General features: G+C 35.5%; 6 protein-coding genes across 6 annotated transcripts; 4 read left to right on the forward strand and 2 right to left on the reverse strand.

Moving 5' to 3' along the window:
• Window positions 1-13622: 13622 nt before the first annotated feature.
• LOC140782687 (uncharacterized) lies at window positions 13623-19096 on the forward strand. Its single transcript, XM_073129391.1, has 9 exons — window positions 13623-13904; window positions 14440-14501; window positions 14645-14801; window positions 14906-14982; window positions 15484-15948; window positions 16042-16491; window positions 16754-16966; window positions 17622-17777; window positions 18294-19096. The coding sequence occupies exons 1-9, from the start codon at window positions 13877-13879 to the stop codon at window positions 18435-18437; spliced, it is 1752 nt and encodes a 583-aa protein (XP_072985492.1). The 5' UTR covers window positions 13623-13876; the 3' UTR covers window positions 18438-19096.
• Window positions 19097-21518: 2422 nt separating this feature from the next.
• Window positions 21519-27607, reverse strand: LOC140782923 (serine/threonine-protein kinase RHS3-like). The gene is made up of 3 exons (XM_073129805.1): window positions 27105-27607; window positions 25246-26093; window positions 21519-22845 (listed from the first exon to the last, which is right to left on the reverse strand). Exons 2-3 carry the CDS (start codon window positions 26091-26093, stop codon window positions 21996-21998), a joined length of 1698 nt encoding a protein of 565 aa, XP_072985906.1. The 5' UTR covers window positions 27105-27607; the 3' UTR covers window positions 21519-21995.
• Window positions 27608-35018: 7411 nt separating this feature from the next.
• On the forward strand, window positions 35019-35858 carry LOC140781422 (mitogen-activated protein kinase kinase kinase 20-like). Its single transcript, XM_073127377.1, has one exon. The coding sequence runs from the start codon at window positions 35019-35021 to the stop codon at window positions 35856-35858; it is 840 nt and encodes a 279-aa protein (XP_072983478.1).
• A 1315-nt stretch (window positions 35859-37173) lies between these two features.
• LOC140781423 (mitogen-activated protein kinase kinase kinase 20-like) lies at window positions 37174-38139 on the reverse strand. Its single transcript, XM_073127378.1, has one exon. It carries the CDS (start codon window positions 38137-38139, stop codon window positions 37174-37176), a length of 966 nt encoding a protein of 321 aa, XP_072983479.1.
• Window positions 38140-46402: 8263 nt separating this feature from the next.
• Window positions 46403-47338, forward strand: LOC140781424 (mitogen-activated protein kinase kinase kinase 20-like). Its single transcript, XM_073127379.1, has one exon. It carries the CDS (start codon window positions 46403-46405, stop codon window positions 47336-47338), a length of 936 nt encoding a protein of 311 aa, XP_072983480.1.
• Window positions 47339-51547: 4209 nt separating this feature from the next.
• On the forward strand, window positions 51548-60373 carry LOC140782634 (GDSL esterase/lipase At4g10955-like). The gene is made up of 4 exons (XM_073129311.1): window positions 51548-51644; window positions 51796-51957; window positions 54534-54634; window positions 59277-60373. The coding sequence occupies exons 3-4, from the start codon at window positions 54540-54542 to the stop codon at window positions 60241-60243; spliced, it is 1062 nt and encodes a 353-aa protein (XP_072985412.1). The 5' UTR covers window positions 51548-51644; window positions 51796-51957; window positions 54534-54539; the 3' UTR covers window positions 60244-60373.
• The last annotated feature ends 9174 nt before the right edge of the window (window positions 60374-69547 follow it).

Raw genomic sequence — 69547 nt, forward strand, 5'->3', positions numbered from 1 at the left:
GCTATGTTTGTCAAAAAGTTTAATAAATTCTTTCGGAAGCCAAACAAGTTGAATGCTAAAAAATTTGAAAAAAAACAAAACTTTTGTGAAAAAGAAGAATACTGTGAGTTCGAATATAGGTGCTAGCAACAACAATGTCAAACAAAAGAATAAGAATTCTGAGAATAAAGTTCAATGTTTTGAATGTTTTGGTTTTGGACACATCGCACAAGAATGCCCTAATCGTTTTAAGAGAAAGGGTAAAGCTATGAAAGTTACTTGGGATGATTCAGATGAATCTAATGATGATTCTGAAAAAGACGAAGAAAACTTTGTAGCCTTTGCCTCTTCTCTGCTTAATACTAACTCTATTGTTGATTCTGATAGTACATATGATTTTGATATGCTACTAGCTGAGGAAGATGAATCTGAAATTCAAAAGGCATATAATGACTTGTACCTGGAGTCATTTAAACTCAAGAAAAGCAATCTTAGACTACTTTAATGACTCAAGGTAATTGAACCAGAAAGAATTCAATTTGAGGAGAAGTACAAATTGGAGCTTGAACGTGTCAAAAACCTTTCTGAACAACTTGACAATGTGAAAAATAAAATGAAGGCTGATGAAATTGAACTAGAGCGATTGCATAAAGAAGTTACATTTCTAAAAGGGAAGAACAAACTGGACGAGATACTAAAAGCTCAGATCTCTGGAAAAGACAGGTATGGTGTTGGATACACTGGTAATTCAAATAATAATAAAACTGTTTTTGTTTCTGCAGGTATACAAAAGGAAGAATACCTGAAGCCATCAACCGCATTTACAAAGAAATCCTGGATGAATGCTTCTAAACTGAAGTTGAATCTACAAACTAGTGAAACTTCGACGGTACCAAAGGTAAACTCTAACCACACTCCTCGACAAAAGGTGAGTAGAAAAAGGTTTGCTCCGACATGCTATCATTGCGGCATTCTAGGGCATATTCGACCTCATTGCAAATTTTTGCAAAAACCTAGAAATGCTTTCATTTATGGGATGAAAACAAAAGCCATATGGGTCAAGAAAAGTGATTTAAGATGTTATGTTGTGCATACAGCCTTGAAAGCTTTAAATTATGATTTGTGGTATTTAGATAGTGGCTGTTCAAGACATATGTCGGGTGACAAGTTGTTATTTTCTAATCTTGAAAAACATGAAGGGGAAGTTGTGACATTCGGAGATGGTAATTCATCAAAGGTAATAGGTAAAGGAAAGGTAAGTATTCCAGGGATTCCTAGTCTCAAAAATGTTCTGTATGTTAAGGGCTTGAAAGCAAATCTACTAAGCATCAGTCAATTTTGTGATGAAGATTATGAGGTAAAATTCTCCAAAAATGATTGTACTATTCTAGATCATGATGGTAATGTTGTAAGTTATGGATCTAGAACATCTGATAATTGCTATATTGTTGGAACTTCACATAAACTGAAATGTAACAGTGCCTCTTTCGACATTGCAGATCTCTGGCATCAACGTCTTGGACATGTGAATCACAAGGAATTATTTACTCTGTCCAAACATGAAGTGGTAAGAGGAATACCTAAGATGAAAGAAATGTCAAAAAGAGTGTGCGGTTCGTGTCAAATTGGAAAACAAATTGGAATCTCACACAAGAAGGTAAATTCAGCTACCACCAACCGTGTGCTTCAATTAGTTCACATGGACTTGATGGGTCCAACAAAAACTGAAAGTCTTGGAGGTAAACGCTATATATTCTTAATGGTCGATGATTACTCTAGATATACATGGGTTGCCTTTCTATGTGAGAAGTCTGAAACCTTTGAAGTTTTTAAATCACTATGCTTAAAATTGCAGAATGAAAAATCTACAACCCTAGTTAGGATTCGTTCTGATCATGGTAGAGAATTTGAAAATGAAAATTTTTCTGTATTTTGTAATTTTCTTGGTATTCAACATGAGTTTTCAGCTCCTATAACTCCACAACAGAACGGGATTGTTGAAAGAAAAAACCGAGTTGTGTAGGAAATGGCTAGGGTTATGCTTCACGCTAAAAAGGTTACTCAAAGGTTTTGGGCAGAGGCGATCAATACAGCGGTACACGTGATAAATCGTGTTTATCTCAAACTAGGTACAAAAATGACTGCTTATGAAATCTGGAAAGGTAAGAAACCTAGTGTTAAATATTTTTGAGGTTTTGGTAGTAAATGTTATATCTTGCGTGATCGAGAATATTTGACTAAATTTGACACTAGAAGTAGCGAAGGCATCTTCTTGGGGTATTCGAATAATAGTAGAGCCTACAGAGTATTTAATCTTGACAATTCTACTGTTATGGAATCTGCTAATGTTATGATAGATGAATCCACGACTGACTTAACTGAAGCTACTCCTGTTTCTGTTTCTGCAGATACAAATTACGAAGAAATAGGAAAGGAGCTTGATCTGGAAATTGAGAATCAGAACGAGGACAAAGTTGAAATGAACAAAAATGACTGCAACATACCGGAACCATCTGCTAGAGTGAAATCAAATCATCCACTGTCACAAGTGATCGGAGACGTGAATGAACCAATTAAGACAAGACGACAAATCCAAAGTGAGATATCATTTACTTGTTATACATCTTCTTTTGAACCTAAAAATGTGAAGGAAGCATTGTTAGACGATTGTTGGGTTAATGCTATGCATGAGGAATTAGAGCAATTTTCTAGGAATGATGTTTGGTATTTAGTCCCTAGACCTAAGAATGTGAATGTCATTGGAACAAAATGGATTTACAAGAATAAAAGTGATGAACATGGCAATATAGTTCGGAATAAAGCCAGACTAGTAGCACAGGGATACACTCAGGTTGAGGGTATAGATTTTGATGAGACTTTTGCTCCTGTTGCTAGATTAGAGTCTATTCGTATACTGCTTGCCATTGCTTGTCATTTAAAATTTAAATTGTTTCAAATGGATGTTAAAAGTGTTTTCTTGAATGATATCCTGAATGAAGAAGTTTATATGGAACAACCTAAGGGTTTCGAAGATCAAAAATTTCCTTCTCATGTTTTTAAATTAAAAAAGGCCATCTACGGGCTAAAACAAGCTCCATGAGCTTGGTATGAGAAGTTGACCACTTTTTTAGTGGATGCGGGGTTCACTCGAGGGGGAGTGGACAAGACATTGTTCATTAGACGGTCGAACAGAAGTTTAGTTGTGGCACAAATATATGTGGATGACATTGTCTTCGGGGCAACGAGTCAATCGTTAGCTAAGGAGTTTGCTGATCTCATGCATAGTCATTTTGAGATGAGCATGATGGGTGAGTTGAAGTTCTTTTTTGGACTTTAAATTACTCAATTGGAAAGAGGGATATTTATCGCTCAAACCAAATATGCTAAGGATCTAGTAACTAAATTTTGTTTAGAAAATGCAAAACATGCTAGAACTCCTATGAGTACAACTACCAAACTAGGTAAGGATATTTCAAGACAAAGTATTGATCAGACACTATATAGGAGCATGATTGATAGTCTTTTGTACTTAACTGCTAGTAGACCTGACATTGCATTTAGTGTCGGTGTGTGTGCTAGGTTTCAGTCTGAACCTAAGGAGTCACATTTGTTTGCTGTGAAACGTATCATAAAATATGTCAGTGGCACAGTTGATTTAGGTATCTGGTTTACGTATGACTCGGGTGCTATCATATTGGGATACACGGATTCTGATTGGGCAGGTTCATGTGATGATAGAAAAAGTACTTCAGGTGGATGTTTTTATGTTGGAAACAATCTGGTTGCTTGGCACAGTAAGAAACAAAACTCGATATATTTATCTACTGCAGAGGCCGAGTACATTGCAGCAGGGAGTTGTTGTTCTCAGTTACTATGGATGAAATAGATGGTCGAGGATTATGGTATTGAACAAGATACTATGGTGCTTTATTGTGACAACATGAGTGCTATTAATATATCGAAAAATTCTGTTCAACACTCGCGTACAAAACATATTGATATCCGACATCATTTTATACGCGAGTTAGTTGAAGACAAAACATTAGCACTAGAACATGTTGAGACGGAGAAACAGTTGGGTGATTTGTTTACAAAACCTTTGGATTTACAGAGATTTGAGTATCTTTGTACTTCTTTAGGGATTTGTGCTTTGGACTGATTTTATTGGGATTTGAGTTCTTTTTAGTTTGCGAGTTTCTTATCGTTTCGTTCTTTTTGGTTTTCTTTTACTCTGAAATTTTCTTTGGTTTTAGTTTCAGATTCGTCGAGAGTTTTTATCATAAAAAAAAATTGATGCACTCCTAGATTCAATAATATACTGTTGACATAAAAATATAATTTTTCTTTTGATTATGAGTTATTATAGTCAATTTTGTCATCTTGTAGTATATTGTTTCAATTTTAATTTTGTCACTCCCTCGATTTCAATAATTATAAATGTTTAATGCACTCATAACGTATGTGTATTCTTGTGTGAGCATGATATCATGAATATTTTTTTAAATAGCTCTCTATTAACTTTGATTTGCACAGTTTGACCTCATGCTTAGTTATCAAATATATTTTTATAAAAGATCAATGAAAAGGGCTACAATGAGTTAGTGTGAAAGCCGTCTTGTTTCGAGTCCAGTTTGACTCAGTACATTATTTGCAAATTAAAAAAAAATGATATATGCGAATTTCTTCTTGCACATCATTTGATTTGTACTACAAGAAAAGGGCTACCTACTCATGTGTGAAAGCCGTCATTGCACATATATGTTTCAGTAAAAAAAAAATACAGGAAAAATTCATGTTGTGTTATGGAGAATAAGTCGAAAAGTGCAACATTTCCATACTAAGTCGATTTGACTACTGTGTTGCATCATTGTTTATATAGTTTTGAACTTGTTTTTAGCTTATAAAAAAAAAGGGCGTTCGAATGAGGATTCTTGAGTTCGAACGCGGTGCGTTCGAACGCGCAGACTGGTGCGTTCGAACACACTCGTGGGTTCTTTAAATACTGCGTCCGAACCCAAGGGTTTCATCTTCCATTTTCCAAACCCTAAAAACCCTTCATTTTTCCCTTCTCAAATCTTCAAGATCTTGGTGTTTTTCATCGAATATTTCACTTCAAATCCTTTTTGGGGGTAGATCTCCTCCGGATCTAGCGTCTTTCCACAAAATTTTTGAGTTTCTCCCCACATTTGCAAGGTATGATCATCCATTATTTTCCTTTTTTTTTATTCCATAAACATGCTTGATCTTGAGTGCTTTTGTGCGTTCTCAACTTTTGATCACGTTAATGTTAAACTCTTGATGGTTCTTATGAGATTGAACGTGATATCTTAGCGTTTTTCAAGTGAAAGATGTTTTTCCTTTTGGGGCTTCATGGTTTCTACCAGTTTTTTTTGAATTCTTGCTACTTTTTGGTTCCTTTGGGCATGTATTGAATATTGCAACGTGTTTTCTTTTCAAGAATGCCTAAAAAAGCGTCAGTGACCAAGAAACCAAGGCCGCCTTCATCGCCATCCTCGGCTCCCAAGTTTTCTTCAACAGCGGCTGCGGGTCGCTACAAACATAATTTTGGCACCCGTCCTGTTATCTGTGAAAGACCCGTGGTTATATCTAATTTTTCTGAATTGGGGATTGAACAAATCTTTACTGAACGAGGATGGTTATCAGTGTGTCGGATGAGCGGGACTGCTTATGTGGAAATTATTCGGGAATTCTTTAGTAATGCCACGATTTTCGATCACTGTATACGTTCTACTGTTCGTGCTGTATCTATCTACCTGGATTCTGATGTTATTCGCGCTAAACTTCGTCTTCCTGATGGTGAGTACCAGTATCCAACGTCTGCTCCACTTCCTGATGTCAATGAATATGCCGGTACTGTCCTAATCAAAGGGGAACGTTGGAAAGGTAACATGATGCCACATACAAAGCTGACATCTGTGGCTCGCATGCTTCACCTCTTTTGTCTGTACAATCTTACACCCAAGACTCGACATTCCAGCATTAGTCTCAATCATGCGTTCCTTCTTCATGCCATGTTATCGGGTGTCTCTATTGACTTAGCTGCCGTGATCTATGATTCGATTCTCTCAGCTGCACAGAAAGAAGCACCTCATGAGGGATTACCATTTGGCATTTTTCTTACAAATCATGCACTCAAAGTGGGGTGCGAGTCGATGCTTCGGAACCTTCTCTTACTTCGCAGAAACCATTAGATCGGATAACTCTTAAGCGGAGTCAAGCTCATGACCAGTCGTCTCCTCTCAAACCATCCTCTTCCGCCGCTGGTCGGTCATCGCACCTCGACAGTTCTGATGATAGCTCTGCCGATGACTCATCTCCCACTAAGGGGGAGTTACCTCAGAACTCGGACCGTTTCGATCAGCTTTGTACTCAAGTGCAGGATCTCCATTCGGCAGTAAATGAATTACGAGCCGAGCAAGCTCGTCGGGGACCAGACTTGACTCTGTGTTGACGATTCTTCATCGTCAGTTTCCTCCGAGTTCCTAGTCTTTGGCATTTGTACCAAAAAGGGGGAGAGTGTCTTAGATAGTGTCTTAGTGTTTAGGTGTCTAGGTGTGTAGGGGGAGTATAGGCATAGGGGGAGTTTAGTGGAGTTTTCTTAATGTTGAAACCTTGCTCGTCTTAGTGTCGTTAGCATTTGAACTTAACTTGAAGTAATTGTGATAACGTGTGTTTAATCTTTGTCTGTTTAAATTTTTGCTCTTGTGATAACTTGTGTTTTGATTTTTCTTATTTCAAGTTATTTTCACTTGATCTTGGATTGGTATATGTTTCTTTGCAGGGATTGATATGCAAAATACTCTAGACTTGTTGGTTGCTCAGTTTGAAGTCTTTGTAATATCTTGTAACCTAGGTGTTTTGTCACAAATTGCCAAAGGGGGAGATTGTTAAGTTTTTAATTGTTGGCAATTGTGTACAAAATATTCTAAGTGTATTTTTTACATGTATATGAGCTTTACTAAAGTCTAGAATATCTCTAGTGTGAAGAATTGCAAGATCATTGGAGAAAAGCCGTCGCGTTCACACTGCGTTCACAAACGTGTTCGAACGCGAAAACTGCGTTCACACAGATAGAGAGCCGCGTTCACAAACGCGTTCGAACGCGGGCACTGCGTTCACACAGACCGAGAGCCGCGTTCACAAACGCGTTCGAACGCGGGTACTGCGTTCACACAGACCGAGAGCAGCGTTCACAAACACGTTCGAACGCAACCTAAAGAATTCAAGCTGTTGCATTCGAACGCACTTGGACTCATTCGAACGCACCTGAGATCAAGTCAGGTCGTTCGAACGCACACGGGCCGTGTTCGAACGCACCTATGAAGTTTGCAATTTATTGGATTTTCGCGAGTACGAATATAACTTGGATTTGGCTCTATCTTGGAGATGATATATAAGGATAGTGTTGCCCTAACTTGATGGGGTTGAAGAAGATTATTCAAGGTGACTTTTTGGAGGCTACATCAGTTCTTCAACTTTCAAGGCTCTTCTCATCTACAACTCTTAATCCTTCGTCTTAAGGGCTATCGAGACGAAAGATCAATCTCGAGGGTTACTGAGATTGGACTTCAATCACGAGAAGCAGTGAATCGTTGGTTCTAGCGAGCAAGACTGAGAGGAACAAAGTCGTTTGGATCGACGGGTTGTTTTGTGAGTCAGTCTTGTAACTGCTACTATTCTAGTGATTGGTTTTGATCCGAGTTTGGATCAGTGGTTTTTTCCCGTTTGGGTTTTTCCACGTTAAAATCTTGGCGTACATCTCTGATTTCGTTTTTAATATTTCGTCCAATGTTTACTTAAGCAAACGAAAAATATCATTGCCTAGTGTTTAGATACATACGTGTGTCTAGGGGTTATTTCAAATTTTAAGATATATTTATAGTACTTTGAAAGTTTGACTAAAATTTATAAAAGATAATAAATTTAATCTACAACTTATTGGATATGTGGATTCGAACTATGTAAATAATTTAGACAAGCGAAGATGTACTACTATTACAAAGGCATATTACAGTTGATGGGAACTATACAAATGGTATGGTAGTGACGGGGGCTATTTTATTGATTATTTGATAAATGACTTGGGTATTTACTAAGAGTAGGTGGAGGTATGCTGTAGTAGTCAAAGTGCAATGTGTTTAGCAAAGAATCAAGTTCATCATACTAAAATAAAACACATCAATGTTTGATTTCATTTGGTGAGGGAGATCTTGGAGGAATGAGACAAATCTCTTTGCAAGATTAGAATTGTAGATATGTTGACAAAAGTGATGACAAGATTTGAGTTCTAATGGTATTTGGACTTGATCAATGTCACACATATTTGATTGTTTAGATTTAGCATCTTAGAACACAAATTTGCTGATGGTGAAATTTAAAAGGTTTTAATTACTTTGCAATGTGGAGAGGAATTTGTCTGGAGTTTTAGAATTTCTTGTCAAGATGAAATTGTTGAAGTTTGACTCAAATTAGAAGATGCATTAAATGGATCTAATCTCGTTCAAACACTTTGCTATAGATCAGCGTTCTAGAATATTTGAACGGATCGAGTAGCATTTGAATGCCTAAGCTTGAGAAAACCCTAAGTATTTAAAGTTTTTAGGGTGTGCGGACGAGATTGGAGTGTGAAAGACCCTTTTATATCTGGCTCTCAACTATTATATTGAAGTTTTTTTTTACCACCTGTGAATGTAGACACATTATTCTTTATAAATTATTTACGGCGGGAGTTCTTGTTCTTCTTGTCCTTATTATGTATTGGATCTTATTGAGGGTGTTTTGGAAATCACTTCGATTGCTTTCCAGACTATTTGGAGTTTGCATAGCACCTTTGTCAATATATAGCCTTATTTAATAGTCTATCTAAGACTTGGATTTGAATTTAGTAAGAGTCAGACAATATTGTAACGGTGACTAATTTTATATTCCACATTTTAATATATAATAAAGAAGAGTAAGGTGATTCATTCCCTTCCTCCTCTTTCTCTAAATTCCGATTTCTCTCTTTTCTTATTTGAAATAAATATAATTATGTTAAACCTAAAAAAATTCCAATTCTTTGAGGATGTTATTAGAGATGTAAATAAGCTGTGAGCATCAGCGGATCACTTTAGTTTAAGTTCGACTTGAAATTAATTTCGAACCTAATTTGATATTTAAGCTCAGCTCACTTCAAATTGAGTCGAGCTCGAGTTGAGCCAGCCCAAGTCCGAGCTTGAGATGCGAAGGCGCCGACTCGCTGAATGTGGAGGAGGAGCGACTTACCGAAGTAGCAGAAGGAGACAGACGTCGGAGGTCGGAGGAGTAGTAGCAGGCCGATAAAGGACGAGGAGCCATTTCTCTGTATCTAAGTCTCATGGAGCAGCTAGCTTTTACTCTGATGTGAAATCACCATAAATACCTGCACGATTTTTCATGCATGCACACATTTCTTTGGCTGACGAGGTCATGGATATCATGTCACAAATGTCCTCTGCAACCCACTAGGAAATAATAATCCATAGCTAGTCTACAGAAGTCTACTACTGTCACTCAATCCATAACTTAGCCTACTACTGCCACTATTCATGATTATAATTTCCATAATTAGTTCTATGAGATTGAGATCTACTGTTTGATTTACTTAAATATTTATAGGATTTACTGTATAGAAACTATATGCGGTTTACATGTGATCACTGAATCTAATGGTTTAAATGAGCCGATCAAGCTGAGTCCGACAGAGCCGGCCTTGACTTAGGCTTGGCTTGAATTTCAAATCGAGACTCAAAATAAGCTTAGACTGGCTCAACTTAAATCCAGGCGAAATGAGCCCGAGCTACTAGTTTATTTTAACACCTCTAGTCGTCTCCACTATATGGGCCTTAGTGGGCTATATTTTCTTTATTGTTCTTTCTTAGTCCTATTTGGAGAAGACATTTGCCATTAGATTCATAAATTAAACTTTACTTAACCAAACTCTTAAATTAAGTTAACTATAAATACATTATCAAAACCCAAATTCTCAAATAATAAATATTAAACTTGCAAGAGTTATATAATAGAATTACAAAAGAGCACAAACGTAACACTAAAAAAAAAGCTGCACGTGCGGCACTGTTCACTTCCTTATCCCTTTCGAAGATAGAAGGAGCGCCTTCTCTTTGACAATTTCATCGGGAAAAGGTGTCATACACCCTTTAAACTCTTTCCTATAAAATCAAGGCTTATTACTCTCTAGGAGAGTCATCATTTCCTACTTCCCTTTCTCAATCTTTGTATTTCTACATCCTTACCTTGTTGGAGCTACCATCGTGATAATGGACTGATGAGTGAGAGAACAACACCAAAAGCATCGCCGGTGAGTGCTCTCTCATCCCATGTAATTAATTTAAGTTTTATAGGGTGAAAAATAAATACCTAATTATTTGGGCATTTGCAATTTCAGTGAAGCTCGCTGGCCGACAGCTTTGGGTTGCCGCCGTTCCTGCTCTAGGAGCTTCATGTTGTTGACCTCATGCTGTGGGTACCTTTCTTTTGAGCCATCATGGCTCAGATTGCTGTCGGTCGTGGAATAGAACTATCAGATGCCGTCAGCAACTTTCTCCTTCTTAGGTGATCAGTAGGATTTGTCGGCGGTGCAACCGTCGGTGACATCTCCATCTCTTTCTAGATTGTTAAAATAAGAGTTTATTAATGGATGAAGGTGAAGATTTGCTCATATCTAGATTGTTGACCGTAGATGATGGGTTTACTCAAGTGTTTATCTTCTCATGTTTCATATCAAAATTTTATTATTTTGTCTTCATACTTCATGTATTATTATTATTTTCATGATGTATTATGCTTCATGCCATACATTAATTCATAAAATATTATTTTTAATGCAAGTAGTTAATATATTGGTCATGAGTAACTTGCTTGGCATGAGTTATAAGTAGGTGGGACTTAAGAACAGACCCAAGCTAAATATTTAAATCTATCTTAAATTTTAGAGAATATACCTATACCTAATTAGCATATGATCTATTTAGGCGGCTCTGACGTGATTAGAGAATAGTCACAGCTAGACCAAAAATCTCTAAGATGACTCTAATATCTCTTTATTGTTAATAAAAAAGATAGACTATGTTTATTACATAGTAATACCTCTTGGTTCAGCTAGGAGGAAAAGACTCATGTGCATCTCTATGTGACTTTTAGTTGATTTGGATATTTGCGGATAGTCCCAAGTTGAGGCAGTTGATACTATTGAGATTGAAAAGGATTGCATAATGAAATAGAGCATCAAGTTAAACTTGGTAATTATATATTTGTGGCTTATATTTATTATTCATATTATAAGCTTACTAGCTCTTGTTTTTAACTATTGAGCTTTTGTTAATATCTCATATTAGAGAAAAAAATAATTTTCTTACATTTGAGTGAGTTCACTCACTGAGCTAAACTCTTTATATTTCAGATGCTGGACAACGTGGCGAATGAATGGAGGCTCCCAGACTCTACCTCCACTTAGAATTTTTACATTTGCACCTTTAGTTATAGTAGTAGTTATTATTTTCAAATAAAAAAGGTAAATGTTGCTTTCGTGATATTTAGAGGACATTGATTTTACTATTTAGGTATTTATGTTTTTAAAAGGTTTCCATAGACAGCAAGCAAGTGGGTAGGTTTTCTTATTCTTTTCGCTTTCAACTGATGGCTCTGAATGGAGCAAACAAATTAGCTTGATGAAGTAAAGAGAGACTCTGAAATATTTATAATGAACTATTAGGCCTACTTATTATAGACTTACATTAGGTTGAATAAGGCTTAAATTGGGCTGCTCAATGGAATCATAAAATAAAAAAGTACTCTTAAGCCCAATAATAGATCACCTAATAATATGATTAACTATTATTCTCAACATCAATTTTATTCAAGGTAATAATCCCCCTTTAGTTGGATTCATATTTGATAGAAATCTCGCAAATATTCAAAACAACATTAATTTTATTTTTTTGAAAAATCTAATACTTTAAGGCCCCATTTATATTAAGTATAAGGGTTTCTTCAAACTAGTTAGAGTTCCACTAACATAATTTCAACATTAAACACTAATTTTTCACAAAATATGGTAACCTAATACCTACTTCTCTCCAAACTTGGCTTAGAGTATCAATTTAAATCAGTTTAACAGCAAAGTTAATTAATCATTTCACCCTTGATAAGATTTTACTTTAATCAAGTGTCATTTTAATCATTCTCTTCTCTCTTTCCGCACAAGCATTTTAACAATAAATCTCTTTCCTTTATTACGATATTTTACAAATTTATATTTAAATCAATTAATAGAACCAAAATTTCTAATACTATTGATTTTTTAAACAAAAAACATCAGGTTAAACAATCTTGAAAACTGAAATTAAAAGATAATACTTTAAATACAATCTGATCCAATATAGTCATTATTTCTAAACAATAACAATCCTACACTCTTATTGATATAAACCAATTCATGATTATAAAGACAATCATGTTTATCTAGAGAGATCAAGATGTGGTAGTGCATCAAGAAAGTAGCATCACAAAATATGATCATCAATTATCTTATTTTCACAATATGCTTCAATAATAAATTTGAGAAGAAATCTATTAGCTTCAATAATAAGTTAGTATAATTTCAAATATATGTAAAGATTTTATAATGATATCAATAGAAGCAGCATACACTATTAGTAGACTAGCCATATTAATGATAGCCATTGTATCTTAAGATATTGTATAGAATAAAATAATATCAATAATGTTAGAGAAAGTTTTATTTAGCCCCTCACTTTTGCATTATTTTCATTTAAACCACTCTTCCAATTTCACCCTTCTACATCTGCCCATGTCTTTTTACTATTCTATCCTTGGTTTCCATTCACAAAGACTAACCAAAATTAAAGTTAAACTAACCCATGATATTCAAATTAAAATATGTAATTATAGTTATGGAATGAAGAGGGGGGGGGACATACTTTATCATCTTACATTAGATCTAATAAAATAATACACTCGACAAACTAATCACATCATAAAATAAGAAAGTTCTCATAGGTCAATAATTGATCACCTAATAACATGACTTAAGTGTCCATTATTTTTCTTTCTAATAATATTTTCCATCAAGTCACCAAATGACCATCTTCATAAGTCTTCTAAAATCATTGGCATATTTTATCATATTAACGGTATCCATTTGTAATTTTGTATTTTGGATACACTTATTCTGGAATCTCAAAAAAAAAAAAAAAAATAAATAAATAAATAAAAAGAAAACTGCACTATGGATGGCATGCAATTGATGGCACCGCATGGGCATCCTGTTCTGGTTTCATGTATCCCCATAGTGCAGTTAGGTCCCCACAAGATGCCATAATTCCCTTCTCGTCATGTCATGTGGATGGCACCTCCATCATAATACATCACGCATGTCTGATTCCGAATTTTGCACGAACTTCCTGCATCCGGGTTACTTGTCGAGCGGCGAGTGGCCGACCTAGATACTCGCGGCCTCGTTCGCGAGCGGAGAGCGGCTCGCTGTAAGATTCGCTCGCTTCAGATGACGTGGTGCTCTCCCGTCCGTTAATTTTGACTTTCGGCTGTCACTTTCAAGCTCCACAGCAAAAGGTGGTGGTGTGTTTTGTGTAATTCCCTTCCCACCTCCATTTTCCCTCGTCTCTCTCTTCTTCTTTCCTCCTCTCTTCTCCTGAGTCCTCGAGCGATTCGTAGGTCATAGCGCGCTCTCCGATACGTTCCGTAACGGTTTTCGTTTTTCAATTTCGGTGTTGTAATATCATTATCGTTGCTCCGTATCGGGATCGTGACGGTGTCGGCTTAGGGTTTAAGAAGAGGAACTTGGTGGTGAAACATTATGGCTACGGAGATCCAGAAGGAGAAGGGTATATCTTCCCCCTAAAATTTCGATTTTTCTGGAATTATTGTATTTTTTTTAGTTTCGTCAGATTTTATTATTATTTTTATCGCTAACTGATTGGATTAGCGATCCGAAATTTCCCCCATTATTGATTGTTATTTATGGGTACATCTGTTTGATTTCGATTCAGCAAGCAGCTGGATTTTTTTTTTTTTTTTGTGTTGTTGTTGATTCTGAATTGATCCTTATGTGATGTATAGCTCTTACTGGTAGAAGGAGAAGTAGAAAGTTCCTTTTTTGTCCTTTGATTTTGATTGGTTCTGGGCCGTTTATGAATTGATCCTTATGTGATGTCCTTATTTGGTACAAGGAGAATATAAAGTTCCTCTTTTGTCCTTTGATTTTGATTGTTTCTTTTGGTTGGGATTTGTTCTCTTAGAAATTTTTGGTGTGATTATTGCACGAAGCGTGATTCAGCTATCATTTTATGACCTGTGATGGTATTGCATCTAATGCGTGTTACAAATTTATGAGTAATTTACATTTCCTTGTTGATCCAGATGCAAAAGATGCCACAAGTTCAAAATTGGATTCAGGTTCTAAGGCGGGCAGTGGCGATTTGGTATGCTATAGTATTTTGTCTATTCCTGAATGGCCGTTTATTTTACTGCAATTATTACATATTCCTTGCTTTCCATGGAATCGATTTTGCAGTTCGTAGTCAAAGTTTAATCTCCGTGTCCATCTTATTATCTTTCTCTTTAGTCTGGGACAAAAGACGGGAGCACATCTGATGCAGTATCGTGCATCTCGACTGATGCAGCTAGCAGTATCAAAGAAAGCGAGGTTGACCAAGAGGCTCCGCCGCTGGAGAATAGTGGCTATTATCCGGTGAATGGATTATATGGTTACTATTACCCAGGTGCCTGGAATAAAAGAAAACAATTGGAAGTTGGAATACTCTACATTTCAATAACATAATGGTGTACGTCTCCCTCATCCCTTCTGATAGTGTTCTGCTTATAGGTTTTGATGGCTCATATGGGGAATGGGATGGCCGGACTTTTCTGGGAGGAACTGAAGGCTCGGAAGTTCACCGTTCTGTAAGTATCTTTTTGTCGAAATTAATAGTTTATAAGTTATAACTTTTATATGGTTGCAGAATAGGAGAAGCCATCAAGTTGAGGACCCCACTTAATTTCCACATTCTTGTTATCCATTATGTCCGACTTTTATTAGTTCTATCTCATTCCTGATGCTATAGCTCTCTTAGTTTATTTTGTGGACTGACATGATATCTAATTTTTTATTTTCCTAACATTTATTTCAAAACAACTGTATCTTCCTCGCAAGATTATTTGAATAGGTGAGCAATGTACCATTAACTGAGCTATGCCAACAAACCAATGGCTTGCTGTGGGAAAGGTGGTTGAGTAGATAGGGAAAATTGTGAACACTGAGAAGGCACTTTATTTATGTGTATTTTGGTTCCTCTATCCTATTGAATTGGCAATTGATGATCTATTTATATATGCTTATTATCATCGTTGTACTAAGCAGGAAGGTAGTCATTCTACTTAGTGATGTGCTTCTCATTATTGCAGGCCAACCAGGGGGATAATGGCTCTCATATGTACTATCTTCCTGGTATTCAACTTGGTTACACCAATTACAGTCCATTTTTTCATGGAGCTATGACTGGTCTTGATGGACAGTACATGGGTCAACAACTCCTCTTCCACAGTCCAATGTTCCTTCCACCCTTAGTGTCTTCAGGCTTTGTTCCTCATCCAGTTACTTATGCACAAGAAGTGGTTCCTGCATACCCTCTTGATTCATCTGCTTTCTTTGTTGATGGACTTCATGGAAGTGGATATGGTGGAGATAGAACAGTTACATTCTCCAGAAATAATACATCTTCCCACGGTCATACACGATCTTCAAAAATTCCGTTTCCATCAAAGTCTACAAAGTCTACTTCTCATGAAAAGAAAGAAGCTTTGCCAGAAAAATTGGATGCATTACCAGATCATGCTGTTTATAACCAATATCTCAAGCCTATGAACAAGGTACTGCAATGTCTTCTAAGTAATAGTTTCTCTTTCACAATCTTTTTTAAGGTGTATGGAGATGCAACTCTCTTGACATTACATGGTTTTCAGGTGACTTCCATCTCCAAAGCATTCCTTCCAATAAATAAGATTTCTCCCTGTTCTGACCAAGGAAAAAGTTCCCTCCTGTTTCCAGACAGACCTAGTAATGTCAGGGAAGGTAGCAAGAATTGTGTTGGGACTCAAAATCGCGGTCCAAGGACAGCCTTTTTGAAGTCTGAGATTGTTTCAGTTCTTCCGCAGGATCCTGCAAAGAATGAAAACAGTACCACAGATATTAACAAGGATGCATACAACTTGCCTGATTTTCCACTCAAATATGATCATGCTTTGTTCTTTGTAATCAAGTCATACAGTGAAGATGATATCCACAAGAGTATAAAATATAATGTTTGGTCGAGCACTCCAAATGGAAACAAGAGACTTGACAATGCTTTTCAGGTTGCACAAGAGAAGTCTACAGAGAAAGGAAGCAAGTGTCATGTCTTTCTCTTCTTTTCTGTAAGTCGGCATCTTCTCACTCTTATGGGTTTATGCTTTTCCTTGGATAAAATATGAGCAGAATCATTGGTTGAACCATTTATTCTCCCTTTTCATATTTATATTGACTCATTCTCATGTGTGGAACATGAGGTAGGCTTGTCATAAGATCTTCGTTAATATATTTACTATAGGTTGTAAAAAAGATTTGAGATTCTTGCTTACTCAGCCTAGACATATGCTATGTTCGTACATTCTTATCATCTCTTTCTTCTTTTATTAGGTAAATGCAAGTGGCCAATTCTGTGGTCTAGCTGAGATGATAGGTCGAGTAGATTTCAACAAGAACATGGATTTTTGGCAACAAGACAAGTGGAATGGTTACTTCCCTGTTAAGTGGCACATAATCAAAGACATACCCAATCCGCAGTTTCGTCATATAATATTGGAGAACAATGACAACAAGCCTGTAACAAATAGCAGGGACACACAGGAGGTATGTTTCATAAGGATGGTACTGATTTCAGATCGTATTGCAGATGATATTGTCAATATTTATTGTAGTGTTACGAAATTAAAGTATAGAAGGGGAATAGTCGGATTCTAGGGAACTGGAAATACTTGGATTTTTCTTTAAGTTGTTTGATAGTATTTTCAACAGTATGTAGAGTGTTGGTTCACATTTTCTGTTGCATTGGCATTACAAATGTCCTTCCTGAAACTGAAACTGGAAAAGAGAATTTGAAATATCCATTTGCAGTTGCATCTTTTGTAGGCATCTATGTAAGACCTTAAGGCAAGGATAACAGTTATTTGAAAGTCTTGCAAAACATAATTTATTCTCCTTTTTTTGGTTTTCAATTTTATAATTAGCTGTTCATCTAACTGAGCTGCTGGATCTATCATATAATCTTGATCATCCATTTCGACGGTTCATTAACTGGTTCAGGTTTGATTAAGTAAAATTCTAATATTATGTGGAGTACTTTATTTTCTTCCTCTAGGCCTTGGATTAACCTATATGACCATACTCTTTTGGAAACTTTCTTGGGATTCCAATATCATTTTCTTCTGATTGAAGATTAAGCATTCTAATTTCAACATGGAATTCTCTGTTTTGTTTGCTAATCATGAATCTAAATACTATTCAGGTTAAATTTCCCCAAGGTACAGAGATGTTGGGTATTTTTAAGAGCTACTGTCCAAAAACCTCTATATTGGACGATTTTGGTTTTTATGATAATCGACAGAAAGCATTGCAAGACAAGAAGAGCAAGTTTTCTGTTTCAAATTTGGAGCGTTCAAATGTAAGTTTATACTGGTGTTAATGCAGTCAGCTGGTAGGATATTTATGCAGGCATGTTTACCTTCTCTGTGGCTAGTACTGTGGATTAAGGACTTTCTATAAACATACCAACGTTATTTATCTATTGCTGAGATACTTTTGCAATTTCTGTATATGATAATAAAAGACTTTGATAGTTCCCTATACTTCATGCTTTCCATGTCTGCCGAGTTATACTGATATGCAGAGGTCATGTTGGTTTAGTATTTTGACTATGAGAATTTTCATGTTTTCCAAGTGATAAACTTATTGATCCAACTTCACTAAGACAGATAATTTACTTTTGTGCTGATGCCAACTTTACATTCTTGATGTGTCAGTACTATGTTTCATTTTGCTGCCTCAATTGCAGAAGATAGAAGCAGATCATTTTGCTATATATAAAGACATTTGTTTCATCCTTACATTCTTCATATTGTAAGATTTTTTTGCCTGAAATGGAATATCCTAATTTTTTTGTCTTGGTATGTTTGACCAGCTAAAATCTACTGAAGTAACTGAGGTTGCAATGTCTGGTGGTTTGGATGACCACACTGTTTCTGGTCTACAGTCAACTGACTTGGGAGTCATTAAGGCCATGAAAGATCTCTCCACTGATGATGTGGCCGAGAAATCACTATGATTATCTGCTCGGGTACGGAAGCTTCCATCAGTTAGCACAAGTGCACAACCTTGAAAGCATCAGAAACGTTACTTCTTGTTGAAGATGTATAAGAAAGCAAAAACTGGAGGAAGCTTCATCATAGCATCACCCATGAGCAGTGTTTGCATGAGGAATGGATAGTGATTTCCGGGGTATTACATGTAATGCTGCCTGATATGGTTCTTTTTTCTTTCTTTCTTTTTCCTTTTTTTTTTCTTTGAGAGAGAGAGAGAGAGAGCCCGGAGAAAGCTTGATGTGGTAGGATCTGCAGAATTGGTCATGCAATTTCTCTCTTATTTCTCTTGATTCCCCCCTATCTTTTTTTTTCCCTCCAAAGGGGGGTCTTTTGTTCCAATATTTTGGTGGCACCTCTTTTGTCAGTGGTCTCCTGGTGGGTAGGGATGTCGTAAAAGTGATGCCCTTTTGTATTGTCTGGTGGTTGAAGTAGGTTAGGTAGTCTTTTGTGGGTTGCAGCCAAGGGCTTTCCAATTAAGAGCTCTAGGGCTTGTGTATTGAGTGTTATAAAAGGATAAAATGGGATCAGATGAGAAGCTCAAGAAAGGTGTAATCAAAATGTACTCTTTCTGCTTCATTGTATACTGGGTATGATTTAGTAAAGCAGGAATTTCAGCATAAAATTATGCAGATGATGCAAAGTATCCTAAGATATCTATCTACAGAATTTGCTGCTACTGGTGGTTTTCTTTGTTGTAAATAAAATCTTCATTATTTTCTTCAGGACTGTTTGTGGGGTCTGAGCACAGGCTTGTTGCATGTTAATCTGGATTTGTTTATGGTGATAGATTCCTTTTTGACATAAACCAAATTTGACTGGGTGCATTGAACACTGATATATGCTGAACTAATGGAGTAATATGTAAGCAAAGAGCAAAGATTCCAGGCAAAGGTGGCAAGCAAGCTGTAGTATGACCCATGAGAATGATTTCTAGGGGCAACTGTATAAGAGAGATATGTCTGATAGTAACTCTGTGCCCTAGCTTTTACAATGATATAAAACTAGCTATTTGCACCAAAATGTCAGATTTTAATAATAGTAAAATTAAATTTTTTGAAGGAAGCCATGATTGTTTAATTAATTCCTTTTCCTCGCTAAAATGTTCATCTGTCATGCAAAATAGCATGATCATTTAAAAAATAATAATAATCATTATTTGGATTATTCATCAGAGCTGTAAAATTTTGTGACAACTCCCAACGTGGTCATACGTAACGCCTAATAATAACCCGTTTACTTGGATAATTTATTGGAAAAGGTTAGAGAGAGAGAGAGAGACAAAGAAATAGATGATTAAAATTTCTTTCAGACACAATCTTGACCTCTAATTCTAATGAAATGATGCCATTCAACACCCAACTTGCCAATTAAAAATAGAGTGATACTATATCTTAAGAAGCAACTTGTCACTTCGTATAATTTGCCGAACTGATATCTGCATTACATTTTTCATTTCTTACATCCAGAAAATACAATATTTACATCTTTCGCTCAACAACAACAATAACAAAGAAGAAGAAGAAAGGAAAATAAAATAAAATAAAAGATCAACATTCACTATGAATCATAGTTTTTTTGGGTGTGAGGTGTGCAAATGTGCAACGACTCTTGCAAATTATTGCCCCTCTTGGCTGAGGTCAAGTTGAGCACGCCATTGCAACATTAATTTGAAGCAGATTCCCCTGACGTGGTTCTTATTCAACACACTTATTCTTTTCTACAAGTAAAGATTGCATCTGTGACTTCCAGTTTTAACAATTTAGGTGTCAAAATGAGTTGCAAAATGGTATATAATGTGATGGACTGAACACTTGTCAAAATGTTGTGAATGAAAGGGTTTTGTTGTCTTTTCAAGCTCCTTTTCCATTAATGAGAAGTTTTAATTATAATTTTCAGATGTCAGGAAAAGGGCGATGTGTCAAAGAGACATAATTGAAGGATTCTCCCCAAGGACTACTTCATATTATCATGTTATATCCTAAATTTCATATTAACTAGGATAGAAGTTTGGCCAAGATTGATGAACTTTCATACTAGCTAATAAAACTATACTCTTTTTTATCATACAATTCTTGGTATTTATGGAGAAAAGAAAAGAGACAAGAAGAATATTATTATTCTACCAAAGAAATCTCTATCATTTATTGACAAGCATACAACTTGAGAGCATTGATGGAGCTTACTTCCTCTCTTTTTGAATTTTCTTCTCATAAATAATACATCGCCAAAAGATTTTGGAATCATAGGATTCTAAACAATATTGATACCTCTTGACAGTAATTACCACCATTTTTGTTTTTCTAATTATTACTCTAGTGAACAAACAACCTTTTTAACTAATTAGGCACTATCTGCCATAATTTTTTTTTTTCTCTTTCTTTAACAGATAAGTTTTATGCTAAATAAAAAGGCTAACCATCCCCAATATATATATTAAGCAATTACGTCAATTCTTCCAAAAAGCATACCATAATGGGCTGAAACAATACGCATATAACAACTCTGATATAATAATCTATCAAATATCAATCATAATATCCATAATGATAATACCCAACCACGAGCTCAAGAATTTATAATCATAGAATCCATTCATAACTTGAGGAAAAGATGATAATATCTAAAACAGATCAACCGAAAAATCCAAAATTATATTGCTAATACACTTCTTGGACATGATGGTTATAAAAGTGAACCCTCATCAAGCTGGTAAGTCACCTACTATCAGGAAAAGATAAAACTTTCATTGCACCAGTTAGGCATAAGAGGATTCTCCAGAATCATCTACAGCAATTGCAATTAGCAAGCAATATAAAAAGAAAGCCCTGTTCATTTTTTATCTCCTAGGAGTTTGTTTAGCCTGCAAATGGCATACTTCTGAATAAATATTTCTCTTTGAGAGACCTGTAGAGTAATTCGAAAAATTAAGGTCATCAAGGGCCTTTTGTTTCTAAGAGAAGGATAAGTTGATGACTTCTTCTGTATTTGTTGATGTTCAGTAATGATAACTATATCACGACTGTAGTGCACAGTGAGAATAGAGGTGAAAGAGGAAAACTGAAACATGATATATAATTGATGGTATGGGCGTAGAGTCGAGACATAGCAAAAAAGTCATCATTTAAGTGGTCGTCACATTTGAATAATGTCAAAAAAAAAGAAGAAGAAATTGTTGTCTCGAGAAAATAAGAAGTCACTATTTACAAGAAAACAATATGCTGGTTTTCATAGGAGAGAGGAAACTCCAACATTCTGTGACTTAAGAGCAACAAGACAATGATCCTGCCTTTCTCAAGAAAAAGTAGGATGATTCTGCAAGTGACCAAGGCCAAAATCAGGTAAGCTACTCATTTTGTTGAATGTGGACAAGACAAGCCTCTTGATAAATCTATCACTTCAAATGCAACATTTGTTTCTCTGTTGCTCAGGAGAAGATTCCTTGTTCAGCTCTCTTTTTCGTGAAATAGTTGTCCAAATATCTCAGAGAACATATAAAGCAGCAAAAGTGATAGTAACTGTTCCTAAAAATACTCAAAGTCGAGGTAAGAAGAATCATTGGCATTGCTTTGGCCTCCAGTTCCTCCAGCATCACCACCTTCAGTTGCCTTCTTCTCCTTGCTAGCAAACTGTCCAAAATCCACAGGATCAGGGACATGTGGTGGGTTGGCACTCCTCACTAATGCCCAATTTACGCCCTCAAAGAAAGGATGTTGCTTAATTTCAGTGGCGCCCCTTCGATATGCAATTCTCTTTTGAGGATCCTTTACAAGTAGGCCACGAATGAGGTCTCGGGCAGCATTGCTGACAGATGGAATATCAGGGAACCTCAATGGTTGCCCTACCACATTGAAAAGGGTGGCGCGATTACCTGATCCCTTGAAAGGCGTTGTCCCATGCAGCAGCTCATACAAGAAGATGCCAAATGTCCACCAGTCCACTGCGCTTCCATGTCCCTCCCCCCGTATGATTTCTGGAGCAAGATATTCATGAGTTCCCACAAATGACATTGATCGAGCATTTGTTGGTTCTGCCATGAATTCCAAGGATGACGCATTGCCGAGCCCAAAATCTGATTTTGACTTGCGATTTCTCTTGGGAAGTATACGAGGAAAGAATGTTGATGGTTGCATGCAACCCTGGATATTACTCTCATTGTCAAGTATCCCTTTACTACTTCCATTGCTGCCAGCATGAACTGATGAGGATTTGACAAGAGTTGGGCTTACAGAACATCGTAATGACAAATCAAAATCAGACAGCATAATATGGCCCTCCTCCCTAACCAGTACATTTTCTGGTTTCAAGTCCCTATACACGACGCCAAGCATGTGCAAGTACTCAAGAGCAAGCAACACCTCAGAGGCATAAAATCTACACAAACAAAATGTAACATGAACAAGGATCCCAAAAGTTAAGTTAACACACAAGAAATTCAACATGCCAAAGAGTTGTGTTGGGACTTGGGGTATCAAGTCTGAACTTCCGTAGCCAATCAAAATCATCCAAATATAGATGGACAAAATCGAGTTATATGTACAGAACATTATGGGAGATTTATCTGGAAGACACATATGACATATATGACAAATTGGGTAACTGAAACAATTTTCCAGAAGATCATTCGCGCACTTTATATATTCTATTATTCTAGACCATAAAAGGAAATGGGTCTGGAAGACAATACTCTATTCCAATATATTTGTCCAATCTGTTATGATAAGCCCACGTCCTCCCATAAATCGTATACACCAAAAGAAAAGAGTAGAAATTCAAAAAAAAACAAAACAAAAGAACCGATTCTAGACAACTGAAAAAACTAGTTGATAATTCTGTCCTCAAGGAATGCTTCTAGGGGTGAAATGGTTCTGGAAGACAATATCTTGATGAAGGAGCTTTAGGAAGGGATTTAGGCATATAATATACATTACATGGTAAATTGCTAATCTAGTTTATTACTTGGGATTTTTACTAACTTCTGCTAACTCATGCGCCACTGAATATCTTGATTAATTTTGGACGTAGGTAATTGTGCTCACTTATGCATGACTATCTACAAATAATTTCAAGAAATAATATCATGCAATTTGTTAGTGTTGTTACTAGTTACTAGAACTATAAGTAATCACTGAACATAATTATAGTGTTAGTGTGTGTATGGACAAATTAAATTCTTTAGCCTTAGTGTGATGTGTATAAAATGTTATTCAGATTTGAATTTGTAAATTATGATTAAGAAATATTAAGCAAAGTTCTTTCATATAATATACAGTACACCGTAAATGGCTAATCTATTTTAGAGCTTGGAACTCATTAACTTTTGCAGCAGCTGAATATCTTGATTAATTCTGGACATAGCTAATTGTGCTAATTTAAAGAACTATAATAATCATACTCACTGCACGTAACTATGGAGTTAGCATATGTTTGGACAGATTAACTTCTTTAAGACTTCAACCATTGTGTGACATATATAACATGCTATTCATATTTAAAATCATAAACCATAAATAAGAAATAATTATACATGAATTTGAAATACTACAACTTTAATATAATATAATTAAGACCCCAATCAAAGAATCAGAGACCAGCTGACATTAGCAAAACACTCATGCTAGATATAACCATAAAGGAAGTTAGGAACAACCAAATTAAATCTTCACAGGCCAAGATTGGTGTAGAAGATGAGAAGCCCTCAAGGCCTCTTGCAAGCTCACCACTGGTGATACAAGCCAGACTTGATGGCTACAGAGCATCATTTAATATGCACGCACCACACATATAGAGAAGATCCTAATCTGCGAATATAATGTATAAGCACAATCGTTTGGCCTGACCTTTATTTTTATTTATCTAGTAAGGTTATAGTTCAGATGGAAGCCAAACACCCAAAATTGAATCAAAGATTCATCTACATTGTAATCTCATAGGGATGGTGCCTGTTAGCAAACCTAGGAGTAAACAGATGTGCAAATGTCCATCTGACAAATTGATGCATAATGTGGACTGGAGTTGGAGTGGTTATCAGTACCACGTAGTAAGACAATATGATTATCTCATTGTTCATGGAGGCATAATTTGTTATGTAAGTGGCTATGTTTAACTCAAATGTATTGCAGTTAACCTGATTCTATAAAGCATCTGCAAGTGCTTGATATCTATGCTTGCTCCTCCAAAGACACTAATTTGTTTTACTATCTTACATATGAAACTTTTGTTCTTGACACCTTTTTGTTTGTACATTCCTCATCAACCACTAAATATCTACACTTCGATACTTTTTGTGGCACTTATTCTGTTTATTTCACATGATATTGCAATGCCCTTTCAAGAAAGAGAAATTAAGAGGCTTAACATGTAAGCCCTCTCTTACTAAAAGAAAATTTTGATTTTTTTATAGGACATATAACAAATAAAATTCAAACTTCTCGCTTTGAAATTACCAATATTGTGAATATTATTGTTTATCATTCAAATAAAGAGATTTGATTGGCAATAAAGACAGAAATATTTTGCTACCAAATCTTGCAAAATTCGACATTGTTCCAATAATATATGCATTTAACATAATCTAGATATTGCAACAAAATTTAAAAAACAAACATGCAGAAATAATGACTAAATCAAACAAGAAAATAAGAAAATTAATTAAATCTAAGGCACAAAATGCAAAATACTAATATTGAATTGAGGGATATATTATATACAAATAAAGTGAAGATATTTGCATTTTATTTGGACAGCATCTAGTACATTCTAAAAGGAACTCACCTAGCAGCTTGCTCATTAAAGTACTTATTAGGCTGCTTCTGTCTAAGAGAATGGAGGTTTCCACCACTGCAATATTCCATGACCAAGCAGTAAAATTTCTCTGTCTCAAAGTGAGAATATAAGGTTGGCAAGAAGGGATGATCAAGAAGGCCGAGAATCTCCCGTTCTGTCTGAGCCCTGATTAGCTTATTTCTACTGACAATGGAAGCCTTGTCCATCACTTTCACAGCAAAAAATGCACCAGTACCTCTGAGTTCGACAAGATACACACTACCGATATCACCATAGCCCAGTCGTTTAAGGAGCCTAAAATTTGTTAGGGTAAGGGGTGAATCTCTTGAAGTAGCAAGTTGAATGGCCTCCCAACGACAATCTCCTCCGGTATGCCGCTTGATGGGCATGGAAGTGTCACTGTCTATGCTGTCGCTCCTGGCACTGTCATAACCGCATTGAGTATCGCTAAGTTTTGCATCGCTAGTCTTTGTGCTTATGGTTGTTGTACTTTCTCCCAGAAAGTTTGCAGAAGATGGTGAAGTCGAAGTTATTTCTGAGATTGTTGGTAATTTTGGACTTGGGCATGGGCTTGAGTAGTGGCTTGTGTTTGGGGATGAATTCTTAGTTGAATACATACCATTTTTGTCAATCGGATCCATTTTTTTCTTGTGGCAAGATGGCTTCTCTGATGTAGATTCTGTATTTGCACAAGGTTTGGAGATTGGACATGGACTGATAAACATGCCAGAGGCAGGACCAACTTCATAGCTTCTTGCAGGTTCCATACTGCTAATGGTAGCCATATCCATTTTATTACCATTGAATGGTGGTATATCTGATGACATGGAATTCATCTGAAACATCATATGATAGTTGATCAGAATGTATCAAAAAAATTAGATTGGCGCACAGCATATCAAACTCAAGAGAATGTGAAACAAGTTTAAAAGAAAAGATTTAAATTAATGAAGTGAAATAACTCTTATGACAATACTCATCCAGCTAATTGTGAACAACTGAGTTAAACAAAGTTCCATGAATATCTTATATTTCACCCACAGAATGATGTTTAATGAACAATTAAACTATCTTCAAAACCCAATACCAGCTGATAAAGGCATAAGAATCCTTCTAAACTCATAATGTGTGCAACAAGATTTAAAGTAAAGGTATGAATTATTATAAACCTCATACTTCTCTTTTGGTAAAATTCACTATGATTCAGCTGGAAAAATATTATACTCATTATCCACAGACTGCTCTCTGCCAGAAAAGGCCAATAATAATTGTCACAAAAGAGGGAGTTGAAAACAATTCCTTATCAACTTGCGCGGAATTTTCACTGTTAACCATGATGTTCCCAACAATGCAGACGCCCACACTTTCCCAATAAAAGGAGAAATTAAATTAATCTCCCATTTAAAAGAGTAAAGTATACTAGAATTATAACGTACCTCTGTTAAGAAGCTAACATGAAATCAGAAGCAGAAAAGGCGAGTGCCAACCCAAATAAGAGAAATTATATCTATAACTAATATCCATATAATCTCTTTGTTAATAAGCTAAAAGCGCATAAATATGTAGCATAGTATCCATAGAGCAGTTTCAAAAAAAATATAAAAACAAATAGAAAGAAATTGTAGAACTTGGCATAACAATTGATCACATCATATAAAAAGGGAGTAAATCAATTACCTGCAGCCAGAAAGATAAAAACACATCTATATCATACTGCAGAAACATAAAGTAATTGAATGCTAGTAAAGAGCCATCAAACATCAAAAACACCAATCTGTGAGCTTAACAGTGAGTCTAGTTCCATCACCACAATTGACAAAAAAGACAAAACTTTCATCACGACCTACCGATAAAACAAGAAATCCCTCCTAAAATGTCTTCAAAAGCTGAGATTTCCTCCAGTCCTAAATAGATTTGGCTAAATTTTCGATGCTAGAAATCTGTGCCCAAGAAGACCAAATCGGAAAATCCCATCTGGGTCTGGACAGCCAAATCCCCCTCCCGCGGACCCAACAATGGTTTTTAGGAACTCGGTGGAAATTATGGGGCTGGGAGAGGAAAGCGTGGAGACGAGAGGAGAGAAAAGGAGAGGGGCGTGTTGAGACGAGATAAACCGCAAATAAACCAACGGGTGGAACCCTTGAGCTCATTGCTAAATTTAAGAAAAGGACGCAGAAATAGAGAAATAGTATTCAAGCGGAGGGGGAGAAGGGAGGAAGAAAGAGAAGACGTGGGAGGGGGAACGGAGACGATGGAAAAGGTCGCGAGGAGAAGAAGGGGGCAAAGCGAACGGACGGTTGGAAGGTTTAGGAGGCGTGGCGGGAGCGAATTATAGCTCGGCCGTAGACCAAGGATTGGGGCTCCACTAATCAGGGATAACAATGTAAATAAATAAATACCTATAAAAAAAATTAGTAGAGATATTGGCATATCACACCCTACCTTATCATGAATTTATAATTCACACCCTGTCTCTTTATTATTTATATTTTAGAGCCCTTATTCGTCAAAAGCATCTCCTGATGGCAATGTTGGGTTAAGCAGATTCAGCTTCACCCTAGACACAACCCGATTAACAAACGGGTTATATTTAGTAGACATAAATACGATCTAATTATTTTAAGTCTGTTTTAAATTAAGCTGGAATAAAATATAGCTGGTCTACACTTTATAAAATCAAATTAAATATATAACTAAATTAAACCTAATCAAACCGAAAAACTAAATTCAAAATTGATCAATTTCTTGGCTGTGATCAAGCTTGGCTCATTCAATTGATCAGTTTACTTCGTACTTTGAACTAAAATTATTTGATCTCTCTTAACTTTGTTTTTAATCCAATGTTAACGGTGTTCATGTCTTTTTAATTTAAACATAATTACCAGATTGGCTTGAATAAAAATTATACCATCCCAAACTTATTTAATTAATAGAAGCATAATTTGTCTCTATTAACATTATTCGTATTTACAGTTTAATTAAAAATATAGGAAGAAATATTAACAATAAAAAAAAATTCAGGAGTAAAGTGTTTCTAGTTTAATATAGTAGAGGTAAAATAATTACACCACAAACATTATGTTAAAACATATTTAAAATTTTAATACATTTATATCCATTTAATGCAACTTAGAGATTCATAAATACTCATGGCAAAATAAGAAATATATGGGAGGACTATTGGTATTTGAGAGGAAAGCATGAACATGAGAGATATTCATACCATATTAGCGATCACATATTACAACCTAATATATAGAAAAGGTTAATGGGAAGACTTTATCTCATGTCCACCTTGTGATAACATTTTGGCAATTTTTTTTTAAAATATATCTTTATTATAAAACTTCTTCATCGAACTCATTTATTACGTAAGATTAACCATCGGAATATCCTTATAGAATTTAACAATATAATATGCTTACCTCTCTCCCTTCTTACTCCCAACTCCATTTTACACATGTCTAAATGAGTTAAGCTTGAAGGAGCTTGACCCTGCTCGGGTTCAATTGTAGATTATTCTTAGGTCACCTTAGCTCGAGCTTGAATTGAGCTAGAAAAATACTATATAGCTTAGATCATCTCCCGCTCAAATAGGCTCAAGCTCGATTCGACGGCTCAATGAGCTTAATAGGATAAAGCTTGATATGCATAATAAAATATCACGAAAGCCAAGCAATTGAAAAGTATAAATCTAAAAAGGAAATTATCACATTAAGTGATACAGATACTAATTAACAAAATATACTAAAAGTCACCGAAACAATTACTTGTTGTCAAAACCAGCAAATTAAAATCAACTACATATGTTCAAGCAATTGAATATTCATTTGATTATAAGATGTAATGCTAACAAAAATCCTCACAAGGGTTACAAAACTAGCAATTTATGTTCTTAGAATATAAAAATCCGCATAGGGGTTATGGAAATAAACCCTATGCGGATTTGCATAAGCAAATGATAATTTGTGTCGAAAATTTTGATTGCTCACAAAGACTGCCGGAGGTCAGCTTGGAAGATGAATATTCCATTATGGTCGATTTCATTCTATCTTTAAGCAATTGATAACTTGGTTATAAAATGTTTAAGCAATTGATAAACTCCATGCTTGCAAACAATAAATCTTGATCACTAGTGTCATCTTTACTCTACGAGCAATTAGAAAAAAGTTAGTCAAAAAAATAAATAAATAATATGCGTACAAAATTATGTTTCACACTATTGATATGAATATATTATATAAATTATCTTAAAATAAGAAAATATACTAAAAATATTATTCTTAGATATGTGATGAACCATCAGGAAGTTAATACAGATATCCTTTTCTTTAATATGTTCTTCCTGAATTGAAAAGATTTAGCTTTTTTTAACGTTAAAAAGTAAAGAAAATTGAAGTACTAATTTAATAACTTATATATAGATATTTTATTATCTTTTAAATAGTTATAATCTAATTTTTATATAATATCTTCCATCCCGCATTGTAGATAGATTTGAATGCAATAGTAATTAGTATAGAAAAAAAAATATGACAAGCTATATTAGACATAATAGGAAATTCAATGTATTTATTTTCCACAAATTTAATATATCAAAAGTGTTGGGATGACATGTTTTATTTGGCTCCTATAAATATATCTCTAACTCTGATTTAAGAGATTCGATAGCACGTATTAGTAGACCTTAGGAAGTCATCAAACTCTAAAGTGATCCTTGTAATATATATCTTGTTACTTGACAATGGAAGCCTTGATATATTTGCAGCCAAATTTGATGCATTAAAACCATGTTTTTTGGTAGCTAAGTAATCATTAGCACACAGAGTAAAGATTCTCCAAAGTAATTTTAATTAAAGCAGTAATACAAACAACCCCACTTGTGATTTTAAGTGGGTCTGCTTGGATTATGCAATTTATGAATATATATATTTTTTTTCATAGGAGATCCTGGTCCTTTAATTATAGTTCTAGCATTAACCGGGTCTGGAATTAGGTGTAGCTACATCACAAGCTCATGTTTCTACCATCTCAATATGTATTTACTTGAATGATGCTAAAAATCTCCATCAAAATGAGTAATTTAATAGTTGAATAAAAACGAGGAGCCGCAGATTGTAGGGGGCTACGGCTACGCTTTTGCAGCACTGAACATGGTTCCGGGTACTCAAGATGTGGAATAAATTTTGGGGAAAACAATTCAACAAAGTTTATTTTATATCTCGTATCTAAAATAGATGTTATTGTTATCAATATATTACGGTTGCCTCAATATTTATCACACTTACTTCTCATTATGTATTCATCACAATAATTTGACTCCTCCATCAATTCTTTTAATATTGTAAATTTCTGGAAGGAATTAATTGAATGAAAGAATATTCCATCTAGAAAATATATTAGTCGCATAATTTATGACTGTTAATATCATTTGAATTTTTTTTAAACTTGCACCGGTTATCCTCAGCAAGAAATCACCTATAATTAGACATATAATCAAGATCTTTATCTATCTTAAAAGCTATATATGTGAAAGCAGAATTAAACATATCATATGTAGAGTTCCATGTGACAGAAACATTAGTACATAATTATCTTCTTATATTTAAGCAAAGTTGTCTAGCAATTAAATTTAAATAAATGATTAAGAAGCTTGTTCAAATATTTCACGGTCCTTCTAATATTATTTATCACTACCTGAATATCCTTCAATCCATTTTTCTACTATCAAATTAAGAACATAGGCATAACATCACTCATAAAAGAATGTTCCTTTAAAATATAATTTTCTCTTGAATTAAAATTATCCCTCAAACATCTGGCTACTACATCATTAATTTGTGTGTACATGGAGGTGGATGAGGTGGAGCTCAGCTAGGGTCGATGGAGGTGGAGTAATGGTGGTGTGTATACGGTAGGGTTGTTGCGCAAGACATAGAAGAGGAGGGAGAGAGTGGGTCATTTATTCGAGATAAGATGGGTGACCAAATGAAGGGGTAGGAGCTCAGCTAACAATAGTGGTCGGCTAGATTGAGGGAACGTTGAGGGAGAAAGAGAAGAGAAAAATGAGAAGAGTCGATTAATTCCAAAGTGACTAATCAAGCATGCACCACATCTATTTATTGGTGGCTCCCTAACTTGACTTGACTAGCTGGATCAAACATGCTCGAGTTCAAGTAACCTACATCTGATTAATTACCTAAGAAAAGACTAGAAAATAAATAACCTTCATTTTGCTCTCGAGTATTTGCATTCGAACGCCTAGCTAGGCCGTTCGAATGCCAAAACCCCCTTAATTTTATAACTACTTGAGACTTGAATTGTTGACTAATATGGAATCTTATTCTTCAGCAAATAAGCAAATAACTAGTACAACCCCAAAATAAGAAAATTAATTTAACTAAGGAACTATTTCATATCTTCTCACCACGCTTCCTCCTCTTTATTCTCAAGGTGTGAAGTAAAAAAATCACTCCATCATGTTGGTCTCTAGCTTCCATATTACCTCGTCAAATGGTTTGCCGAGCCACTTAATTAAGACTTCAATCTCCAATCTGGTCCCATGCCGACGTCGTCGTCTAGCTAGCGCATGGACCTACTCCACGGTCTCTATCGCATTAAGGAGCTTAGGGAATGTTGTCCCTACTATTTAATCCAAGCCAATCCTCTCCTTAAGCAAGAAGATGTGAAACGCCGAGTGCACCCTCGATCCCCCTAGCAGCTCTAAATGATATGCCATCGGCCCAATCCTCTCCGAGACTCGGAATGGCCCAAAGTAGTGGTGTATGAGCTTTTAATTTTGTACCGGGCATAGCGTCACATGCTGATATGGTTGCACTCGGACAAACACCATGTCGCCCACCTCAAACTTGTTCACTCGATGGCTGCGTCGAAGACTTGCTTCATGATGTTTGAGCAAGCTTCAAGTGTGCATGCAACCTCCTTAAGGTCTCATCCTGATCCATCAATGCTAAGTCCACCTCCTTCCAATTTGATGAAGCTACCGGATCATAAGTGCGTAATGTTGGCGCCACTCGTCCACACCTTGAAAGGTGTCATGCTAATGCTACTGTGGTGAGTGGTGTTGTAGAACCACTACACCCATGATAAGAACTCCAATCAGTTCACCGGACGCTTGTCCATGAAGCATCAAAAGTATTGTTTATTTTCGTGATTAACCACCTAGGTTTGACTATCATTTTGCAAAAGATAGGCTGAACTAAGGTCCAATTGTGTCCTATAATTTGAAAAACTCTATCCAAAAATCTCTAGTGAAGACATGATCTAATAATTAGATAAATTAATTGTGATACTGGACATGCATTAGGCTCATTCTCCGTTGATATTAGCTGAAGAAAGATGAGAGATCCTTCGCACACAGCAGCCTCACCATCGGCTACAACTTCGAGCTTGGTTACACGCAAACTCTATTAAACTGCACCTCTCAACTTTCTTGTTTAAACTTCATCCACATACTTCAGAAGTCAAAGGTGATTGGTCCCAAGCCCTACAACCACTGAGTGTTGAGTAAAATATCCACTCTTCGCAGCACCAAAGGGTACAAATTCATGATAAAGTCATGGCCTTACTCTTCTCCATGATCTCAACCTGATACGATTCGGAACTGATAAGATTGAGTCATAGGGACATTGAGCTCGATGGATCAAATCTATTTATCTTTTAATTAATTCATGATGTAATTCCTTATGGCAAGTCTTGTTAAGTCATGCAAGCAATTAAGACAAATCTAATTAAGTTATGTAAGCCTCAAAGACAAGTCCTAGTTCGAGTACTATAACCCTTTAGGGCTAGTCCGAGTAGAACTCATTGTACTCAATCTCTATATATAGAGATACTAGTTTCTTTGTTTAAGCATCCAAGTATTGAGAAATTATTGAGTTTAGCCAATTAATTATTATCATTTTATTATTTTATTATAGTCGTTAAATTATTTTTATTTTTATAGGAGTAAATCTTAACTGTCGAATTTTTTTAAAATTCAAAACCTTAGCCACCATTCTCCATCATGAGCCACCCTATTACATGACCGTGTACCACTCTTGGTCACCCACCACCCTCCAATGATTGTTGTAACATCGGATATTACCAATCTGTCTCATTCTGACATTTCTCAACTATTTTATTTATATCTTTTCATCCCGACCTCCGGTTTGTATGAAACTAAAACCATTATAACCCTAATTTTCGAGGCTATTGTCATATAATTTTTTATAAATTTCTTACATCCAGATCGGTTCAAATCTGGTTCATAATATTAGTATCAGAGTTGATATTCCTCGGACAATAATTATCACGCGATCCAAGACGAACGAGAAAGTAGCGACAACTAAATATTTTTTGAGGTGGTAATGTTTTTTTGATTGACCATCAGTTTTATTTTCTAGTAATCATTTGTTACCGCTATAATTTCTCATTTTCTTTGCTTGTGTGCAAAAGGAGATTTATTGGGCTGCTCAAGTATGTGATGAGGTAATTCAGCTTTTGAAGCATTACTGTTTTCGCATTGCATTTTATTTGTGGCCTTTGTTTTCTGGTTGCCCTTCTACAGTTTGAGTTCTTAGCAAACTATGTTGCAGAGCTATCACTTCATGAGTACAGTTTACTTTCCTATTCTCCTTCATTATATTAGCAGCATTCTCATCTTCCTGGCAAATTCATACTTCAGCCAACAAAGAATCCTTGGGTGTAGAATAGCAAATTGTTCTCTAATTAAACCAAATTATACGTTAAGCTATTAGTAGGAAGCACGATTTGTTGCCATAATGCAAATTAGTTATTCTAAGTTAAAAAGACTTCCTAAGTTATATTTTACAATTTACAGTACTATATGATGCTGATACTCTTTCCCTTGCAATGCTGATACTACACTCTGTCATTATACTTCGTATAAACCTTCTCAACTATGTGACTGCGTGAAGGCGCTGCATTGGGTTTTCTCTAACAGCCATATGAGTAAACTGAAGGCAACCAGAGAGAAGTATATATAGTCAGCACAAGGTAATTAATTGAATTATTTTCCTTGCTACTCTTTTAGTGCTTATAATATGGGCTTAAGAGTTCATCTTAATCTCTTCCGCAGTATAAATTTGTGGCAAAGAAACACTGCCCACCAACAATACCTGTGAAGTTCTTCGAACATTCAATTAATTTGAAAGGCCTACATGAGAAGTTTGATCCTATTCTTTGTTGGAGACATCATTCTACGAATCAAATGCTGATTAGGGCTTCGTATTTGTAGAAATTCTACAGATTATTCGTTCTTTGTATGTGATAAAGTAATATTGGGATATTCTGCTTAACTTCACGTATGATGACTCCGTACTCTTAGCTGGTTGAAGCATAGCAATTTTATTCAATCATGTCTCCGCCGTAATCATATATAATGTGGATAAAGATAAGCAACTAGTTAAGCAGATTTTAGTTATTTACGTATATTTGTTAACTTATTTGAAATATTTCGTGGCAATTCTGATCATTTAAACAATGAAGTATCAATTACGATGTTTTAAAATTTTCAGTGGCAATTAATGTAAAAATTCTCCTTATTATAGTTTATTTTATGAGTTCAGTTTTGTAGAATGAATTTTAATTGGATGAAAAGAAAAAGAAAAAGAAAAAGAAAAAGAAATGCCATGGCAATTCGAATACGAATCAGATTAGGATTGGATTTGGGATTCGTGCCTATTTAAAGAATCTACGTAGGTTCTAAGGAGAGATCGTAGTAGGCAGAGGAGTTTGCTATGGCTTCGGCCAAGCGGAAGATAGGCGCAGTGCTAGGGAGGGGAACCAGCGCAACGGTGAAACTCGCCATATTCGACGGCGACCATGACGAGGAGTCAATCCCAACCAAGTTGATGGCCGTGAAGTCCGCAAAATCTAATTATTCTTCCATGCTGAAACGAGAGAGGCAAATCTTGGAAGAACTCGACGGCTGCTCTCAAATCGTTCACTGCTACGGCGACGATCTTAGCGACAATAAATATGGCAAACCGGTGTACAGCATCTTCCTCGAGTACGCCCCTTCGCAGAGCCTCTTCGACTGGATGAAGTCCTCCAAGTCCGCTTTCTCAGAGAGCCAAGTGAGACGCCTCACCCTATCCATGCTCAAGGGTTTGGTGCACATACACAGCAAGGGCTATGTCCACTGCGACATCAAGCCGCAAAATGTCCTCTTATGGAGCTCTGATGAGGTGAAGATTATAGATTTCGGGTGGGCCAAGAGGTCGGGGATGAGATCGTGTGGCACGTCGACGATCAGAGGCACGCTGCTCTACGTTGCTCCGGAGGGTCCAGCGCAGAATGTGTACGAGAAGCCCTCGGATATATGGTCTCTCGGGTGCACCGTCTTCGAGATGCTGACCGGAAATCCTGCCAGGTGGGTGCCAGACAATGCAGATATGCCGATGTTGTTGCTTCAAATCGGGTCTGGTGGTTTGATGAGGAGGATACCGGAGACGGTGTCGGAGGAGGGGAAGGACTTCTTGAGGATGTGTCTTTTGAGGGAGCCGGAGAGACGGTGGACGGCGGGGATGCTGTTGAATCATCCCTTCGTCTCCTCAGGCTCGGCAGCGAAGGGATGATTCCGCCGTGCATCCTGCCTCCTGGCGAGCGGTCATGTTGGACGCGGTGTAGGCGTAGCTACTAATGGATTGTCATCAAGATAATTAGTTTATGGTGGCATCTCAGTTGCATTACCTTCCACCCCGACCGAGCTTAATCTTTGAATAGGATATATTTGAGGACATTGCTGTTGTTATATAATATAGAATTATATTGATGTAATTGAGTTTATCAAATAGTGCGGTGAATTAATATGGTACCACCGGGTTGATGTGATTAACACTCTTATTCAACATGTACACACTTATTTCTTGGTCATGTCTTCTTCTTCTTTTTTTTCTTCTTTTTTTTAAATTTGGGTATCTGTGAAGATAGGGATAATAGAAATTTGTTACATCAAGTGCGTTCATCTATCGTTTCACCTCGAGTGTGTGATTTGAAACATGCAATATCCTTTTCTGATATTGTTTTCATTCATTTAAATGCATAAATGAAATTGTCATAATAACTGTAGCTTCAAATTATAAAGTTTTCTATAACCCTTCTAATATAGATACTAAAACATTTTTAAAACAAGAATAACCTTGTAGATATGGAGAAGAAATCCCTTATGCATTAATCCGGACTAAGAAATCAAGAAATCATTTAATTACAACTGTCTTATTATATTCTCTTCCTTCTCATATATTCACTCTACTTGACTTCAAATGATGTAGCCTGGTAGGAACAAGTCAACATGAGAACTAGAATTTAGTCTAATTACGTACTAGCCATCTTATGAGGATAGTCTAAACTAACTTAATTAGTAAACCCAACACCATAACATAACTCAAGATCAAATCAATGAAATATCACCCTTAACGCCCCCATCTTGCTTGGGAGACCTTTAAACCAATATATATATATATCAGGAATTAAATTACATTTGCCTGAAAGCTAGCTAGAAACGACCAATTAATTAAAATTAGTGAACAGGAACTTAGCGGTTCATGAAAAGAAATAAAGACTGCACTTATACTCAACTAGATGATGCATGCGTGATATGTAATATTTTACAAACTATAATTATCCAAGATAATTTGCAAATTATGTACATATATGTACAGATCGAATCTGTCTGAATTGTAACAGTGAATTAATTCCTGACCAACAAAAGATCGTGTATTCATAGAAAATCTTGATCAACAAATTAATATACATATAACAGAACATCTCAATTAAGGGGCTTTCAGATCCACCAACTTGTATTATATCTACAAAATATACAACAAATTAAACAATGGGCAAACTATATACATTCGTCCTCCAGATTAAAGAATTAAACCATGGATCAGGCTATACAAAGCCATGCAGCGGAGTTGCCACCCTACTAAACTTATCTCCCCCATGCTTCGAACCATCGGAATTACGCTCGTGGAAGCACGAGCATTGCATCAATAACGCAGACGCCTCCATCGGCCTCAAACCATCAGCCGAGACGAACGGATGCTCCAACAGCATCTCAGCCGTCCATCGCCTCTCCGGCTCGTTCTCCAGACACCTCCTCAGGAAATCCTTCCCCTCCTCCGACACCGCCTCCGGTATCTCCGCCGACAGATCCCCGCGTCCAATCCGAAACAACATGGCGGGCAGCTCCATGTTGCCCGGGAGCTTCCGCGCCGGCTCCCCGGTCAGCATCTCGACGACGGTGCACCCGAGCGACCAAATATCCGCTGGCTTCTCGTACTCGTTGCGCTTCACGCCCTCGGGGGCCACGTAGAGCGGGGTGCCTCTGATCAAGATGCCATGCGACCTCTCTCCGGACCTCTTCGCCAGCCCGAAGTCGGTTATCTTCACCTCGTCGGAGCTCCACACCAAGACGTTATGCGGCTTGATGTCGCAGTGCACGTAGCCCTTGCGGTGTATATGCGCCAAACCCTTGAGTAGGGATAGGGTGAAGCGTCTCACTTGGCTCTCCGAGAAGGCGTCTGAGCCGGCGGACTTCATGCAGTCGTAGAGACTTCCAGAAGGAGCGTATTCCAGGAAAATGCTGTAGGCCTCCTCGCCGAATTCGTCGACGGCGTGATCGTCGCCGAAGCAGCGAACGATTTCAGAGCAGCCGTCGAGATATTCCAAGATTTGCTTCTCGCGCTTCAGCACGGAGGATGAATCAGAAGATGTCGAGGACTTCATGGCCATCAACTTGACAGGAACCAAGTCCCCGTCGCCGCCGTCGTCGTCGTCAACGATCATTGCCAAGCTGACGGTTGAAGTGCTTCCACTCCCCAGCATTGCACCTCTCTTCCATTTTCTCGAAACCATTGCTAACTACCAACTAACTCTTCTCTCCTCCAGTCTTTTACTAGCATCAAATCCTAATCCGAATTCCACTCTTATTGGACGGATTTCCGCGTCGTATTCTTTTTTCCGCGTATTTGCATGCTTTTGCCGTTATCCGATGGTAATGTAACTAAATTTTCTTCACAAATAATAAGAGATAAGTAATAAAATCGTTATGCACATAAAATCTCCGCCGTTGGAAATCTACTTCTCGCTTGATTCGATTTTATTAATTGACATGGAAATCTAACTTCCTACTGCCACTCGGAAAGCTACTTGGCAGTTACTATTCTCCGACCGTAAGACAAGCGTAATGTAGCTATCGCATCAACCGATTAATTTAAGGCTTTTTTTTTATTTACTTCTAATTTGATTGACCTATCCGTACATCTATAATTAATTTTTAAGGCTTTTATTTTTATTTGCTTCTAATATTACTTCCTACCCTGAGGCTCCACCTACTGTTACTATTAGGCCTTGCCAATCTATCTATACTCTTTTTAAATTTATCAAACTTATCTTTAGGTATAAAGACATAAATAGTCTCTTAAAATGATAACGTTTAATGCCAGATATGTAACAGTAAAAGTGACAAAATACCATAAAGTAATATTATATATACATATGGGGGACATTCATATAAATTACATATCTATGCAAAAAGATTAAAAAACAATTCTTTGAGGAGTATATATTCAAGAGCATCTATAGGGTATAAAAGTAATTAAAATAAGCACTTGGAAGGTTATAAATATAAAAATTCTCGGATAGAACATGAAATTGATGTAGCCAACAAGTGAAGACCTAGGAAATGAATCCACTGCAGATTAATTAAAATTTTATTATATAATCTTATTTTAGTGGTCATATGTCACTGTGATTCCATACACAGCTACCAATTATAATTATGATTCAAAGCAAGATACGTGTGATAAGATTAGTATTCTTATTGGCTGATTGAATAATTTTCATCTTGGATGCATTAAGAAATCTAAGTCCTCTTATCAGTAGTTTTTCCAAAAAAAATATTGTTGAAATTTGGATAAATACTTTGCCAAGAGTTTTTTTTTTTGGAAGAGAAATTTTATAGGCACATATTTTAAAGACGACTTAAAATAAAAATTAAGAGAGAAAATATGAAATAACTTTTTGACTCAAGTTTTACACTTATTTATGATAACAAACATTACAACAAAAGAAAATATGATATCAATAAAAAACACAACCCTAGCAAATACATGAGTGCAAAAGACCAAAACTAACGTGTAGAATTCTTGAGAAATTGCGCAAGAACTCTCAAATAACAACAAAATGCTTCCAAAGAAAATAAAAAAAATAAATGGAAGTAAGCGAAGAACGAAAAAGGTGAAACACCCATGACCACAACGAGAAGGAGCGAAGCTGTCACCAATAGAGGAGGAGATGAGGCATCTAAGGTTGAGCTAAGAAGGAAGGAATTGAACTCGAGAGTCAATTAGGGTAGGGGGCCATTGAAGCCAACTGGGGTCAAGACGGGTAGGGAGGAGTCAGACACGAGGGAAAAAGGTGATAAAAATAGTGATAGAAGGACGACAATAGTGCTAAAGAGCATGACAAAAAGAAAGGATGGAACGAAGTTGGAGGAGAAGGAGAGTGAGCTGGCAACGAGGGCGAAGAGGAAGGTAAATGAGATCAAGAGGAGCCTTTAGAATGAGAAGAGAAGAAAAAGGAAAAAAGAGGAAGGTAAGGTAGAAAGCCTCTCCTCCTCTACTAGCTAGCTGCTAGGAGTGAGGAGGGGAGGAGTTTGCCGACGGCTTGAGGAAAAAAGAAGACGAGAAAAATCAAAGCCAAACAGTAGAGCTGGCTTGATGTAGTGCTTTTACCTATGTCAATCACGTCATCCTCCTCCCTTGTCCTTTACCAACAGATCAACAATATTCCTCTAAAATTCTAACATGCACTGATTCAAAGTTCAAGTTAGTACACCTGACTTATTATAAATAGGCATCCAAATGAAGAGCCAGCTCTTTAGTTCTGAATGAACTTATGATAAATTGAGCAAAATACTAAATACACTATTTAGGTCAAAGATCTAGAATCTACTAACAAGAGCAATAAGATTATTTTAACAATGAAACAGGAATACAATGCCCAAATAATTTCTTACGTCTTCTGATGTCCAAAAGAGAAATACTGACAACATACAAAGGGGGGATTAGCTAGTTACATACATACATAACATACAATCTTTAGTTTACCAAACAAATGATTACTGCTTAGAAACTAACATTACATTTTTAACATCTAACCAAGCAATTAGTCTACAGGAAAAGTTCTTCAAGATGATGATCCATGCATGATCTTAAAGATGTTCCATGAATGTCATTTCACCGCTACATGGAAGGACATTATCCTTTGCTTTGTAGATTATCTCTTCAATCTTGGATTCCTTCTCGAGTGTTTCCCTACGCAAGATGATGAGTCACTCAAAGGTGCAATCTTCAAACTGTATTAACAAAGAAGCAAAAAAGAACTACTCTAATCATTAATAAATTTGAGACATGAATTAGGAGAGTAATCATATCATAGAGTTGAAGTACCAAATAACTATGACTAAGATGGACAGAACGCAAGTTAATTCCTATTAATTGATGATGTCACACTTACATTAGCTTACCAATTACATGATTACATTTAAGATAAGCAAAATACGAGATTGTCACCTCTAAGGCTATAATGTAATCTAAAGAGTAGTATGCCTAAACTAGCAAAATTAACAATATAATTTGCAAGTAGTTCTAAAGCACATATATTTTTCTTATTCCCCGTATTGGTATCCATTGTATATCTATCATATATCCATGCAATCTTAATACATATTGAATACGACTAGAGGAGTATCCAAATTAAAAGAAAAAAATTTAAAATTTTCAATACAGCTTTGATATGATGGGATACAAGATCAATACGTTTTTACATTGTTTAGGGTTTAGCAGGTCGAGTTTGCAAAAAAAATAAAAGTCTCAACCTGTTAACCAGTTAACTAAAATGAAGTGAAAATAAAGAGTTAATGACCCTACATTTCGTTTTGATTAAAATCTAGTTTCCTTCTCACGTGACGAAACCTAGTATCTACTATGTGTTTGTTATTTTCATAAGCACTAGTTTGAGGTCACAGATCTTAACAATTGTTCTCCACTATGATGATCTTTAGTTACTTTCTATTGTCATTAGTTTTATCTTCACTTTCTTAATATCATGTTCTGATTTGTAGCAAAGACTCTTCTAATCTCATTTTGTTCTAATTCTAATCATTCTAGTCACAGTGTATGAACTTATTTAGTGTGTGTGTATATATATATATATATATTGATTTATAAGTTTTTTTTATAAATCAACTCCCTTAGATTCGAAGACCCGATAAGCTAGGACGGATTCAAAAATATTTTCTTATTAATACTGTGAATATATTATTTTAGTAACAAAAAATGAGAAATACCGGCATATATATCACAGATAACTTACTATGTAATATATTTTCGTTAATCTATATTTATTATTTAATATATTAAATATAAATTTCGAGTTGCATTAGAGAAATGCCACTAAACTAATCACCAACAACTTTGCGCGGCCAGGCAAAAATTTGCCTGATCGACTCACCCAAAGAAATTAAAGAAAAAACCAACAAAATAATCTTTTTTCTTAACCTAAACTCCTAATAATTTTCTTCCTAATTCCCAAACCACTATTTCTTCTGAAACCTTGCTCGGGACGGTGGAAAGGGAGTGGGTGCGGCAATCCCTAACCGAAGGATCTGTTGATTTCTTTTGTATATAGAGTTTTTTTTATCTTTTTCTTGTTTCTTGGGATAAAAGAAGTGATGAGATCTCTCGATAGATTCAATTGTTCTACTACTTCAGCAGAGGTTGTTCTTTTGGGATTTGTCAAAAATATTGACACTTTGGTTGTTTAATCCATTCTATTCTTTGATAAGGAGCTGAGGCAGTTTAAGAAGGAACACAAGGGGGAGGTAGTGGTGGTGGTGGTGGTGGTTAATAAGGAAGAGATGGTCTCGGGATTGGAGGTGTACTCTTCGTTCCCATGAAGAGATCTAGATAGAGAGACCGAGAGAGAGAGAGGGTATGATGTGGTATTGTCTGGTGGAAGATCTCTTTCTTTGATGCAGTGAGTTTTGTTCTTCTGCTACTGAGTGTTCCTGCAAGATGGCTAGGGAAGATTTGTCTTTGGTGGGTAGCTTTTAGAGACGAAAGAGAAAGGTGGGGACCCTAGGGGAAGAGTAGTGAGATAGAGAATTTGGGTTATGTATGTTTCTAATTTAGAGAATCTATTGAGATCAAACAAAGGAAGTGGGATCTATGGTTATTTATGATAGATAGTAGTCATTAATTTATATGCACAAAAACGCACTAGTACGTGCAGGGAGAAGCGAGGCAACTTTATATATGGATTAAGGAAGGATTAAGGTAAAATAAGAAAATCTTTTTCTTTTTCTCAAGAGAGACAGCTTTGTATATAGATTGTTGTCTCGTTAAAGCAACAAATTTTCTTGTAGGTTAGACAAGAATTAAGGATGTGTTTGTCATAAGGAATGGTAGAATAAATTGCATTTTTTTATCCTGACATAGCTAAAAGTTATGCCTCCGAAAATGACATTTTTGATACAGCAGCTGGGGAAGATCGTTGTGGTAACGTTCTTTGCTATAGGTTGGGTCCATCTCATTCAGATGTGGGGCCTAAAACCAAATCAAAGAATGTTTTATGATGATCTCATAGACTTAAAAATAAAATGAGAAGGAGAGGGTATAATGCAAAAGGAATTAAATGATATGAAACATAAGTATGAGATAGTATAAAATTGTAAGTACAATGGCATGGCTAGAAGAAAAGGAAAAAAAATAATCTTTTAGAGTATACATGTCAGATGAAAATGGTGTTACAAACCCTCTCAATGATAACAAGGTAATAGGATTAAAACTTATTTTCTAAGACGTTTTTTTTTTCAGATTTAGACCGGCTCTTATTTTGTTGACAGTCGACACCACGGCTTCTTCTCTTAATACATATAATAAATAATAATTTGAAAAAGAGCTAAGTAACAACTTGCACTTAGCAACTAGACGCAGAATTTCCATGGGCAGCAAATCTTTGGTCTTCATAATCCTTAGCAGTTCAACAGAGTTGGTCTCGATCTCCACGAAGTTGAGCCCTCTCGCAAGGACTAACCCGAACCAGAGGGCCCAACCCTCAGCTAGGAGCGCTGAGCCCCCTTACTTCACCTTCTAAGACTTGAGTTGTATATATATATATTTATGTTTTAAAAATTTACTTCCCTTAAGTAGATTTTAAAAGTCTCCAATTAAGAGTACTCTTATGAAGGTGAAGTTTTCCCATTTAATCATGAAGTGACAAACAATGAGGCTAGAGGAAGATGAGGAGGTCAGATGAGAGGAGAAGGTAGCAGCTTACCGAGGCTGAAGGAGGATGAGGAGGAGGAGGCCGATGGAGAGGAGAAGGCGACGTCTTGCCGAGGCCGGAGGAGGGGGCGAGGCCAACGAAAAGGAGAACGCAGCAATAGCTTGTCGATAGAGAATGAGGAGGTTGGATGAGGTGAAGGAGGAGGAGGAGGAAGATGAGGATGTGTCAGCTGAGGTTGACGTCAATGGAGGAGGAGGCTATTGGAGGAGGCCGGAGTAGCCAATCGATAGAAGAGGAGGAAGAGAAAGAGAAAAGGAGGAGATTGGGTGTGTTTGTTGGGATATTTTTATTAGATTTAAAATTATAATTAATATAATTAAAGATCTAATAGTAGCCATTAGATAAAAATAAAATTGTTAATTTTAAATATCTAATAGTTAATTTCAAAGATTTAATAGTTAATTTATATATAATATATATTAATATATATTAAACTTAAGCTAAGCCTGAGCAAGTTCGCTCCAGCTTAGGCTCAGTTCAAAATTCAAATCGAGCTTTAAAATAAGGCTCAGGCTCGGCTTAGCTTAAGTCAAACCAAGTCGAGTCTGAGCTTAGCAGAGTCGAGCCTGAGCTGCTCGTTTATTTTGACAACCCTACCTATAGATGACATCTAGATGCAAAAGCAATAAATACCTATAAAATTTAGATGATCTGTTAGGCTACATTCAGTAATGCCACTATAAGTCTATTATGTAGTAGTGCAATGAGTCAAAACATTAATATTGTATTAGCTCATAGATATTGCTCTGGAAGTATAGTTTTTTTTCTTTATTTTTAGAAATAAATTTTTTTTAATCATTCATGAGCCTAAAAACTAGATATGGGAGACCAACTCTCTCTAAATATAGAGATACTTAGGATCCACCAAGCTCTAGCCAATATAGGAAGTTGCTTAGCGTAGGCTTCAAATTATGCGTGTTGCGCTACCGAGCTGCTCCTCAAAACCAACTACATTACCAAGCTGCCAACCGAGTCAAACTACTAAACTACTAAATAATTAATTTTTATAATAATTATTTGGAGTTAGAGTCGAATCTATGACCTTCTTAGTCAGAAAGAAAATACTTATTAGCTCTACTAAAGTTCATTGGTTTGAAATTTAGTTTCACCGTATAGAATTTTTTTTGGACTAGTAAATTCTACAATAATCACGTAGTTGATTTTTTGGACTTATTAACTACAATAACAATCAACTTTGATAGTGCGAAGTTATTGTAGTAAATACTTTTGTTCTACAATAAGCTCACACCCTATATTCCATGCAAAGTTAATTTTTTGGACAATAGAATTTACTACAATACAATACACTTTGTAGACTTTTGTTTTACAATAGATTCTATAAAGTGTATTGTATTGTATTGTATTGTAGTAAATTTAGTACAAAGTGTATTGTATTATTGTAGAAATAAGTTGATCTTGTGGACAATAGAATTTACTACAATACAATACACTTTGTAGACTTTTATTCTTATGAAATAAGTTGATCTTGTGGACAATAGAATTTACTACAATACAATACACTTTGTAGACTTTTATTCTTATGAAATAAGTTGATCTTGTGGACAATAGAATTTACTACAATACAATACACTTTGTAGACTTTTGTTCTACAATAGAATTTACTACAATAACCTCGCACTACCAAAGTTGATTTTTTGGACTAGTTGTTGGAGATTACAATCTGATTCCAAAAAGTCACAAAAAATTTGATCAAAATAAATTAAATAAACTTACAGATTACAGAATATAAAATTCTGAATAGTCGAGTCTAATGTTGGATACTATCTCCTTAAGACCAATTCGTCCTCCACCAATTACTTCTAGAACAGTGGACGTCGGTCTCCCAGGATACAACGACTGCCTTGCACTGGAAAGGAAGCAGCTTTCTAATGCCTTGATTGAACCTAAACCGTGCTGTATTCTCTCTCAAATGCAGACTCAAATTTAAAGACTCGACTCTAGAAGGAAAGGAATGAACCAATTTTTTTTAAAATTATGCAGACTTACAGTCTATTTATAGAATTAAACAGGCTCGACGAAAGCGGGTCAGAAACTAATTAATAGTTACATTAACCGACTGATTAACTGTTTATCGAAGGGACACACCACTTCGACCCCTAATCAAACCAGATTTGAACCCAAACCCATATCAGGCAAAAATTAAAAATTGGACTTGACTCATGCGAACCGAGTTGAGCCGGGTTGTGCGCGTGTGTGAGTTAAGTTGTATAGTAACCTTTACCCACAAAATAGGTACCCATTTTGGGGCCCAAAGCCCATAAGAAGTTTGTTACTTATATATCATACTAACATTTCTTAAATATCCACTAGTATGATACTAAACTCACTTTTCTTTATTTTCTATTGCCATGATACCCACTTTAGAGCCAATTTTCATTCACTTCTCTTCATGGATTTGACTACGTGAATATTTGACAATAAAGTACACTTTGAGCTAAATTAATTTCACCATTAAACTATCATTAATAATGTGTGGGCCCCCCACTTAAAATTTAGCTCCAAATTAATAAAAATTTATATCAAATAGATGAAATTACTAACACTAGTAAATTCCATTGCAGGTACGTATTGGATTAGGATTGGGATCTTCTTAAGCTCGTATTGGATTAGGATTGGGATCTTCCTAAGCTCGTGCGAATCGCATTAGGATTGGGATTGAGCCGGCCTATATATATATATATATGCATATGATAGTGCATAGAAGTTTTAGAGATTAAGTGCGGCGAAGAGTTGATTAGTTTTAGCTATGATCATTTCGCGAAGGTGGAAGATAGGAGCAGTGCTAGGAAAGGGAGGCAGTTCAACGGTGAGACTGGCCATGTTCGATGACGACGACAATGAGGAACCAATCCCGGCCAAGCTTATGGCCATGAAGACCCCAAAATCTCCTAGTTGTTCTTACGCGCTGAAGCGAGAGAAGCAAATCTTGGAAGACCTCGAGGGCTGCTCTCAAATCATCCACTGCTACGGCGACTATATCACCGCCGACGAGTGCGGCAGAGAAACGTACAGCATCTTCCTTGAGTACGCCCCTTCCGGCAGCCTCTTCGACTACATGAAGTCCACCAAGGCCGCCTTCTCGGAGAGCCAAGTGAGACGCTTCACCCTATCCATGCTCAAGGGTTTAGTGCACATACACAGCAAGGGCTACGTCCACTGCGACATCAAGCCGCATAACGTATTGATATGGAACTCGGAGGAGGTGAAGATAACCGACTTCGGTCTGGCGAAGAGGTTGGCGGAGAGGTCGCGTATGCCGCTCAGAGGCACGCCGCTCTACGTTGCGCCGGAGGCCCTTGACCACAACGAATATGAGGAGCCTTGCGATATATGGGCGCTTGGTTGCACAGTAATCGAGATGCTGACCGGAGTGCCTGCGAGGAGTCTGCCGACCAAGGTAGACTTGCCCTCCATGTTCCTCATGCTCAGCCGTGGCGATCTGGTGGTGAAGATACCGGAGACGGTGTCGGAGGAGGGGAAAGACTTCTTGAGCAGGTGTCTGGAAGATGAGCCGGCGAAGCGGTGGACGGCGAGGATGCTGTTGAGGCATCCGTTCGTCTCGGCCGGTTTAGCGGCGGAGGAGCCGGAATGTGAAGTGCGGAATCGTCCCAGGACATCTTGTTGTAATCGGTGCAGAGTACTGATGGCACTCTTGGAAAGAGTTGGTTTTACGAACTGGTAGCCAGATCGAGCCTAAGCTTTGAATAGGATATATTTGAGGACATCGTAATCTCTCTATATATATTAGTTGTACGTGGAAGTTGGCGAGTCTTAGGGCCTTCTGGCTCACAAATCGATGATGTTGATGTTGATCTTAATGAGATGTAATTAATACTCTTGTTCAAGATGTTCTATATTAATACACACTTGTTTCTTGCTCACGAATTAACTCATTGTTTATATGCATGTCTGTGTACACAAAGTCGATGTAATTAACTCCGTGCGTGTATGTATGTAGTTTCCTAATTGAAACTTCTTGCCCACCTATATCGAATGATCATTTTATCCCAAATTTTATATTTTTTTAACATCTAAAGTAAGGGTAAAATGATCCTTAGAGAGTCTATACCTAATCATGTGAGGTAACTTTAGAGGTTTGACTTTCCCTAATATCAAATATACAAGGTTTGAAGGAGAGGGAGCCAGCCAATTGCCTTAAAGTAAAATAAATTTTTATCTAAATATTTGACTAATGTAGGATAACCTTGGGTTTATGGCTAGGCTACATATTTAAGAAAAATAGATTAGCTATTGGACGGACAAAATGAATTACAAGTGAAACTTTTACTATAAAAATAGAGAAAAGAAGAAACCAAAGAGTAAAGAAAAAAATTAAATGCCTGTACGGTGAGAAAAGTAACAATATAATGTTTCAAGAAAATTTTAATTCTTGAAACGCCAATTTAGCCAAATACAAGTGGGATATGGAAATTGACGAACGTCCTTCATCGGAGAAGCAATAAAATTAGAACTGAATAATAAAAACTCCGATAACACCATATAGTACTGGGAGAACATACTTCTCCTCCCTGTAAAACATCACACCATTGGCTTCCTCAGTCGTTCATCTCTTCTCCTCTCCTCCTAAGTAATTTCCTTCATCGATCAAAGAGGTGACAATAAACCAAAAGTCGGAAGAGAAGAACGTCGAGAACCCAAACGCGGATACTTGAGATGTCCGCAACATCGATCTCAATAGCAATTTAGTTGGCTGTTTTTTTATTTCTTTCCTTTTCTTTAATTTGTTCAGACTTCTAATGCTTTCCTGGTTAATTTCTTGCAAATTGTATTCTTTAATACACTACTCATATAGCTGACCTTGCAGATGCAGTTTATTTTTAATTTCTTTTGGTTGATCGGGTGTTATTTTGCTTGAGTTATAAGTGTTAATGGATAGGAGAGGTATATTTTATGAGATTCCTCCTAAACAGCTCAATTAAGTTTTTGTCCAAAATCTTCTCCCGTTGGTCTTTTTAATTTTTTATTTTCGTTCCAATGCTTGTCTGGTTAATTTTCATTAAGTTTGCAACTTTTATTATTTAATACGTCAGTCATACTTACACACACTATATATATATCACTGTCAACTAGAGGATGACATCAAGATGGTCGAGCCGGTTCGTGTGTTGGCAGAGTGATGTTGAAGATGCAAAGGAAAATTGGACACCAAGGTACTTATAGAGTGGCTTGGCAAACTATCAGATGAGGCTACTTGAGAGTCCGAGACTAACATGATGAATTATTTTTTGAATTTTACACTTTAAGGATAAGGTGGGAAAACATGTGGGCCGTAAGATTTAGTTCTAATTTGCTTATAAAGAAAATAAATGTTCTAGTAGTTGAAATAACTAGTCTTGGGATTGGCTGTTTGAATGGCCTTTTAGATGTTTGAACATAAATCCCTAAAAGCAGAAGGAGTTTTAAAACGTTCGAACGGCCTTGCTAGCATTCAAACGCATATCATCGAGAGTAGAAAGAGTTTTAAGGCGACGTTCGAACAGCCTTACTGGCCTTCTAACACAAATCCCCGAGGACTAGAAGGAGTTCTTAGGCATTTTCAAGTGTTTTTGCTTATGTTGTATAGTTGCGCTTGAGCCTCTTCGATCCGATTGTCAAGTTTAGTCAAGCTAGGAAGCCACCTATAAATATATGTGGTGCGCACCTAGTTAGTCATCTTAGAATTAAACAAATCTCTAAAGTCATCTTCCTCATTCTTCCTTATTCAATTAAGACTCTACCGCGGTTGCCCTAGCACCACCTAAAGTGATCGCTGCTACCTTTCCTTTCATCTAGCAGAATCAACTCACTCAAGGAGTAGTCTACCTTTCTTTTCTATCACTTTCTTTTTCAAGTACCACTATATCCACCCTTATCACCACCACTTTCATACCACCACCCTAAGCTGATCACCACCACGCCTTTTTGGTCCCCTTTTCTAAATCCATTCCAATAGATTCTTTCTCCATCCTTTTAGCATAACCCCAAAACCATATGCCCTTTTAACCGTTGCATCTCTAGTTACCTCTTAACTTTGGAGGTCTATGGTAACCTAACTTTCTACTTGAGAGTTGGAATCAAACTCGCAGCAATCGTAGGGTTAGGAAGGCGTTGGAATCAGACTCGCGTAATAGCCGACTAACTATATCAACAACATTAACTAGGAGGTGGGGTTCTAGTACTCATCTATCAAATCTATAAAATGCATAGCCTCGGTAATAGTTTCCTCTATTATCCTAAAGTCTGGCTTCCACCCAATTAGGTTGAGGATCAATTTTCGCACAAGCCAAGGCCCCTTAGTGAGACAGTTACCATGTCATTTTCACAACTAAAAAGAAAGATAAAACTGCGACCAAGACTGACCCTCAACTCCCCATTATTTCATGAGCTTAATGCAAATAACATGAAGATGAGTCTTACCTAGAAATTTGCCAAACAAGACATTTTTCTATTTCGTTATATTCTCTTAGCTCTCATTCACTTGTGGAATATGAATAAGTTTATTCTAGAATAAACCTTCTTATTATAGTGTAGTAACTAAATAACAACTTACCTTATTCTGATATAGTAATTCACTCATTCTCTCTTATCTTATTCAATACAACTTTTAAAAAATAAAAAAAATAATTTAATAATAATAATTCACAATTACTATTTTGCTTTTTAAATTAGACAACACTTAATTACACATTATCTCAGCTATAGTCTCTCCACTATCTTTTTTTCTTTTAAATATCGATCATCTTAGCTACCGTTTAAGTTTTCTCTCTATCATTTTTTTTATTTCCTTTAGTGTATAGTTATTTATATAGACATTATTCTGTATTACCCTATAATGTATGATTATTTTTTTATATTGTAGTTTAGAGTATTTTAAGTTTGTAATTATAATAAAAATAATAATATTTAAAAAAAAACTATTTACTATTACTACTTTAACATATGCTCAAATGTATTTTGGATGTTTGGTTTAAAGCATCACTAATTTCTAATACAATTTTATTATTTTTTAATACTTTAATATTAATTTTATATTATATCAAATGTAATTATCACTCACAATACTAATATATAACTAAACATTACAATAACATATACCAGTATTATTTATCTTTTTTCTGGTAATAAAATTAGAATAGTTACTTCTATTTCCACCTTTATTTCACAAGTTAACATAGGCTTACAGTAGCTGAGGGTCTAGTCAATGCAAGAGGCTTACAAGCAACACCCTTCCGACAGATGGCTTCTTCGTTTAATATATGATGTATATCCCACCAACACCGTTGCCCTTTAGCTATAAGAATGTTGATGACTACTATATATATAAACTAGAGAAAGATTAGTTAGGATATGGCTTTCATATATAACTTGTAAACTTGACCCTGCCCAACCCCTCCCTCTTGCATTGGCTAGACCCGGCCCAAACTTGGTTAGGTCAAACTAAACTGTGATGGGTCCTTTAATTAGTCCAGTAATGCAGGTGAGAGGAGGTTGGATTTTTATGGACTCTTGACACTATTATTTTACTTACAGGGGATGTGCCAATCAAGTGTGGGTCTGCTATATATGCAAAAGCCTAGGCACTTAAGAGAGGCTTTGGGGCATGCCATCTCATTGAGGATAGGTAATTTGCACATTGAAATTAGTTCCCAAGTGCTCATTATATTTTCATCAGAGAAGAGGGCACTTGGAACATAAAATATATCATTGAAGACATCAAATTCATGATGTTTAAATTCAATAAAATAATCTTAAATCATAGTTTTGGAGAAACTAATTTTGCAGCCAACTAGCTGAATATTAATATATCTTTGCTCTTTCTTGTGGATGGCTTAGCTATTCCAGAGTTCATCTCTTTTTGTATTAAGATGTATTTAGGGTTTTTTCTTCGGCTAGGAAAAACCCGGAGGTACGAAACCCTCCTGCTAGCTGTCAAAATCCACGATATTAGATATAATATCTCTATCTTTCTTAGTTTTTTCAATTGGAAGGTAAAAGTTTTGCCCTGTCCTTTTCTCTTCAATCCCTTTCTTCCTTTACTCCCGGTGTCTAATCCATCCATCCATCCGTCCGTCCGTCCGCCCCATTATTTTTTTTGATCTCAGTGATGTTTTTTTTTTTCCGCTACTTTTTGGTTCCAAGATCGTGCAATTTGATCGTTTCTGGAGATCTTCGTGGCTGTTGCTGCGGCATTGCGCTTGGGATAATTTTGGTTCCATTATAAAGATTTTCTTTCAATTGCCATTCTCCGTTTGAGTTGCAGAAAGGCGAGCCCTTCGAGATTTGTGAGTTCCAGACTTCCAGGTAATAAACTAGCTTTTGATGCTTAATGTTACATGGATCTGATTACTAATCAGGCAAACGTAATTTGATCATGCGAAAAGAATTTCCTCTGAATAAGAAATTTGGCATTTAATAAATTCCTGCTTGATAGATTTGGCAGTGTTTGCTCTCTTCTTTTCGATAGAATCAGATGTAATCCTTTTGTCCATTTAACAGACTAGATTTTGATTTGAAAGTGAGCAACGGGATAGTTCTCTTACATTGTATATCAATTCTATGCAATTAGGCTTGATAGGGAAATAAGGCAGGAATAGCATGCAGTGAGCTTTAGGCAGAATTTAGTCATAACTGGAGTTGTTTTAGCCACCATTTTTCCTCAATTAGATGGATCCGTTTGCCCTTTCCTGAAGTTTCTGGGTTTCTCCCAGAATGAGTTCATCTATTCGTATATTAAGGTTGCAGAAGGCAAAGTACTGCCTATTTACACATTGCCCTTTACAGATTAGAGTATGGAAGTTTATAGATAGGGATCCTTCTCTGTTGGATATTCACGTTTTAGTTTTTCATAACTTGAAAAGGAAGTCTATCCTAAGCCCTCTCCTCCTTGATGCAGTAGTGCTTGTTAGATTGCAATGTTCCAACTAACTTCAGCAATGTGTCCTTGACGGAGGGTGTTGTCAACATAAGCGATGTTGTTCTGTTAGTCTTCCGTGAATCAAAAGATACTTGAAAGGGTAAGAACTTTGCAGTTAGGACTTAGGAGGCGGTTACGGATGATAAATATGCATAAATGGTTGGTTTACATATTCTGATGCTTTTGTTTTGACTCCTAATGATATTCCATTCCATTGTAATGTATTTTCCCTTGATGGACTAACATCAAAGTTACTTCATACAACATGTTAGTTTGTGGCTTTGTGCACTTAAACCAATAGAGCATTCATTTGTATGTTCTGTAGGATTCCAGAGTTCGTGCTCCTTAAAGAGATGGTTTGTTGTAGTATATGTATGCATCATGAGTTGTGCCAACCACCAACCAATGATCAAAATTATTGTACAAGTACTACTTGGGTTATTGGACTTTTATGCTATTGGTTGCATTGGAAACAACTCAAGTTAGGCCAAATATTGGAGGTTCTCTTGCCCAAGCTCAATTTGCATATGAGATGATAATTCAGCTTGTTGTTTGATTGATTTTGCAACCAAACAGAGGCAAAGCCTTAGCTACCAAAGCACAAGATATTACTGAATTGAGTAGTCTGCAGCCCGAGCTATTTGCATGCTTGAATATGCTGACTAGTAGGTGCATCATCTATTTTGTACTCTGTAGCTTATGTATAAGAAATGGGTCAGCACCTTATAAATTGCAATAAATCATATATTTAGGGTAGCATCCTATAAATTGCAATACATCTGCAGCCCGAGCTATTCACATGTTCTTTTCCCTTTCCCGTCTCATCTTGTAGACAAGATTAATATCTTTGATAGTCATTTTTGAAGTCTAAATAAAATCAATAGTTTTTCTTATTCTCCTAGAAGTGAGACAATAGAAAGTTATTTGCGTGGTTGCACCTTGCATGCGGACTAATTAGTATATATTTATTGATAAAGAGTTTGTTATCCCTATGATCTTTATTCTTATTCTTTAGCATTGTAGCACTTCGTAATATGGAGCCAACTAGAGAATAACTTGAAATTTCAAGAGGATTTGTAATGATAGTGGTAAAATTTACAGATCAGACGCCTACCCAATTGCTGATCTAGATTTGAGTTGAAAGCAAAATCAAACAACAAAATAAGAGATTGTTGCGATGATGCAGTAAGGATAGTTGATAGGTAGAAATACCCACATTATTTTCCGTACATTGTCATGCAGCCCAGAAATGACCCTCCAATCCACCATAATTCCTCTTGACATGGAAAACCATCTACATGAAGAAGACAGTTGGCAATTGTGATTCAAAGATTCACCTTTATAAGTAAATTGAGATGCTTCTTATCCTTAAGTGAAATTAATTATGAAATTGTCTTGATAATATGAATGAATATCGTTTATATATGGAACTTAGTATATTTATATACAAGACAATTGTGCATATATATTTGGTTTAGATATACTAAGTTGTATAAGATTGACATTGTCTTCTTGTTGAAATTTAGTGTATTGGTTGAAGTATATTTAAACCATATTCATTCATATTTACCTCTATATATATATATTATATCAAATATATATGCAACTTAGTATATTTACTTGTATACCTTTTCAACTCTATAAGCCAACAGAAGCAAATAAAGACTACCTTTTTGTTGAACATGGAGTTGGCTTGCGTTGCTTACAGCATGTAAAGGAGATTTGTGCTTTATTGTGGCCAATGTGATATTTGGCACGACACTTTCTTCTATTAGCTGAAGAGCTTAGTTACTGTATTTGTTCAAATTATTTCACAGTTTGTATGCTAAAATATCTTTTTTCTGACATGTTTAAAGAGAAGAAAGTCGAGTCACTTGAAAGCTGCTGAGAGGATCAAAATTGATACGTTTTGGTCTTGCATTTACTCTCAAACTATTAACTAACTATGCTTTTTCTTCCTCAGTTATTCATGTCAAGTCAGAAGGTGACATCACAGAATACAATGGCCTCAGAGAAGGACGTCTTTGACATCTCAGGACCAACACATCTTACCTCCATCAATTGGTATGATATTTGATATTCATATAATACAGTTCAAGTTCTTCTTGTTCACCTTTAAGTTGATCTGCAGAAGTTATAATTCTTTATTATTTTCACACTTACTGTTAAATAGTTCTTTTTTTTTGCTGAATAGTAATTTGCAGTTATTTATTTTTTCTCCTCAAGTGTCTGGTGAATTTCTAGACATCTTTTGTATAGAATCGATAAATAATTGCTTGTAATGCTGAGACGAATGGGAAAACTCTGATCCACTTTCATTGAGAATAAGTATAAATACATGTATGGTTAGGGTAGGTTATCCCTCGGGTACAACATAGGAGTGTATAGTGTATATATTAACACACCCTTTCAAACTCAAGGTGGATTAAACACAAGGAGTTGCCAATTAGATATCTAAAATGTGGAATGGAATGCGATTTAGTGAAGAAATCAGCTATTTGATCCATAGATGATATTTGAGAAAGAATAATAATGCCAACTAGAAACTAATGTCAAAATAACAGTCTACCTTGATATGCTTTGTTCTCTCATGGAATATAGGATTGTTTGGAATCTATATAGATCTCCTGTTATTATAATAAAGACCAGTGGGCATAGGAGTTGATATGCCAATATCTCCTAATAGACGGTGAAAATGAATAATTTCTTTAGAATTAATGGATATGGTTCTATATTTTGCTTTAGAACTAGAGAAACTTGCTTTTTGCTCCGCCACGATATAAGACTCACCAAGGAGCACACATAATCCAATGGTAGAACGATGAGTGGTAGGATCACTGGCCCAATCAACATAGGAATAAGCACGAAGAACAAGAGATGAATGAGCAGACATCAAAAGAGAGCGAGTAATAGTTCCCCTCACACATCTGAGAATCTGGAGTAGTGTTGCATAATGAGTAGATCGAGGGGCTATCGCAACTAACTAACTATACTCACGGCATGAGAAATATCTAGTGTGATGATGCATAATTACAAAAGCTGACCAACAAGCTGTCTGTATCTAGCTAGATATGTCAATGACACTTTATCTGTAGGACGAAGCTTCAGATGAAGCTCAAGAGTTGCATCAGCTGTCCGATCATCAGATATAACTGCCTGATCAAATCAGAAACATAATTTTGTTGAGATAGAAATATGTGAATCTCACTATGAGCAATCTCAAGACAAAGAAACTAATGCAGGTGACCTAGGTTCTTCATTTGAAAGTGCTGAAATAGATGTTTTTGTAGAGACTTGATAGGAGTTGAATCATCACTTGTAATAATCATGTCATCTACATAGAGTAATAGAATAACACATCCTTGTGGAGAAATATGCGTAAACATAAAGTGATCACGATTGATCTCAATAAAACCAACATCTGTCATCGCTCGATAAAATTGCTCAAACCAAGCACGTCTGTTTGAGATCATAGATGGCATGGCGAAGTCGACTAATATGGGACAAAGGAACAGACAATCCCGCTGGAGGCTGCATTTAAACTGATTTCGTCAAATCACCATGAAAAAAACATTCTTTATACCATTTCATACAAAGGCCAGCGACAAATGGCAGCTACGGGAAGAATAGTACGAACAATAGTCATTTGAATCACAGGGACAAATGTTTTCTTATAATCAATGTCATACTCTTGGGTGAAACTTCTAGTAACAAGACGAGCTTAATATCACTCGATAGAATCATCAGATTGTCTCTTGATTTTGTTAACCCATTTACAACTAATAAGTTTAATGCCACTTGGTAGAGGAACAAGATCCCATATTTGAGTGCATGTAAAAGTCTGAAAGTCCTCATTCATAGCATATTGCCACTCAAGATGGACAACAATCTCCTAGTAAGAATTAGGCTCATGATTTACGTGAAGAGCTATTAGAAAAGTGTGAAACTCAGACGAATAGCATATAACATCAATAAGTTTAAATCTTTGAGAAGAACGATGCTCACGCTGAGATCAGTGAGGACCCACAGTATCGGCAGAGGAGAAGGTGCAGTAGGTGATAGCATGACAAGGGAGAGAATCATTAGGACATTCAACAAGAGGCTCCTCAGGAGAATATAAAGTGGACACCGTATCAAAAGGTTGAAGAGAGGATGCTAAATATAGAGGCTTAAGAAAAGTGAGGTCCTTAGACTCATGAGAGTAATAAGAAATATCCTCTAAAAAGGAGACATGACAAGCAATCGAAATTCGATGAGTCAAAAGATCATAGCGTCAATTATCTTTATGTTCATAATTATATCCGAGAAGAATACATCACAAAGATCAAGTGGACAACTTAATCATGTCAATCCTGCTATAGCAAGCACCGGAAGAGAGAGAGAGAAAGAGAAAGAGAAAGAGAGAGAAAGAGAGAGTAAGGGAGAAAAGAGAGGGAGAGAGAGTAGGAAGAGAAAGAGGGGGGAAGAGAGAGAGAGGGATACAATAGATCAGTAATAAGAGGGATAGGAAAAAAGAAAGGAAGAAAGAGAGATTTTTAGGCTTTATATGTGAGTAATTATTATTTTCTTATTATTTTTAAATTTTTTTTAAAATTTTAAAATTATCAATATTTTTAAATAATATTTAAAATTTTATTTAATTAGAAATAGTTTGATCCGATAAGGGTGGCCAATACGTATCGTTTTTTTGGACGGCCAATTCCGATCTTGATATCAATACTAAGTTTCAAAAACTTGATATTTGCCATATGGGTTGAAGGTGATAATTATATTCTTTATGTAGTGGCTTGTGTTATTCTTGATAACTTTTCAAGTACTTAATTAGGACTCGGGCTATATTTGGTTGAGTGGAATACATCCCCTTTTTTTGGAATAAACTCCTTTTATTCTAGAATAAGTGTGCCAAACAAGGGATAGGGTTTCAGAATAGGAAAATAAAATAAACCCCATGTTTTGGAATATCTCTATTCCAATGTTTTGGTTGGAATAACTTACTCCCTTATTTGAAAACCCAAATAACTCATTTGCGCTCTTGGTAATATATTAGAATATGGAGATATATTGTGGTTTACATTCAGGTTGGATAATGTAATGTGACTATAATATACTTGGTAATATATTAAAATATATTTATAGTGAAAAATATTTTAATAAGGGATTCCCCTTTATTGTAATATTTGTAATGGTAATTATATTGTGTAAATTATGATGAATTTAGTAAAAAAAATTTAGCCAAAAATTAAAAATAACCATGAGAAGATGATATAAAAGTTGTAAAATAAAATTACACTTTTTATTTATTTTTAAACCTTTTTTCTATCATCCTCCATAAAAGAAAAGATAACAAATGTCTATTTCAATTCAGCTAAGAAAATAGCAATAAGATCAATTTGATCATTTTTATCCCTTGTTCTAATTTTGTAACCAAACACTATCTTATCCCATTTTCTTATTGTAGTACTTATCCATTTCTTTTTATAACCAAACATAAATTTAGAATTAGAATAAATTTTTTCTTTATTCTGGAATAAGTCCTTATTTTATTCCATTTCCAATTTTTTCTTATTCCACAACCAAATGGGCTCTTAGTGCTGCCATGGATTTCATTTCTCCCAAAGCATATAAATTCTCTGCATTCCTTTTCTGCATTCAATTTGGGAGAAAGAGTCACTTAGGTTACATCATAGTGATGAATGAGCTCCTCTCAGCTATTTTTAGTTTTTCATATGTGAATCTTGAGACTTTGAATGATTACAATGAGATAAAACCCAATAAATTTAGAGGAATTTATGTTGCAATCTTTTCAAGGATTAAGAGAAATTGATCAATGGATTCTACTGGAGTTTATTCAATTAGTAAGCACATTAAACTGAAATTTTTGAACAAAATAAAATCCCTTTGGCTCCGTCTAGTCACAAAATGTTTGTCAGTTGTTAATGAATGCTCTGTTCTACTGATGCTTTACTGAGTGCAATATAATTTATGGTTCCTTATCATGCTTCAAAGAGTCATGCCAGTAGAGACTTTTCAGTTTTAAAAGGATGTGAAGCTCCATGTTCATGAAATTCTTTTAGAACTTTTGCCAAAGGGTGTTTCACAAATTGATGTTTGAAGAGACATGCAATCACTTTAAAGACTTGCAGAATCTTTATGTACCTACTATATATGTTAAAATCATAAATAACAGTTGACATCCTGCAATTCATTTTCATAGGCCAAATGACTTCTATTAGATAGAAATCTCTTGCAGTTTGCTTCAACAGTAACATGTCCATTTCTGCTGCCGCCTAATTACCTTTCCTTTGAGGTCATTTAGCATTTTAGAGAAGCTGGATAAAAGTCGAAAGATTAAATGAGATGTATGTTCCATCATTATATAAATGAATGGGTTTTAAGAGAGTTTGGCAGGTTGAGCTTGTATACTGCATACAGTAGCTGGCACAGCATCAGTAACAGTTGAAGTGGTGGTTCTGATAATTTAGTTGATACATTAACTATTATGCATAAATACATTAAAATTGAGTATCCTTTTGTGGAAGCCAGACCTGACAATGTCAAGACAGCTTGGTTTGACAATTATCATTGATATGGCCTGCAATTGGAACAGCATATTTTCTCACATCATTTTACCGCCTTTTGTTGACTTGATACATTGCATTGGCTTTGAGGAGAACTCATTCTTGTTTCATTTACACATGTTGAAAAGGACATGCGAACATCATCGAAGATCTGTTGCTGCAAGTTTGGTTCAAGCAGTGTACGTCTTAGAGAGGGACAGACAACTAAATCGTCATTCCTTAGAAGCTTTTGCGCCTCCTTGGTGGGAGTTCTTTTATTTCGAACCAATCCGTCTACTTGTTGATGATGCTGATTTATCTATCTTTGGTGCCATTTTTGAATTCAAACCTCCTTCTGTTCCATACACTTCAGCTCTGAATGCTCCCAGGTTTGTCATTGCTTTCAGAGGTACCATCACCAAGAAGGAATCCATTTCTAGGGATCTGTCCCTAGACCTTCACCTTATTAAAAATGGCCTCCATCAAACCTCACGATTTCAAATCGCAATGCAAGCTGTTCGGAATGTAGCATCAACTTTTTCCAATTCTATTATCTGGCTGGCAGGTCATTCTTTGGGTTCAGCTATGGCAAATCTAACTGGAAAGAACATGGTTAAAATGGGTATAATTTTGGACGCCTTTCTCTTCAATCCACCCTTCTTGTCTGCTCCAATTGAAAGGATCCAAGACAAGACTGTGAAGCAGGGAATCCGAATAGCCAGCAGCTTCATTACTGCTGGGCTAACTGTTGCACTACAAGGTCGGCGTGAGAAGCCTGCCTCAGAGGACTCCTTCACCATTTTATCATCTTGGGTTCCATGTCTTTTTGTGAACCCAAGTGACCATATCTGTTCAGAGTACATAGGATATTTCAATCATCGAGAGAAAATGGAAGAGATTGGAGCTGGAAGCATTGAGAGGCTGGCGACACAGAATTCGATTGGTGATTTATTCTTACGGGCTATGGGAAAAGAATCAGAGCCATTGCACCTTCTTCCTTCAGCGAATCTGACTATTAATTTAAGCAATTCCCCCGATTTCAAATGGGCTCATGGTATACATCAATGGTGGAGGCCTGACTTACATTTGCAGAGTAAGAAGTATCATTTTAGATAATATCACCATTGAAAGGGTTTGCTACTTGTTCTCTGGGGGCAGGAGAGTTGGCTCTCCTTTTCTCTTCTATTTTATTCTTAAGATGTTGAACACATTGAAATCAATGTTCAAAGTCAACCAATCTTGTGAATTTCTTTTGTGTATTGTTTCAACTCTCGCAGAACAGCTTGGATAACCGTGTTGTGGTTCAGTTATGCTGCTTGCTTTTCTTAAGAGAGATAAAAGTAGAACTACAATCCTAGGTAAATTGGAGATTGGACTCCTAAAGCAGCATGGAAATGGATGTCTCTATTATAAGGATACCAGTCCAGAGATACTTATGTTGTTGCTTTTGTTCTACGAAAATATATCATATCTTCTCTGATCACTTTATAGCCACCTAGCTTGTTTTATTTTTACAGTTAATCTATGTAATGAAAATATAATCCACACTAATCTTCTTATTCTTCTCTTGTACACGAATAGTAATGATGCAAACTGTTATCTGAGTGAATATAGCCTACGAGATTTTGATCAATCTGTAGAATTTTATTTCTCATGATTACATGCACATTTGTCACTAAAGGATAACATGGTGAATACAAACGAGTCAAATATAAATAGTATCGACAACATACATACTTTTCCAGTTAGGTAATAGCTACCTGACGATACTAATACTTTCTAATTTTCATAATTATTATCATATGAAGTTCAAATCCACTATAAGTGATTATTAATTAAGAATTAGCTGACATTTTTTTTATCTAAAAGGTAAACTCTAATGATGACACAATGCATGCACGTAAACATATGTGAGATGTTACGATACCTAAGGGTATCAATATCTTCCGCGATAAGTGGATAGTAACGAGGGAAATCTGCACCAAAATATACTTGGTTTTTGTGTTTGTGAATCAGACCCGTTTCCAATTTCTTTTGCAGATGATGCAGTTCTTTTATCTTCTAAGTTTGCCTTTCTACTATTTAGTGCTTATTAAATATTGATTGAACAATATAAGAATAGAGATGAGTGACCCATACCTGAGTTCTTCTTGTTCTTGTTGTTCTTCTTCTTCTATCTCTTAATATATTTTTATTTAAGAATAGAGATAAGTGATCCATACCCTTTTTCTTCTTCTTCTTCATCGATCTCTTAATCTATCTTTTTCCTTTTTTATATACATCTCTCTAATCGCTTTTTAATTAATAAAGTAAGAGAGTAATTAAAGATAGTTGTGAGATAATTAGAATTAATAAGAGACTAATTATCTCACTATCTCTAATTAATTTCTTACTTTATTAATTAAAAAATAATTAGAGAGATTTATTTGTATAGAAAAAAAAAAGATTAAGAGATTGAAGAAGAAGATGTTAAGAACCAAATCTGAATCGATCTATATATAAGAAAATTATAAAAAATTTATGGCTGGTAGCATCGTGAGTAAGGGTTCTAATGGATCATCGGAGCGTAGTGGATGGCTATATAGGTAAGGAGGCTCGTGGTGGAGGATGATGGTGGCTAGGATTTTGAAGCTTTAGAGGTTCTACAGTTACGATCTACTCCTATAAAGATAAGGACAATTTAACGGCTGAAAGAAAAGATAAAGGCAATAAAAAATAATTGGCTAAACTCTAGATTTATTCTACGATAATTAATAACTCATGACCAATCCAATTTGTAGGAATAAAATCCTAGCGGATTGGATTCAAATATGGATTATTCACTTTATTTGAAATTTAAAATAATAAGCAAATCTAATTAAATAACTCGACTCAACTCAACTTCCATATAGTCATATAGAAGAAGAAGCAATAGAAAAGAAAAAGGAAAACAAAAAAGAAGAAACTAAAGAAAAAGAAAATATATTAATAATATTTTTTTATACATTACATAATTTATATACTTCACAATTACAATTTACATAGAAATAAGTAACAATTGTGAAGAGTTATGATTTTGGTTATTTAACTAACCTTAATTATCTCACTATTATCTTCCATTAATCTCTTTATTAATTAAATAATAATTGGAGAGACATGTAAAGAAAAAAAAGAGAATGATTAAGAGGTAGAAGAAGAAGTAATAGTAGAAAAGAATAAGAGAAGAAGAATAAGTAATAGAAAAAGAAGAAAATACAATAATAACTTTCACAAATATAATAACAACTTTTGAAAATATATTAACAGATTTTATTATTTCTTTGAAATAATTCTCTTTTCACCCTATAAACTATCATATTTTTTTATAATGACCTCCTGAACTCTTTGGTACATAATGACCTTTTGAACTATTAGAAATATATCACTTGACCCTTTTAGTCCCCCCTCTCCAAAAATAAAAAAAAAGAAATTTTACATGGCACAAATTGGTTGGCCACATTGTGGCCAGTGCCCCGTGCCATGTTACGTTGGTGCATGTTGGGAGTGCCACTCACTCCTGCCGGCATGGCCAACCATGCTGGGCTATCTGTTTCGGTGGGCCTGCCACCATCGCAACTGTTGTGCTGATGTCCCATCGCCTCTCTCTTTATAAATCTCTCTCGAATCCCTCTCTCTTTCACTCTCTCTCTTTCACTCTCTCTCTCTCCCTCCCTCTCTCTCTCTCATGCCGCCGTCCTTGGAACCCACCATTGCCACCTCCATCAAGCGCCGGTGAGCTCTCTCTCTCTCTCTCTCTCTCTCTCTCTTGGGCTCGAGCTCGCCGGAGCCAAACCGCCGGAGTCGAGCCACCGGCGGCCACTAGCGGCCGGTGCCCTCCCCCCTCCCTTCCCTTCCCTTCTTCTTCTTCTTCTTCTTCTTCTTCTTCTTCTTCTTCTTCTTCTTCTTCTTTTGCTCCTCAGTTTATGCGGTTGGCTGCAGTGGTGCTCGGCTCGGCCTAGCACCTTTGGCACGTTAGTGGATTTTTAACAAAATATTATATACTACTATGTGTAGAATAAGATACTAGTCTTATTAATTAATTATTATTTTGGATAATTAAGTAAAGACTATATAGTTTCTAATTAATCAAGAAAGAGTAAGAATTATTAAAATTAATTATAAATAGATCTTGCCTATACTTATATCTTATTTATATTTATTTAGCCTTTTATTTTATTTTATAATTATATATTTAGAATATTTTTATATAAAAAGAAACATACCTCTTCTCCTTATATTATAAGTTTATAACTAGTATCCTATGATAATAGTATAATTATAGTATTTGAATCATATCTATAATGTAGATCTAGTTATGTAATAAAAAATAAAAGAACTAATTCTAAACCTAATAAATCTTTATATTTTACTTGAATTAATTCTAATTGGATAAATGACTAACATCATACTATTTAAATATTTTTACATCCCGAACCACTTATATAAGACCCCGTAGACCTTATTAGTGATGAGTGACAGCTGATTGATAGAGGTGAGGAATACGTGTGTTGAGTCTTCTAACTTGAGGTGAGTAGTCTTATCCCCTAGACACCTTTCTCAAATTAGGATTTATTATATAATTATGTATATGTATATTTTAGCCTCTAGATAATTATATGATCTTATTAATAAAATATTTCAATCGAGCATATTTTATCATGCATTTAATTAGACTGATCTTGGATGTGAGTATGATGGTGATATATAGAGATGATTAAAAATAACTATATGTCGAAATAATCTCTAGTATGAGTATACATGTGATAGACAATCATGAGCATGCATGTGATACATGTACCATTGGTGATTTCATTACATTATGTACTTCTTTTGACTCTCTTATCACCTAAATTCCTAATATGCATGACTTGTTATAATACTAGATAAAATGCATATGATGTCATTTAGAAGAAAAGCATAAAATATAATTAATAGGATAGTTTGTAGAAATCATGGGGATACCTAAGTGGGCGCGAGGGTTAGGGTATGCTTGAAGATAATTGATTGCTTGACCTTATGTCCGACGTTAGTAGACTGTGTGCATAGTAGACATTCGAACACATGTCGTTTTCTAGGACATATGTGGTGAGTTATCCTCATGTGATTTCTATTAGCTAGTTGGGTACTCGGGTCTGGATGATGATGATGATGATGATACCCTTAATAGTTGGCATGGTATGATTATATGATTGAGGTACTCTTAATAGTTAGCAGGGTATGCTCTGAGCCTTCATGTTGGATTATGAGATCGGATACCGGACGTTGACTATGCATAGTGGTATAGTATGATGATGATATTCAGAGATGGCATTGATGATTGGGATGTTGAGAAATGCATATATTTTCATTATCATTTGATATACCTGATTATCGAGTGGTAAATATGCATCATATGTGGTTGCATTAGATATCATAACATGGTTGTAATCGGTATGCATCATAAGTATCATATTTGAAAGAGAGTTATGATGATGATATGACTTGGAGATTGTTTATACATTATCGAGAATTATATACAATAATATCAATATTTTATTTATATAGTATTGAGGATACATTCACATATCCATTCATGACATAATGCTCATATGTGATTCATATTATCTAGTACATGATTTATTGTCTATTTGGCATCACTAATTCAAAGTAAGATCTATTCGCTGAGCGTTTTGCTCATGACTCTCTTTATTTCTTTTCTAACCCCTTAGATATTGTGGTACATGATAGTGGCTTGAGATATCCTAAGGAGATATTTTAAAGCAAAGATGAGGTGAGCTATAGACATAAGATGATATAGAAGATAGTTTATCTAGATTTTGAGTTGTACTATTATTTGATATTTTTACTCTATTGTATAGATAATAATTTGTATAATGCAGGTCGGATTATAGTGTACTTATGTATTAGTAATTTTAGTTGTATCTTGATGATTTATCGTGGCCTATGTGGGCCCTGCTAGATTATGTAGTTGTTTAGTATAGGTGTTAGTTATTTGAATATTTATATGTTAACAAGTTTATTTGGTTAATAATATAATTTATTTGATGATAGATTTATATGAGCGTGGATATGTTAGTATATTTTATTTGATGATGCCATGATTATATAGGCACGAAGTGTATCTTGTGCGTGACGGGCCCCGTCCAACCTATCGCTTGCGCCACGCGTGTCGTGTAAGCGCGTGGGTGTGCCCGTGTCAAGCGGGGGCGTTATAATTATGTACCCAAAAAAAGTTCAAGGGGTTATTATATACCAAAAAAAAGTTTAGGGGCCATTATAGAAAATAGTGATAATTCAAGGGGTGAAAAGAGAATTATCCCCTTTTTCTATAATGACATAATTTACATACTTTACTATTACAATTTATATAGAAATAAATAATAATTGTATACAGTCATGCTTTTGATTATTTAACTAATCTTAATTATCTCGCCACTATCTCTGATTAATCTATTACTTTATTAATTAGAGAGTTATTAGAGAGACATGTATAGATAAAAGAGAGAAATATTAAAAGATAGAAGAAAAAAAAAAGAAGAAAAAGCAACAACAAAAAGAAAAGAAAAGAAAACAAAAAAATATATTAACAACTTTAGCAAATATAATAACAACTTTTTCAATATATTAATAATTTTTGTTATTTTTTCTATACACTATAGAATTTATATTATTTCACAACTATCTTTGATTAATCTCTTACTTTATTAATTAAAGAGTGATTAGATAGATTTATATAGAGAAAAAAGAGAATGACTAAGAGATAAAAAAAGAATAAGCAACACCAGAAAAGAAGAAGAAGAAAATATATTAACAACTTTCTTAAATATAATAATAATTTTCGTAAAAATATTAACAATTTTTATTATTTTTTCTATACACTATATTATTTTATATACTTCACCATTATAATTTACATAAAAATTAATATTAATCATGTAGAGTCGTACTTTTGATTATTTAACTTCATTATCTTCAAAGATTTTGATAAGTATATATAGTTGTCCAAAGCGAATAAGTATTTCAAAATGGACTTCAAAGTCACCTAGAGGAATTTGCATTACTTGAGAGAATCTGGACTTTAACTACGACAAAGTACACTAAACAATATCATGATTAAAAGACACGGAATCTTGACATTACTGTCAGATAGCTATTCCATTCGTAAAACTATAATAAATGAGTGGACAAGATGAAGAAAATAAACCCTAATTCGAAACAAGAAGAAGAATAAGAAGATAGAGGATCAGACATGAAAAAGAAATAGCTTTCTCTCTGTTCCTACAATACCTAATCATTATGTAAAAAAATTGTTTTCTTGGCGTGAGACGTTTAATGAGATGCTCGAGTGTAGAAGGGCAGAGTAAGAAAAAAAGAAGGGAAAAAAATTAGGGGAAACTAAAACGAACCTAGGTAATAAAATCGAAAATCAAGTATATTTTTGGTACAAATTACTCAACAAATTATTATAGACTATGTGGGGAACACACGTCCATTTTTCCATTAGAAAAAAATGGCAGGCAGGCAGTTGGCATGTAGATCAATATTGTGAAGGAGTTTATTTCTCAGAAAAAAGAAATACCATAAGAGAGTTGTGCCACAAATGAATTTGGCTTAGTTATATGGACTAAAATTTATTCTCATAAGTAAGAATACTATTCATTTTCACTCGGATACTTTCATCATAGAAAACTATTTGACCTACTAATTGTTCTAGTATATGTATTCTCTGTCAGCATAAGCCTTTCTTTTTTCTTTTTTCTTTTTTTTTAATAGAAGAAGACTCAAATCTCAAACATCAAAACCACCACTATCCCTCAACTAACAGTCGCAGTGTTAGAAAAATACAAGAAACATATAGAAATACTGCACAGTTGATGAAGGGATAATTATGGCCTTCTCTGACAAACTCTGGATCTCTCACTCTGCTGTAACAACTAACAACCCAGACATTCAACTTAGGAGAAAACTCTTGTACCATATATGGAGAGAGTGGGGAGGGACCACTCTTGAAAGGCACAAATAAGCTACTTCCTTGGAAGATTATAGAAGCTGGAAGTAGGAATTTAATCTTACTACTTCTTGGATTCTTCAGAGTACTTTTGGATCTCTTTCACTCGTCGATGTCTGTCATGCAGTCATCTCTAGGGTCTGAATTCTAAAACTTGGAATTTGTTTTTTACCAAATTTGTCATCTCCCAAAACTTTATTTATTTTAATAAATTATATTTTAAATATAATATTAAAATAGGTACATTTTACTATAGTAACATGATGAACTTGTTACATATTATCTCCAAGAGTACATTTTTCTAATGTAGAATCGTGTCGTCTGATCATATGTCAACAAAGACTTAGCTGAATCAGTTAATATTTTATCTAACAAAAATAAATTGTTATTTAATGACTCACTTATGTTGAACGAGTTATCATTTTCAGTAATATGTTTTGGTAAATAATTTATTTAGGAGAGGACTAGGTTGGTATAAAAAAATAAAATTAAAATAAAAGAAAAACTCTCTAAAACTTGCATGGAATTGAGGCTCATGCAGCTTTATACTTCACTCTACGTGATTGAAAATTATTGGGTTTTGGAGTCTCCCTAATCCTCTCATTCCTATTGAGTTTAAGGTTACACTTCAAATAGTTTTAGGGATACCTTTTATAAAGCTCCAATAGGCACATGCCTCGCGCGTGATTCTCAATTTTCTAGATAGATAGCTATAGGGTAGGTCACAATAGTCAAATAATAGGTAGATAGATGGTCCACAAACACAAAGGTAAAATATTAGAGGCGAACATCACGGACGCATCGAAACCGGCCAGGCCACTAAGTATTGTCCATGTCCCTAAGAAAAAAAGAGAGGCTAAATTCAAAAGCTAAGTAGAAGCTAGCTTCCTCTTATTTCTTTTGCGCTATTATTTATTTATTTATATATATATATATATATATATTTTTTTTTCTTTTTTCTTTTTTCTTTTTTAAGGAAAGCATGTAAGCTTAGATTTTATTTACTAACAGTTTAATCCACAAATAGATACTACGAGGAATAGGATGTCAAAGGATCCTTTGACGTATGCCCGAAAATTAGTTATAATCATAAAGTAGCACAACAATGGAAACATATTACTAAGCCCAAGAGCAAAATTAAATGCAATGCTGAATATAGCCATAGCAAGTATTGTTGTGCTAAATGCCAAATGGGTGGAAGATAGCAGCTATTTTAAATACCTATAGATAAATTTAATAGGATAGTAAATAATTAGAATAAATTAGATATTAGTAAAGCTAATATCAATACCAAATGAGAAATCCACAGTCAAGATACTAGATATAGAGAGAGATTTTTAAATACTCAAGTTAATCACAAATAAGAACTTCAAAATATATAAACCACTAAGAGTAAAGAGAGAGACACAATTTATGTGGTTCGACGATGTGCTTATATCTACGGGTGGAACAATCTTTAATCCACTATGCAAATCCATGTACAAAGAATTTTTATCAACTCTAATCTCACTCAGCACAATGATAGCTCTTTTCTCTTATAAAATGCCCCCACAAAATCACAAAACATAACATTTATATTTATAGAAAAATTTTGTGGGGCGTCCGAACGGCTGCTCGAGTGCATTCAAACACTCTTTTGTAAGTCTTGGTAAATACGAAAGCACCTCAGGCGTTTGAACACCCCATTCGAATGCGGGCTCAAGCATTCGAACGTATTTCGAGAACCCTTCTAATGCCTTATAGAATTGAGCCAAAAAATAATAGGTATATAGGTGCGAAAGACCTAAGGTTAGTATATGGTTCAATCACAATCCTGTAGTTAAAGGAACACAACCCAATAAAGCTCGAAAGGCTAGATAAAAACTCTAACCAACAATAGTAGAAGCACAACAAAGGAAACACAAAAAATAACTAGATATCCACTGCACTGAAGATTCATCAAAAGCCGGTGAAGAGCATCCAAAGGCCATATTTACAACCTGTAAGGTTGTTACCAATTAGTTAGAAAGATTGTATGATGAATCAAATGAATGAATACAATCACATCTTCTTCCTTGTCTATCTTTCTCCTTTCCTCTCAAATCTCTAAATCTCCAAACCTTTTAATTTTGCAACAACCACACTGCAATGGGTGAAAGCAGACATCGATGGAGCCAAAGAGCCTATTGATGGTTGCCATCTAGACAGCAACACTACGGAAAGGACCTCGATTGGTGAAGGGTAACAAGCTCGGCAACGCATAGGAGATCATAATGATAACACCACAAATGAAGTTGAATCACAAAAAGCGATGAGAGGCATAGTATAGAGTGACACAAAAACGGAATAGGATGGGAAGGAAAGGGAGGTTCGTCAAGGCAACGAGCGAGAAGGTCAAGAGTCTAGAAATGAGAA

This window comes from Typha latifolia, chromosome 2 (assembly GCF_019914945.1).
Source record: "Typha latifolia isolate L0001 chromosome 2, TyphaL0001v2, whole genome shotgun sequence".
Classification (NCBI taxonomy): domain Eukaryota; kingdom Viridiplantae; phylum Streptophyta; class Magnoliopsida; order Poales; family Typhaceae; genus Typha; species Typha latifolia.

Coding starts and splice junctions, on each gene's coding strand:
- LOC140782687 (XM_073129391.1), top strand. CDS start 13,877: ATGGCTACGGAGATCCAGAAGGAGAAGG. Junction 13,905..14,439: donor GGAGATCCAGAAGGAGAAGG/GTATATCTTCCC, acceptor TTGTTGATCCAG/ATGCAAAAGATGCCACAAGT. Junction 17,778..18,293: donor CAAATTTGGAGCGTTCAAAT/GTAAGTTTATAC, acceptor ATGTTTGACCAG/CTAAAATCTACTGAAGTAAC.
- LOC140782923 (XM_073129805.1), bottom strand. CDS start 26,093: ATGAATTCCATGTCATCAGATATACCACCATTCAATGGTAATAAAATG. Junction 22,846..25,245: donor TTTAATGAGCAAGCTGCTAG/GTGAGTTCCTTT, acceptor TTGTTTGTGTAG/ATTTTATGCCTCTGAGGTGT.
- LOC140781422 (XM_073127377.1), top strand. CDS start 35,019: ATGGCTTCGGCCAAGCGGAAGATAGGCGCAGTGCTAGGGAGGGGAACC.
- LOC140781423 (XM_073127378.1), bottom strand. CDS start 38,139: ATGGTTTCGAGAAAATGGAAGAGAGGTGCAATGCTGGGGAGTGGAAGC.
- LOC140781424 (XM_073127379.1), top strand. CDS start 46,403: ATGATCATTTCGCGAAGGTGGAAGATAGGAGCAGTGCTAGGAAAGGGA.
- LOC140782634 (XM_073129311.1), top strand. CDS start 54,540: ATGTCAAGTCAGAAGGTGACATCACAGAATACAATGGCCTCAGAGAAG. Junction 54,635..59,276: donor CATCTTACCTCCATCAATTG/GTATGATATTTG, acceptor CATGTTGAAAAG/GACATGCGAACATCATCGAA.